The sequence below is a fragment of the Nomascus leucogenys genome, chromosome 19, assembly GCF_006542625.1.
Source record: "Nomascus leucogenys isolate Asia chromosome 19, Asia_NLE_v1, whole genome shotgun sequence".
Lineage (NCBI taxonomy): Eukaryota > Metazoa > Chordata > Mammalia > Primates > Hylobatidae > Nomascus > Nomascus leucogenys.
The window spans coordinates 20,770,991-20,843,079 of NC_044399.1; positions in this window are offsets into that span (position 1 = coordinate 20,770,991).

A 72,089-nucleotide genomic window follows, 5' to 3' on the forward strand; every position below is an offset into this window, starting at 1 on the left:
ATGTTTGTATAAATATATTTTTGGACTCTGCATTCTATTCAGTATATCTGTGTGGCCATCCTTATGCCACTACTACACCATCTTGATTCCTTTAATTCTGTGTTAAGACTTGATAAAAGGTAGCATTAGTTTTCCAATTTTGTTCCTTTTATAAGTTGTTTTGGCTAGCCTAGGTCCTTTGTGTTTTGATGTAAATCTAAGAACCAGCTTCTCAATTTCTATTCCTACCCAAAATATTAAACTAGTTGCTTAATACATTTTGTCTGTGTTCTAGTTGGTTATAGTGAGTGTGCAAGTTCTGTGCTGTCCCCAGAATGAAGGTGTGATGATTAAGTTTTATGTGTCAACTTGGCTAGGCTACAGTGCCCAATTGTTTGGTCAAACACTAGTTTAGATATTGCTCTGTGACTATTTTGTAGATGTGATGAACAACTACAACCAGTTGACTGAAAGGAGATGACCCTTGATAATGTGGGTGGGTTTCTCTGAATCAGTTGAAGGCCTTAAGAGCAAAAACTGAAGTTTCCTGGAGAAGAAGAAATTCTGCCTTAACACTTTTGCTCCAGCCTGCTGTGCTGCTCCGTATATTTTGAACTCAAACATACAACTTTTACTCCTGTCTGAGTTTCCAGCCTGCCTGTTTGCCCTACAGGTTTTGGACTTCAGAAACTGACTGATGTAGGAGGTAAAGAAAACTCTTACTTTTTAGTCATTCATATTTCATAGTAAGTTTTCCCATTGACTTACTATTAGGTTGGTGCAATGAGCCATTAATTGATGGCAAAAACCGTGATTACTTTTGCACCAACCTCATATTAAGTGTGGCGTAAATCTGAGGGAAACTTGAAAGATAAACTTATATAAAGGAGAAAAGTAAGAAAACTTCATGGAAACTCCCCAGAAAGGGTAGTTTCGCAGTATATGGAGCTATGGTTAAGAGTGATTGAAAATACATCCTCTTGGCAATGTGCATTTTACTAAGCATTTCACACAACTAATGATGTCGTCTCTTTATGCATTGATACCAATTCTATGAGAGGCCCAGTGCTCGGAATACAGATACCCTCCAGGAACTCATGGTTTAATGAGACAGTCATATAAGCAGATAGCATGCCATGACTGCTATGAGAGGGCTAAGTGAAGGTTACCGTGGGAATACTTAAGAGCCATGGGCCATCCTTTAATTGATCAAATACCTGAAGGGAGTTATTAGAAGTAGGAGATAACTCCAGAAAGCAGGGAGCTGAGAAGATGGCAGAAAGCTTCAGCTTTGCCCCTGCCTATAGTGGACAGGACCAGGCCTTGTAGAGCTGGAGTAGCTCTCTGGAGGATGGGCTATATGTCACAGGAACCCTCCACTTTCTCACTTGCACAATGTAGGATCTTCTTGGCTGTGGATAGTGTCACAGTGAGATGGCCCCAAGAGATTTATTTCCCTTGGGGAAATATTCCTTGCTTATGTGTGGACCTGCAAAAAAAAAGTCTGTGCCTGCCTACATACATATGTAGACACTTTGCATAGCAGAACTGATTTAGTACAGCTAGGAAATTCTAATGAGACAAAACTTGTGGTTAGGATCTCACCATCTACATCTTCCCCTGGCAGCCATTCCCCATGGAGGAATGAATAGGACTTGGAGATGGTATCCCTGTGTTTTGGGGATGCAGTTGATGCTCTGAGGGCTGTGCTTGCGCATGCCCCATTATTCACTTTTTGCTTAGTTTGCAATGGTGCATTTATAAGAGAAAATGAAAACTCAAGCCTGGTGTTGTGTTTCTAAAATCTTTGACTCAATTTCGAACTTGGCTGTCAGCCATGATGTAAAGATGATAAGCATCCTCAAGGATTTTGCAAATAAGAAGCAGACTTTCATTGGTGCTTTTGTGGCTCAGTTTCTGAATTTCTCATTTTTAAATTAGTGAGAAGTGGCAATGAGGAGCATGGAGAATACCTATTATTTCCTGGTCCAGAAGTGTGAAGAGTGTGGGAAAGTAAATAGCCATCACATCAGCCAATTGTAAGGAACAGTGCCTTCAGGGGTAAGGCAGATTTCAGGTAGAGGGAGAAGTTATAGGGAATACTCACTAAAAGGGCTGAGGATATCAGGGATTTTTTCGATGCTGGACTGCAAGTTCCAGGCGGCCTGTGTAAAGGAATTGAGAAGGGGTAGAAGATGGGGTCAGACAATAGGATTTGAAGAGCCATAAAGAGATGAGGGATGACACGGGAGATTTAGGCCATTAATCCGGTTGCTCATCCCAAACCTTGGAAATATCCTGTTAATCAGCAAATATTGTTAATTGTAATCTTAATGTAGATCCCAAATCCTACTTCTTACCTCTTGTACTGTGACCTCCTTACTCCAAGCTGCATTTTCCCCTTGCCTGGACTTCTAACTTGTCTTCCTTCCTCCATTCTTGCCTTTCTACTTCTTATTCTCCATATAGCAGCCAGAGTCTTGTTTTTTAAAGAAACATAATCAGATTATGTTTTTCTCTTTCCCAAAAGCCTCCATGGGATTCTCATCATGCTTAGAACAAATTCAAATTCTTTGTTAAAAACTTTGATTTTAGGTTCAGAAGTACATGTGCAGGTTTGTTATGTAGGTAAACTACTGTCACGGGGGCTTCTTGTGCAGATTATTTCATCACCCGGGTACTAAGCCTAGTACCCAATAGTTATAGTTATTTTTTTCTTATCCTCTTCTCCCTCCCACTCTCCACCCTCAAGTAGGCCCCAATGTCTGTTGTTCACTTCTTTGTGTCCATGTGTTGTCATCAGTTAGCTCCCACTTATAAGTGAAAACATGCGGTATTTGGTTTTCTGCTCCTGTGCTAGTTTGCTAAGAATAATGGCCTCCATCCCCACCCATGTTCCTGCAAAGGACATGATCTCATTCTTTTTCATGGCTGCATAGTATTCCATAGTATATATATACTACATTTTCTTTATCCAGTCTACCACTGATCGACATTTAGGTTGATTCCATGTCTCCGCTATTGTGAATAGTGCTGTAATGAACATATGCATGCAAGTGTCTTTATGATAGAATGATTTATATTCCTTTGGGTATATATCCAGTAATGAGATTGCTGGGTTGAATAGTAGTTCTGTTTTACCTCTTTGAGGAATCCCCACACTGCTTTCCACAATGGTTGAACTAATTTACACTCCCACCAATAATGTATAAGTGTTCCTTTTCTCTGCAACCTTGTCAGCATCTGTTATTTTTTGACTTTTTAATAATTGTCATTCTAACTGGTGTGAGATGGTATCTTGTTGTGGGTTTGATTTGGGTTTCGCTAGTGATCAGTGACAGTGAGCTTTTATTCCTATGCTTGTTGGCTGCATGTATGTCTTCTTTTGAAAAGTGTCTCTTTATGTCTTTTGCCCACTTTTTAATGGGGTTGTTTGGTTTTTTTTCTTGTAAATTTGTTGAACTTCCTTATAGATGCTGGATATCAGACGTTTGTCAGATGCATAGTTGGCAAAGTTTTTCTTTCATTCTGTAGCTTGTCTGTTTACTCTGTTGATAGTTTCTTTTGCTGTGCAGAAGCTCTTCAGTTTAATTAGATTCCATTTGTCAATTTGTACTTTTTGTTGCGATTGCTTTTGGCACTTTTGTCATGAAATCTTTGCCAGTTCTTATGTCCAGAATGGTATTGCCTAGGTTGTCTTGCAGGGCTTTTCTAGTTTTGGGTTTCACATTTAAGTCTTTAATCCATCTTGAGCTGATTTTTGTGTATAGTGTAAGGGAGGGGGCCAGTATTAATCTTCTGCATATGGTTAGCCAGTTATCATACCACCATTTCTTGAGTAGGGTGTCCTTTCTCCACCACTTGTTTTTGTCAGCTTTGTCAAAGATCAGATGTGGTTTTTTTTTTTTATACTTTAAGTTTTAGGGTACATGTGCACAACGTGCAGGTCTGTTACATAGTTATACATGTGCCATGTTGGTGTGCTGCACCCATTAACTCATCATTTAGCATTAGGTATATCTCCGAACGCTATCCCTCCCCCCTCCCCCACCCCACAACAGTCCCCAGTGTGTGATGTTCCCTTTCCTGTGTCAATGTGTTCTTATTGTTCAATTCCCACCTCTGAGTGAGAACATGTGGTGTTTGGTTTTTTGTCCTTGCAATAGTTTGCTGAGAGTGATGGTTTCCAGCTTCATCCATGTCCCTACAAAGGACATGAACTCATCATTTTTTACAGCTGCGATGTATTCCATGGTGTATATGTGCCACATTTTCTTAATCCAGTCTATCATCGTTGGACATTTGGGTTGGTTCCAAGTCTTTGCTATTGTGAATAGATCAGATGGTTTTAAATGTGCAGCCTTGTTTCTGGGCTCTCTGTTCTTTTCTGCTGCTCTATGTGTGTGTTTTTTTAACAGTACCATGCTATTTTGGTTACTGTAGCCCTGTAGTATAGTTTGAAATTGGGTAGCATGATGCCTCTCACTTTGTTCTTTTTGCATAGGATTGCCTTGGGTATTCAGGCTCTTTTTTTGCTTCCATATGAATTTTTAAATAGTTTGTTTTAGTTCTATCAAGAATGTCATTGGTCGTTTAACAGGAACCACACAGCATCTGTAAATTCCTTTGGAAAACATGGCCATTTTAACAATACTGATTCAACCTATCCATGAGCATGGAATGTTTTTACATTTGTTTGTGTCATCTCTGATTTATTTGGGCAGTGTTTTGTAATTCTCATTGTTGAGATCTTTCACCTCCCAGATACCTACCAAGTCTTATATGGACTTCTGTGCTCTGGTCCATAGCTGCCTTTCTGGCCTCATTTTCCACCATTCAACTCAATTCCTGCTGCCATGAGCCACACCAAGCCCTATGCCCTCCTGATTTGGGGAGTCCTTGCCTCTCCTATATCCTCTATCTTAAAGGCTCTTCCTTCAGATATTCATGTGGCTCACGTACCGATTTTGTTTAGGTCTGTCCGTCTCATCTGAGAGCTTATCCTTGGCCACCAGGCTAAAATAACACCTTCTTACAGTTCCCTATTTCCTTATCCTGTTTGACCTTCTTTCCTAGCTGTTGACATGACAGAACACTATGTTTGCATATTCGCTTGTATACTGTTACTCTGACTCTCTCCTCTCTTCATGAAAGTTCTGTGCAGGAATTTGGTCACTGCTGAATTCTTATGCAATAAACAGTTTTTGAAAAAAATGAAAGAATGATTGAATCTAGATTTCATAGTGTTTCCTAATATTTATATTTTAATTCTATTTGAATCTTGTCTCATGTCAAGGAGCTCTGTATGGAGACTCTTCATTTCTTTGCTTGAGGGACCATTTTCTCCTTTGTTATTTGACTGAGATACACATCTATCTGTGATTACACATTATCCTGTATATCAATTTTTATCTTTCATTACTTCCCAACTAGAAGCCACTGATTGCATATTTGCCTTGTTTATTTTTACTGCTAAAACTTTGCATGTCTGTGCCCCTACTTGCAAAATCTTTCTGGGACCTCCTTTCCTGTTGAATTTCCTTTCATTACAGATATAAGATAGGCAAGGGGGAGAGGGTTGAATACTTTAGGATAATCTTAAAGTGAGGAATGCCACAGTTCTCTTAATTCTGGTACTCAAATCTAGTCTCTCCAGTAGGATTTTTAACTATGCAAGGCACATCTGTTTATGTGGTAGGTTTTCCTAGAGCAGAAATAACTTTCATTCAATTTGTATTTTACAGATTTTTTTTCCCATTTGCTTAATATCTTAATGCACATTAGACAGGGAAGGAATAAAAGAACTTCAGGATGGGTCTAACTTTGGACCATAATAGCCTACAAAAACCGCAACATTGTTCCCCTAGATCTTGGCAATGTTCCCCATAAGCCTCATTTTTCTAGAAAGACTGAATAAACTGATCAGATGTTACTCACGTGTGCCCACTATAAGTATGCACAACTCTGTAATCCTAACTATCATCAATGCTATTATAATCACCTGTACCTGAAAGTATACCTCCCATCATGGGCCCACTCTTGGGGGAAGTTTTATCTGTTAGGGAGGTCACAAATACTTTAATTATTAGAGGACCTGTCTTCAACTAGGTGTCATATTTGAATAAAGCTGTCATCCAATAACTGGAAACAAATGTCAATGTGGAATTAATTTGTTTTATAATTAGCATTCACTCTTTGATGTCAAATGGATATAATAATTTAATGGTAATAATTTATTGTAATTAGCTTAAAAAAGATTAATACATTCAGAGCCATGCAAATTTGTGGAGAGTTGATTTTTTAAAATCTGTGTATCTTCCTTAGTTGAAAACTACTCTGAAGATGTTGATTCTGACCAAAATATTCTATACATTTAGTGCTAATTCAATACCATTTTCAAGTGTTTAAAATATTGACAAATTGACTTTTACTTTATTCTTGAAGGAAAATTTAAATAATAATGGGCAGAAAATTTTTGGAAAAAAGCTTGGGGGGATATGCCCTACCAGATATCAAAGTATACTGTGAAGTAAATGTGGTGGCAATAATATGGTACTGACATAGGAATAGGTAGATAAATGAAAGAAAAGAGAAACTTCACAGAGCCTAGTTTATATTAGAGTTTTATATATGATGGAGCTAGCACTTCTAATCCATGGAAAAATGTTGATTTCTTAGTCAATGATCTTGGAAGAATTGGCCTGAGTTAGCAAGAAATCCATTTTACACATTAATAAAGCTCAGCTGGATTAAATATTAAATTTTTCAGAAATCCTATTATGAGAAGAACATTTCCTCTTAATCTTTTCAGTAGAAAAGCTTTTCATTGCTTGGCACCAAGGCCAGAAACCACAAAGGAAATGAACACAAATTTGACTTCATAAAATCTAGAGTTTCTGTATGACAAATTATAACATTCATTCATTCATTTAGTCAACCAATATTTATCGTGTATCTACTACCCACAAGGCATAAACTGGAACCATATATAGTTAATATGCCATACAATGAGTTAACATTTTAACAGCATAAAAAATTCCTATGAGTCAATAGTGAAAAGATGAACAACCCAAGACAAAATGAGCAAAATACATGCAAAGGTAATTTATCAAAGTACAAAAAGGCCAATAAACAACTGAAAAAATGTTCCATAGTCAAAGAAGTAATTTAAAACAACAATAATATATAACTTCTCACTTATTATCTTGCTAAAGATTTAAAGGATTGATAATATCCACTGTTGATAAGGGTGTAAGCAAACAGGCATTTCAACTTCTGGTTTGAAAATATACATTGCACCGTTTTTAGAGAACAATTTTGCAAGACCCAACATTTAAAATTTACATTACTTTTTACTCAGCAATTCTGTTTCTAGAAACAAATCCTAAAGAAATTACTGTTCAAGTGTGCAAGGATTTATGCAAAAGGTGTTTATTTGTAGCAATGTTTTTACTAACAAAAAATGAAAATCACCTAAACACCTGTTTATAGAGATCAAACAAATTGTTACATCTATATGATAAAATTCCTTGAAACTGTCTAAAATAAGGTAATTATTTGTGTACCTACATGGAAACATGCACACAATATATTATATTAAGAAAGTCAGTTTTATGGCATAAAGAGAATGACCTCATTTTAAGAATATATATGTATAGGCATTCAAAAATATGTATGAATATAGTAATACATAGAAATAGCAAAAAAGTGTTAATGCTGATTGTCTTTGAAGGATGGAATTCCAGGGCACTTGTATTCACTTCCTTAAAAATGTCAGTATCTTTTGGATATACATAAATAAAGAGCATGCTTTTATAATAAAAAGGAATATTCTCATTGAAGAAATTGAAATCATAACACCATAAAAAAAATGCAAATGATTATTTAAGGGCACAACTCTCTTCTGCATATATTTTCAATAAGGATTTATAGGATCTCTAGCCCAAATTTTTTTTCTTTTTTCACTGAGAAATTTATTTTGTCAGTTCCCAGTTATTTTGGTGAGCACTTCCTTAGGGTCAGACACTGAGGGTCACAGAGAGGACTAGGACAAGATGCCTAACTCTAGCGATCTTGACACCTTATAATGTGGTCAATTTGATATAGTAAGGAAGATCTTTTGGTGGGAAGAGGCCAGTCAATTCACCTGGAATAGAACCTATGGGGTCCTGAAGAAATGTATTTGAAGGAATCCCAGAGATTCATAATAAGAATATTTGCACCAATGAGTCTTGAAGTTAGTTCACTGCCTGTCTGTGGCCATACTGGACCAGAAAAATGCCCTTCTTTTACAGAAGGAACCAGAGTTAGGTGCTACTTCCCTGAATGCACTGACTGCCTAGTGGTTCTCTTGGATCTGTATTTCCAGAGCAGCCCTTAAATCCCTACTTCTGGTATCACTTCATTCTTTGGCTCCTTCATTCTTTAGAAAGTGAGAGCTTGCCTTGAAAACACCAGACAGCGGCAGGCCAGTTATTTTGGCTGGTAGGAAAGTGCACAATGTGTCTGAGCATCGGTTTCTTATAGGGGCAAGCTAACTTTGCTTGTGGGTAGATTGACAGAGTTCTGCTTCTCAAACTCATGCTACTGATCTCACTTGCTGTGATTCCCCTGGGCTCAGAAACTCTCCTGCCTCCATCCTCTTATAGAAAAAAAAGTTCATCTGGCTTCCTATGATAAGCAGAGCCTTTCATGCTGGTTTGCCATGGTCTATGATAGAGCTCTGACGTTGCTTGTTAAAACTCACAAGGGTGAGAGCACAAATGTGTCAGTCAGCCCTGAGAGACATGATTACACATGGGCTCTTTCCTTTTGGTCTCCCTATATCCTGTGGGGAGGAGGGGGTAAGCCATTCACATAATTCACATAACTGAGTGCACAGTACAGAATGTGAAGAGGAAGCAGCGGCTATAGTGATTCAGAGGAAGGAGACATATGTCCTATTAGAGACATAAGAGGCTTAAAGTGGCAGGTAACACATAGGACGTGTAGGATTCTAATGAATGGGAGTGATAGAAAAGATGTGGAGAAATGCCCTAGGTGTCCCTTTCCTGTAGGGATCAGGTGGCCTCTGGGATGGGATGGGAGGCCTACATCGTTGGGGTACTTGAGACTCATGTGTCACCAAAATATACCTGAAAACATATGATTGTTCTGTAAAGCCATTTTGGGGCAGAAGAACATGAAGATGGAGGTATATAGAACCTGAGATGTGTACATCATTGGGATCTGGAAGATAGGTAGGTTTACGATGGTTCCTTGTCAATGGTAATAAGAAAAGAGAAGCCTGTAGGGTTTTCAGGGACTTTTAATAGAAAATCAGAAACAACAGGGTTGTTGCTCAGTAAATCTGAGATTCTGATTGTATCTTTCCCAACCATGGCTCAAGCATATTTTCTCTCAACCATAACCTCTTCCTAGAATGCCCTTCATTGTCTCTATATGTTTATATCCTGCTTATCCTTCAATGCCCTATCAAAGTGCACCTTCACTGAGTCCCTACAGGAGTGATGTGCTCATCCTATGAGCTCCTATGGCTTTTCATACTTCTTTTATGTCTAGTATTATTTGTGTACTACCTTGTGGTCTCTTGATGATTTCATATGTTCCATGTCCCCTGTATTAGTCCATTCTTGCTTTGCTATAAAGAGACACCCAAGACTGAGTAATTTATAAGAAAAGAGGTTTCATTGGGTTGTGATTCTGCAGGCTGTACAGGAAGCATAGCAGTAGCATCTGCTTCTAGGGAGGCCTCAGGAAGCTTTTACTGATGGCAGTAGGCAAAGTGAGAGCAGGCATATTATATGGCCAGGACAGGCGCAAGAGAGAGTGGAGAGGGGCAGGTGCTGCACTTTACAACAACCAGATCTCATGAGAACTCACTCACTATGGTGAGGACAGCACCAAGACATTCATGAGGGATCTGCCCCCACAACCCAAACACCTTCCACTGGGCCCCATCTCCAACACTGGGGAACACATTTCAGCATGAGATTTGGAGGGGACATCCAAACTGTATCATCTCCTAATAGAATGTAAGCTCGGTGGTCCCATCATTTAGCAAGCACCATGCTGAAAATAAATTAATTGTGCAATTTGTTGAGTAAGTAATGAATGAATGAATATTTAGATAGATTTTTGTCAAGATTAGTGGTTACATTACTACCTCTTAAGGGTATTTTGGAAATTTACGGGGGCCACGTTGGTTATCACGATGATTGGAAGGGGGTCACTGACATTTGCTGGACATGAATCAGATATGCTAGACACCCTGCAGTATGTGATACAGTCCTGCACATTGAGTAATCCCATGGCTCACCTGATTTTCAAATAATGCTTCACATATTCAGGTAGATGAAAAACATGTCCATAATTATTTGAGCCTAGAAACAAACTCCAGTCTACATATAAACACAAAGTTTATTTTGTACTATTTTACTAGACACTGAATTTTCCAGGAATGTGAGCATTATGTAAATTGAGAGAAAATTCTATTCTGTTTTGTTTGGAATTTTAGCAAGTGTTGTTCACCATTTTGGAACATTCCATCACCGAGAGCAGTGCTGCTGATAATAAATGCAGTATGCCTGTATTTGTAGAGGTTTCATTCGGGGGAAGTCATCTAACTGCTTTATGTGTTCTTGAGTAGGTATTAACTTACTAAAATACTTGTTATTTTATTATAAATTACATTATTTCTGTTTTCTTTTATATTATCATTAGGATATTTTACTATTTTAAAATTGTGCATAGGAAAGTTATATTGAATTTCATTTTACAATTGTAAATGACGGTTAGGTCTGATGAGTTTGAAAACTGCTGATCCAGATTATCAGGTTTCTATCTATTAACCATGGGGCACTTGGGTGCCCTTCTGCAATTCGAGAAATGTGGGTTAAAGTATTCTCAATGAAAATAAACCCAATTCACACCAACAGCCTCAATTAAAAGTCGACATTTCAACATGGCTGGATGGCTCTCTGGGGAGTTGTTTGCAGTATAATGGTTGAAAGTCACATGATGAATTGAACATTTTCCAAAATGTTAAAAGATGACCAAAACATCTAACCCAACCTCAGTCCATCCTTTAAGCCCTGCCCACTCTCATTTTTGGGACTAGCCTTATGATTCTTGCAGGACCGGCATGCTTGTCACCTATTAGGAGAGTGGTTTTCACACTTCAGCCAGTATCAGAATCAATGGGAGGCTAATTAAAATATAGATTATTGGGCTGTGTCCCCAGAGTTTCTGATTCAGTATGTCTGAGGTTGAGCTTAAGCTTTTTAATTTTAACAAGTTCTCTGGTGATGCTGATGCTGCCAGTCAGGGGCCCACACATTTGAAAACCACATAGTAGATGCTAGAAATGAATATTTTCCCCTGCTTTGCTCCAATATGGTTTTAAGCCAGGGGATATACTATTGAAGGAAGAAAAAAAAAAAAAAAAGAGAAACATGGAACCAGCAATGAGTCTAAAACAAATATGTGAATCCTAGAATCTCATATATTTGCTGTGGGGATTTGGGTGGGCTGTTTTTTGTTTGTTTGTTTGTTTGTTTTGAGATGGAATCACGCTCTGTCACCCAGGCTGGAGTGCAGCGATCTTGGCTCACTGCAACCTCTGCCTCCCAGGGTTCAGGCGATTCCCCTGCCTCAGCCTCCCAACTAGCTGGGACTACAGGCGCATGCCACCACGCCCAGTTAACTTTTTGCATTTTTAGTAGAAATGGGGTTTCACCGTGTTAGCCAGGATGGTCTTGATCTCATGACCTTGTGATCAGCCCAACTCGGCCCCCCAAAGTGCTGGGATTATAGGCGTGAGCCACTGCGCCCTGCCAGTTTTTTTTTTTAAGTCTCTACTTCCAGACTTAGTGCATGTTTCTATAAAAATTTCCTAAAGCACTGGAAAAGAACCAGTAGCTTATTAAAAACTTCTGCATGGGACAGTGTTCCCATGGTCAGCCTGTGGAGCGCAAATATGGTGGTTCATTATAACATCATTTTAAAAGTTAAACACAAATACACACACATATGCACATACATGTGCAAATTCATATGCAACAGATTGAGTCGTGTACTTCAAGTTGGACGATTGTGTCAGAGCCATTTAATTTTAAGTAAATGACTTTAATTAGAAGCCCCTCCACCATTTTAACTTCCTCTGTTAATGTGGTTCATTTTTTCCCTAGTGGATACTTAACTACAAAACACTGATGGGCAGTGGAGGAGATCGCCAGCTCAAACCTTCTTCCCAACGGAGCAAGACAGAATTCCATGTTATTTATTGTCCTTTACAAAAATCAAGTCTAATAGTCACAGTGAATCCTTTACACACGACCAAGCTATTCTTTGTTTCTTATTGTCTCCTACAGTGTTTATTTTAATGTTCTTTCGTGTGTAAAATTTCCCAGAAAATTTAGTACTTAATATTCTGATGGTGTCCAGTACAAGTTTTGTTTCCCCACTGAGACAGTAAGTGATTCAAGGGCAAAGTCTATGCCTTACACCATTTGTTTATCTTCCAGTGTGGAGCCCACACTACTGCTAGATAGAACCATAGCTCTTCACGTGGGGTAGGGGTGAGACAATGCATCAGAATCACATTGGGAGCTTTTGAAAACTGCGCACACCAGTTATAACCCACAGAAAGGCCCACAGTAATTCTTAAGATACTAGATTTTGAAAAGGCAGCTTACAATTAACACTGGAAATATAAATATGACTAAAAATCAAAAGGGAAGAAAGTAAACTACCAACGTATGTACATGGTATAATATTTTATGTAGAAAACCCTTTGAAATTATCAGATGAACAATTAGAATAAGACAGCTCCATGGTGTTCCTAGATATGAGAACAATTTACAGAAATCAATAACCTTCCTCCGCAATAATCAACTGGAAAATAACACTAGAAAATAAGATACTGATAATGGGCATAAATATACAAAACACCCAGAAATTAACCTAATGAAGAACTGCAGAAGTCCTTTAGAGAATATATTTAAAACAATATTAAGGGACGTAAAAAATCTGGATAAATGGAGAGAGTCATGTTCAGGGATGGGAATGACTTGACATTAGATATAAGTCAAATCTCCCCAAATTAATCCATGAGTCCTCAATCAGTATTCAATTTAGATTCTTTGAAGATTTTGACAGACTTCCAAAAACTTATGTTAGGTTTATAAATAAGTCAGCTTCAAAAAGTGGAGGAAAGAGAAAGAGAAACAGAATAGAAGACTCATAAACTAATGCTTTTAAGTATGGGAACTTGGTCTGTGATAAAGACAGCACCATACAATTAATAGGTAAGTGATGAAGTATTTTGTAGCCAATAATGGGGATACTGGCTTACTTATTTGGAGGAAAAAAAGATGAACTCCTACATTAAAATCATATAAAATGTTTGTGTCATTTACTTATTGAATACCCTATAATATGCCAAACACTTTCCTAGATTTGGAGGAAACAGGAATGAGCAAAGTAGACAAAGACCCTGCTCTCCTGCAGCTTTCATGCTGATTGGGTTCTATGGACAGTTAACATAGGCTTACACAATATATTTATGTACACACACATAGCACTTTGGTTTTCCCAGGTCAAGGTGCTATAAAGAAAACAAAATCAAGATAAAAGAATAGAGTGAGATGATCTTTTAAATAAGGAAGGCCTATCTGAGAAGGTGACAATTAGGCGGAGATGTTAACAAAAAGAAGCAGGATGTGAAGCAACCTGGGAAAAGGGCATTCTGGGTGGAAAAAACAAGTGACTGGACAGGCCTTTTGACACGGAAGAGCTTGCTTGGCTCTTTGAGGAACAGCACAGAGGCCAGTGGGGTGAAGCCAAATGAATGAGCAAGTGGGAGTGCATCAGGAGAGCAGTGGGTGAGGGCTGCATGGTTGAGACTGGGAGTTGGAGAGTGAGCTGGAGGAAGGTGAGGGACTAAGAAAATCCAGGAGTGGAGACATAAGGTTTCTCTAAATGTGAGGGTATGGGAGTGACACATCTAACTCCCCTTCAGGAAGGCTGTTAGATTCCAGTTGACAGGTGGTAATTCTCATGCATACCTTGGACTGATATATGTATCAGAGATTCCAAAGGATTGCATAAAAATGCATTTATTTTTCTCATCAAATTGCCTTTTGGTTCACAGAGAGCTATCCCTGAATGGACTTCCAGGAGTTCTTTCTTTCATTCTTTTACACCCGTTGTCTATGGCCCAAGCATCCTTGCTTGTAGCGGGTTCTGGGACAAGGAAACAATATCCTACCTGCTTCTTGGAAGGGCAGGGATAGAGCCATGCCATCTAGGCTTAGAGCTCTTTCAAGTCTGTAAAATTTCACTTATACTAAATGCCACAGTAAGCATAATTTTCATCTTTCACTATGCTGAAAGATACCCTTCCCAGATAGGATAGAGGCAGGAATAAAAGGGGTGAAGGGGATTTGAAACTCTATCCTTCTACCTTCTTTCCCAGTGAAAAATTCACCAAGGGGAAGATGACTCATACTTCCCCATGGAAATGCAGAGAGAGAATACGGGGCAACACTCTGGTCCACATACGAGGCAATCTCTGTCACATCCAGAGGGATTTTCCATTGGGCTAGATATGGTGAGTGCCACCAAGCATGGGGAGAGCTTGGCATACAAAAGAGAGAATCAAAAGGCAGGTCCTCGCAGCAGGCGCTGGGACATCTGTATCCTCAAGTGTTCAGGAAGGCTGGTTAATTACTACAATCTTGTGTCAACAGTTGCCTTGGAGACTAGCAGCAATCACAACATGTTTGCTTTCCCAAGGAAGTGGTATAGGGAAATGAAAGAGGGATGCCAATTATTTTATTTGCATATTAAATAAAAGAATTACCCCAGAATTGGAAAGCTTGGGGGCTTTTCAGTAAGATATAGAAATATATTGTTTTCCATCTGGTGTCTTGTGCACCAACCATGCTCACTGCTCACTGTCTGTCATGCTGGCCTATCCTTTTCTGTCTCTTGGCTTTTGTGTATATGAAAACTTTGCTTTTGGTTGTTTATACTTTGCTTGGAACAGAAAGAAGTCACAATAAAGAAGTATAGAGGGAGAGATCTTAAAATCGGGTGCTTGGGAGACTCTCTTGCTGCTCTGGTCACGCTAAAGTGGGTAGAGAGAGGTGATTCTAAAAAGTAGTTGAATGTCCTTGGGCACCCAGTGATGAGGCCCTGGAGCAAAATAGGGGAAATTTTGACTGATTCCCTTAATGCTCCCCCCATCCTAAAGACGTGGATTTCAAGGCTCAGCCTTAGGACTGGAAAAGGCCAATTTGAGATTGGTCAGACTTGAGCACCTCGCAAACAGCTATCACAAGCCAAGTCACTGGTGCCCGAAAAGGAAATTAGCATTTATCGCATTTCAGGGAAAATGATGTGGCCCAGTTAAGTTAGATTTCCTTTCATTTACAATAGACTTAAAATCCTATTTAGCTATAATCCAGCCATTGTAAAATTGGTTACAAGGATCCTAATTTTCTGAGATATTGAAGCCTCCCATTCTATCAGAGCATCTTGATTTTATCCATTTTCATCCATCGTTAAATTTCTTATGGCTGAGAATGCCAGAGGCGACCTACCTTTCCAATCTGCTGCTGCATTCAGCAGTAACTGGATTGAGATCAGAAACATTTATTTTATTCAGTGCCTTATCTGTTCTTTTCCACTGTTTTAAACACTACTGAGGGTCAGACTGAAAATCCTTCTCTGATTCTAACTGTAATCAAGTGGGAAATGGTTTTATTTTATTTTAAACTAATATGGAGCTCAAGAAGAAAGAATCATTTCATACAGTGGCATTGAATGGCCCATTCCGCCATTGCTTAAAATGTACAGTTTGCATATCTTATCATCAAGCCCACATTTACATGGTCTTTAACATTGAAAATTTATCTGACTTTTTTCCCCATTTAAATTGATGTGTTTCTCATTTGGGAGCCTGTTAAAACCTTACCACCTTTAGGGGTCTACAATCACAAGTGATCTCTCTTCTTCATGTGAATTCCTGCTGCTCTGAATGTCTGTGTCACCTGTGCAATCTATCCATCCACAGCATGATGTCCTTAGCTTACTTCTGTGTGAGTCTTGCCTCCCATACTAAGTGGGCACTTTGTGGAGGCTCACTATGGCTCAAGCTGCTCCATCTCTTTCACCTAGATGATGGAGAACACCTGCTGAGGGATACAGTCCAATAAGAGCAAGCCTTGTGTGTGCAAGAGTCTGGACTTTTCTGAGTTCCTGGTATTAGGATCTTGAACATGTTAGTTAGAGACTCCTATGAGGAACTTCTTGCTCCACAGTCCCTCCAGTTCCCTCTAGGCCTTAATGCCTTCCAGAGATTGCAATGGGCTCAGCTGTTCCAGATATGAAGTACGATGTGGTCTGGGAGGTGCGGATGGGTGAGAAGATGTGGAGGTGGGCAATGGTAGAGTGGGAGCTGCTGTGTCTTATAGTCTGTACTGAGCTCACTGTTTTCCCAGGCCTGCAGTTTCCTTCCCTGTAGACCAGGGTTTGACTCTGACTTGAACACTCTTCCTCCTCTCTGCCCTCCCTGCATAGTGGCCACTTACAGCTTTCCTCTGGAGCCATCTGCAAAGAGATGGGAAAGACAGGGCTGGAGCATTTTCTAGAGAATGTGGGTTGCTCTGATTCAGAGAAGGAGACAGGACAGGAGGCAGTGCTAGTGATCCCGACCTTGGCGCTCAAACTTATAGTGACTTAGGGAGCTGGCGTGCCACCTAGGCCCAGTGCTGACCCCAGCCATGCATCACTGAGTAAAGGCTGACTCAACATATACCTTCAGTCTGCTCTGTTGGAGGTGTGAGAGCTTAGGGTATAGAGACTTGTCCCCTGTGGCCCCTGCATTTGAGTTGCTGAACCCTCTACCTAGGAGGACTGAACTTAAGCCCAGTGCTGGGCTTCATATCTCCTGAGACACATGAGCTTTGAGCCCCAACACTCAAAGAAGAGGAAATCTCTGTGGCATTCCAGTGGGTAGAATGAGGACACAGGAGGATCAGAGAAGGCTTCTAGGTAAAATGGAACTTTATTATTTAATGGACTTGGAAAATGTCCTTCCTATTAGCCAGAATGTACAAAAGCTGACAATTTTCTTTCTTTGAGAAGGTAGAGGGAAGGATAGTACCAAAACAGTGTGGCACGAACTACACTGTGGAGAGCAGGAGATGCTGTGTGAGCTCCAGGCAGGCTCTTCACCAGCTAGGGGGCTTCCTGGGGCTGAAGAGGCAGAAAGCATGGAAAAGAATGACAAGGCACTTTTCCTATTCGAACTTACTAAGAATTCTAGTCAGTGTGCTCACAGAAAGAGTAGCTTACTGTTTGAGAAAGTTTGGGTCAAGCGTTTTTGTCTCTTTTGTTTTGTTTTCCAAAGTCAAATAGGCCTCTGACGATGATTTTCTAAAGAAGGGAACTTCTGGGGCTCTCTCTGGCCTTAATCACATTTTATTGCAGAAAATACATGGACGGAGGAGCTAAATAGGAGCCTTGGCTGCCCCCTGTTGCTTCCCCAGTTCCATGGGTGCTGGACAACTGTGATTGACGCCTTTTGCCAAGGAGGCCTTCATGCGGGGACCATAGCTCCCTTCTTTCCCCTTGTCCATGCCTGTCATTCTAAATGGCACACAGGGTATGGAAAGAGCTGGGAAGAGGGAGCCCTCCTCTGGACACAGGCTTGACCTGACCTGGGCTCTGGCTCACCTTTTGTTCTCCTTTGCCCACTGAGGAGCTCTTGGGTTCTTTTCAGGAAACCTGTCATCTCTCCTTCCATCAGCAACCGGCCCCATTCCTCAATATTGGCTTAAAAAGTGGTGCCAGCAGGCTCAGCACCAGAGGGCAGAGAAAGTGGCCTCAGGACCACTTTACTGCTCCAGCTAGCCCTGGGGGTTGCCTATGGGAGGAACACTGAGACTCCATGTGCCATGGATGTGGAGTCCCTTCTGAGTAATCTGATAGGACTGGAGAGGAGAGAGAGTTCGGGCTCCATCTGACCTAATCACTCAAAATCACCTGTCTTCTAAGACCCCTATTCCTAGAGGAGTCGGCTCCCCAAGCTTTGAGGAGCAAGGACAAGCTGGCCAGGAAACCCTGGTGTAGCCGAGGAAAGCAGCAGTGTGTGCCCCCTCCCCCCGCTTGATGGCAGTACAACTGAGCAACTCCTACTGCATAGTTTGTGGACCAAAGTAACTGTGTGCTGTCAGCAGAGGGTGACCGTCCCCTCTCTCCTGGACTACCATGGAGCAGCCTGTCGGCAAGGGGTCCAGGGAAGCCATACTACACCACTAAGGAGAAAGGAGCTCATGGTCAGACCCAAGAGAGAATTTCTCCTTTTATGACACGGACTTTCCTCCTTTGACTTTTTGCCACTGAGCTTTGCTGTAGCTCAGAGATGTTCTAAAGATAGGCCATCGGAGATAAAGGTAACATCTGAAGTCATAGGTCAAGAGCTCCTGTGTCTGCTTCACGAGGGGCACCAAAATCTTAGCTCTGCACAAAGCTCTCTTCCTCAGTTTTCACTGAACCCTCTGTCAGCTTATATGGCAACAACTTACAAATGGTGAAACTGAGACCCCAGAATTGGGATTAACAACTTGGATGTTGTTTAAAAGAAGAGCCGGCATTCAGCCACATGACCTCTGTCCCATTCATCTTTATACCTCTGCCTCTGGAAGGCCCCATGCTCTGTAGCCATAAGAAAATGATCTTACTTCTTTGAACTTAATCTGTAAAGTGGGGTGACCCTTCACAGGGTCTTCAGAGGAGTAGGTCAAAATAAAATATTTTGCATGGTGCCTGGCACATGGCAAGCCCTTCAGAAAATGGCAGATATTAATGTAAGGCTTTGATCATGAGGATTAGATGACTCTGGCTGCTCCTTGGGGCTGAGAAACCACAGCCTCTAAGGATAGTGGAGGAGAGCCCGTAGGAAGGTCTGGCCCTGTGATACTTGACATTATTATCCTACCGTCGTCTCTGGTTGCCAGGCTTGCTACAAAGATGATTCACCTTAGTCCATTGCAAAGGCTGCTTGAGCTTCTGGTTTGTATTCTGCTGGGGCCTGGAATAAAGCCAGGAAGACACAATGAAGGATGTTTCCCTTTGTGTCCACAGCTGCTTCCTGGTTACAATGGGCCATTGTTGTGCTAGGCTACAATGGAAGGGAAGTGGAACTGATTGGCTAATTGATTCTGTCTCATGTCTTGGGACTCAGAGGCTCTGCTCTGTCAGGGGCATCTGAGGTTTTAGGAGCTTGCCTCAAACAGTAAATTAGTTATTACCGACTGTTAGATGGATTATCGATCTTAACTCATTTCTCCTTTCCTGTAGTAGAATGATATATTCATGGGGTTTTCATGTGACTTTGGAATACCTCCCACTGGAACAGGAATATATATCCTGTTGATGGTGGTCATGGCTTTAACCATGGATGTTAGGATATATGATATAAGCAGAGGCTTTGAATATGCTTTGGTTATTTGGCTTGGCCTCTTGCATTTCTACTATCTACCATAAGAAAAACATGCCTTGGCTGATTTCTGGTCCATGGAATGAGGAGACATATGGAGCATACCTGAACTCAATTCTTAGATCAGATCCAAGCCTTGCTGAGCCCAGTTGAGATCAGCTAAATCCTAGCCTCCCCACAGATCTGTGGGGGAGAAAAATGAATGTTTATTGTTGTAAGCCCAATGAGATCTGGGGATTGTTTGCCATGCCTCATTATTTTGAAGCAATAGCTGATGAATGCACTGACACACGGACTCTCTACTAGAGAAGGGATCAGCAGGAGAATCTGATGGCTCCAGGCTGGCTGATGTAAGTCCCTTGGAGAGGGACCCAGACTTTCCTGGACCAGGATGGCTGAGATTACCTTTTCCCCAAGAAGGGACTATAGGGAGCCCTGGCTGGGCATGGCTTATCCCCTTTTGTGCTCCCAACACCCAACCTGGTGCCCTACTCTGAGTATATAAATGATAAATGTATGTTAAATCTTATTGAAATGAAGTGAAACATAGCCAGGCTGAAGAGGCTTGATTTCCCAAATTAGGGCTTTCTGTAGGAGCATCCAAGATGCAAATCAGAGAAGAGTCTGTGAAAAGGGCACACCTAGTCCTTCCAGGGCAAGGCCAATGCCAGGAGAACTTTTAGAAGTGTTCCAAACCCATGAACACCGTTGTAGATTTTGCTCTCTGAGGTTTGCTGTAGAATATGCCTAGAAATACGTCATTTTCTGGCTCAATTTGTCCAGACTGCTCTAACAGAATAATAGAATAACATGGACTAGGTAGCTTAAACAACAGAAATGTATTTCTCACAATTCAGAGACTGGAAAGTTTGAGATCAGGGCACTAGTATGGTCAGGTTCTGGTGAGGGCCCTCTTCCCGGTTTGCAGAGGACTTTCCTATTGCTCTTCCCTTACATGATGGAGAGCAGAGAGAAACAGAGAGAAAATAAACTCTCTTTTATCTCTTCTAAGGGTTACTTATCCCACACATGAGGACACCAACCTCAGGACCTAATCGCCTCTCAAAGGCCCCACCTTCTAATTCCATCACATTGGGGATTAGGATTCCTCATAGGAATTTTGGAGTTGGAGAATACAAATATTCAGATCATAGCAATTTCCTGCTAGAAACAACTCTTGATCATGCCATTAAATGTCTGCCTCCTTCCTTTTTCTGTACTCTCTTCCCGACTTCCCTCAGAAGACAGCAGACCCCACTGCGATGTTTCATTCCAGCAAAGGCTGGCTGTCAGCTGATCTTTGTTTACCTTATTCCATAAGAATGTGAGAAATAAACCTTCTCAGAGACAGTTGTGTTTTTAAAGATTCCCAGAATTGAAAAAAATCTTCTCTTGGCAAATAAATTGACTCACTGATGATAGAGTATCAAACGCTATGTTAGACTGTCACTATTTTCTGGTAGAAAGTTCTGTGTGCTCCCCTACCCTTCCACCCCAATCCCCCTGTAGAGGTTCCCTAAATCCTCCTGTATTAGCGCAAAGCCTGCTCATTTGCTTCTGTCACTTCCTTTCCTCTGTGGTTTGGACGAGGCAGAGAGGTAGGCAATGAATTGTACAAGCTGATTCTATTTAGAATTACTGGGGGCCTCAGGGCACATGCTTGTCAGACTGCCTGTTTGCCCTGACACTGCACTGTTGGAAAGTAAGAGGATACCCTGGGACTTCTCCAGGGGGTGGGACTCCAGAGCCTGCTTCCTGCTGCCTCATTAAGCCAAACAGTCCTGATGCCTAAATGCATATCACTCCATCCTCTTCCTTTAGCCACCTCCTCAAGAGAGTGGGCATTTCAGGTTACTGTTTCCAGGGAAAGGCTGACTAAAATTAATGAAGGCTTGTCATTTTGGAATAGCTGGGTTACTTTCTGATAGCTGCAAGAAAGCAGCAGAAGACTGAGAATGTCAGGTGGCAGGGGCCTAAGACTTGGTGTCCGAGGGCTGGAACCTCAGTGTTCTCATCTGGGAATTACAGAAAATAAAAATTTGTCTCACAGGATTGTTGTGAGGCTCCAGTGAGATGGAGTGTGTGAAACCCCTCTGAGTGACAGAATTCTTTAGAGATATGAGTTAACAGATTGATTATAGTGATGAATATGGTATATTAAATAAGTGATGAAGTTTACTTCATCTTCCTCCTGCCAAATCTGTAGTGTCATGAGGCAAAGTGCCAGCCAGGCAGGGATGCTCTGGCATCAGACAGCTTGGGTTCTAATCCTGGCTCCACCACCCACTAGCTGTGTGATCTTGGGAAAGTGACTTCATCTCTCTGTGCGTAAGTGTCTCCATCTGTAGAATGGGGAAAATAGTAGTACCTACTTTCTATGGTGGTTTTCAGGTTTAAGTGAGTTAATACCTAAAAAGTATTTAAACAGTGCATGGCACACACATTCTTTCAAAACATGTCTGCTATTTTGTTTTAACATCTCATTTTAAAATAACCATAGATTTGCAGGAAATTGCAAAGACATGTATGGGAATGTCCCCTGCATTCTTCACCCAGCCTCCTCCATTCTTGACACTTGGCATAACTGTGATTCTGTATCCATACCAGATAATTAACATTGATATAATCCACAGTGCTTTTTTAGGTTTCACCAGCTTTGCATGAACTTGTGTGTCTGTGTGTGTGTGTGTGTGTGTGTGTGTGTTTGTGCGTGTGTGTGTCGGAAGGGGGGAGGGTCCATGAATGACTTCATGTAACCACCACAGTCAAGATACAGAACTAGAGTCTCACCATAAGGTTCCCCCATGCTACTCCCTTATAGCCACACCAGAAAGCTATTTTTAATGTATTCAAGTAGTCAGGAAACAGAACTCTTTTCAGTAGAAGTACATGTTTACAGCAAGAAATGACTGACACTGAACTTGTAAAAGAGTAATCTTCCTGTCCTTGGTAATAGTCATGGAGAAGCTGGATATTCTTAAATGGGAATTATTTAAAGTGATAATACAGGAGCGGGAGAGAAGATGGGGTAGGCTGAACTCTGAGGTCCCAACTCTAAGCCTCCATTATACAGGAAGGTTTCTTGCAGGAGAGGAGGTTTCATATGGGCCTTGATGAACAAGGAGGCAAAGGGAACAGGGAGAATATACCAGGTGAGCAAAAAGGAGAGTCAGCCCTTCTCTGTTCCCTGACCCTCGGGGACAAAGGTATACATACCTCTTGGGCAGAAGTTTAGGGTTCTCTGAACAAAGTTCTCTGGGCCACTTGGATTCCAAGCATTAGGCTTCTTTATCTTTATTCTGGATTAAGGAGTTAACCTCTGGGCTGTCCAGTGGTCAAGGTATCTGCCATGAGGCCAACTCTAAAAGACAGGTATCCCTGGTGAAAACAGGCTGCTCGCTCTCCTGGGCTGCCATTCTCTGGATCTTTTCTGTCCCAGTCCATCTCTCCTTGTCAGTCTGCACTGAGGGGTCCCATAATTATTTCTTCTTGGCTATCCAGACTACTTTCTGAAAAGGAAATATGAGCAGGGTTTATCTCTTCTAGCATCCTCGATGACATTGTCCTTTCTTTAGAATGCATTCGTTCTTCCTTTTTTTTTTTTTCAGGGGGGAGCCTCGGCAGGTAATTTAAAAGACTAACAAACTTTGGCATAGATCACTTTAAGAGCTAGAGAGGAGGCCTGAATATTAATGAAGCCATCTAGTGATAGAGTTGCTTCCTGATGAAGAAACATATCAAAGAGGTTAGGTCTGTGAGTGTTGCTCTGCAGAGCCCCATCTCTATTATCTAGCTCTTAATTACTTCATTAAAATTCAACAGAGGAGCTGCCCAAATCCAGTAGCATGCCCAAGGCTTGCTGGGTGATTTCCCTGCCTCTGGCCATACGTGATTTTCAGTTCTTTAGGTCTCCAGAGATAGGAGTCCGGATCTCAGGCAGAAAGACCTGCTGTTACTGGCTGTGCTAGCTTCCTGCACTAAGTGCAGCTGCCTGCCTTTTGTACAACTTCTGTGAAAATGGATTTCTGTCCCCCTCTCCCTGGTGCCTGGTCACACTGCCTATCTTGTGTCCTTGGGGAAGGAGCTGGCCTGCAAAAGTATATATTTCAGATTACAGAAGTCTCCTTTGTTAGACTTGCACATACTTTCTGGAACTCTTTTGAAAAGATGGATTGCTTCCTCCCTGCTTCCTAAAACAGCAGCCAGGACACCATTTTACCTAGGGTGTCTCATCCCTGGGCCTCTGTTTTCCCATCTGTAAGATGAAGCTGCTACTCCACATGGTGCCTCCATAGCTCTAAATTCTCTCGATCTTTAGGAGAACCCATTTTCTTGTAGGGCTATAATATAGTGACACTTTCTAGCATGAAACTGTGCCAGTTAGCTCTTATCCTGAAGTATTCCTGTTGGCTCCTCCTTCTCAATGCTGCTCCTTTTAGTGATGCCCATTGTCTGTGGACTTAAAATTACTAACTAGCCCTGGGATCAGGAAAAACATCCTAGGCATCTTTATTTTTAAACTTGATTTTAGGTAGCAGGGAAGGACATGAAGGTGGTACTACCTCTTCTTATTTTTTTGAGATGGAGTCTCGCTCTGTCGCCCAGTCTGGAGTGCAGTGGCGCAATCTTAGCTCACTGCAAGCTCCACCTGCCAGGTTCACGCCATTCTCCTGCCTCAGCCTCCTGAGTAACTGGGACTACAGGCACCCGCCACCACACCCAGCTAATTTTTTGTATTTTTAGTAGAGACGGGGTTTCACCATGTTAGCCAGGATGGTCTTGATCTCCTGACCTCGTGATCTGCCCGCCTCAGCCTCCCAAAGTGCTGGCTACCTCTTCTTTAGAGTACAACCTATGGACTCTTTGACAGCTATTTTTAGATTCAGAGGCCCTTTTAACGTCTCTGGGTTTGCATCTGTGCTCCAAGTGGAGCAGATTATTTTAGAATTGCACTGAATCAACAAAAGACAATGCATCTAAATGTGTCTACCACATACAGGAGACAACGTATTTGTTGGTGTAAGTTACAGAAGTTTCATCTGCCTTTTCTGCCTTCCTGTGTCTGTTTTGCTTTTTTCTGATCATTGTATCTGTTAAAATTCCTTCAGGGAAGAAGAACGGGAGTTGAGTCTCTCCTGGGGTTTTGCCACTGGAGCATCCCAGGAGCCACTGAAATGAGAGGGCCCCTGATGCAGACAGTGAGGTGACAGAGAGCTTGGCACTGAGCTGTGCAGCAAGCAGGCTCAGGCAGAGAGTGTGCAGGCAGGAGCCCCGACAGGAGGTCAGTAAAGAGCACAGGCTTCTGAATAAGGAAAATCGAGAAGAGCTTGTGCTGAAGAAGTTGGAACCAGTCATGCTATTGAGCCGGACTGAGATTTCTGAAAGACAGTAAAACAAAACAAAACAAAACAAAAAAACAACAACAAAAAAATGCAAGTGTGCACCTTCTTCTGAGTACTTCCAAGGTAACTAGAGCCCTCTGCAAAACCCTAGTGCTTTTCCTCTGTCTCCCCAGTAAAAGGAGTATCTAGCCCTAGTTGCCTTCCTGGGGGAGGAACTTATGAATGCAGGAGGTGGAGGTGATATTTCAGGACTTAGCATTTGGCAAGCAGTTGGCTCCAGAGTCCAACATTGCTTCTGGCCTTAGGAAAATGCTGGATGGAGAGAGTCCCCAGCATTGGCCAGCGTGGCATTACTCAGGGAATTTCCTTGTTTCTTTTCTTTTTCTGTTTGGTGGCCAAACTGTTGGAAGAGGATAATCTTCTCATCTTGTTTCCTTCAGTCCCGAATTTATTCATCACTTTAAATGGTTCTAACTCCCCCAGTTTTATTTGAACTCTTCAGTTTCTTTTTAAAAAGTATTTTGCTTCTTTCTCTGGGCTGGCCCTGTGTCTTTTTGTCTCACTCTATTTCTTGCTGTTTGTTTCCATGTCTCGTGGCCCAATTCCATTTTGTATCTCTTTATATTTGCTCCTAAAGCTCTGTATTTAATTGTCTGTCTGTCTTTTTCTTTCTTTTCTCCTGGGTCAGGCAGGAAGTTAAGGCAGACAGACAGCTGGTCCTTTTCTTTATTTGGAATAAAAAATGGCTTTGGTGGCTGATGGCAGGCAACTTGGGCTTATATGATCCTGCGAAGCCGCAGCAGCGGGACAAGAGGGAGATTTTCCGTCCTGCCTCCAGGTCTCATTTTCACAGGGACAGTTCCAACCAGGAAGGAGCCTTGGAGATGAAGCTGGATTTTCCATCCAGAGCCTTCCGAGGCACTTAGTTCTTCTTTGAGGGGTTCAAGTGGTCCGGCTCCAAGTGTGTGTGGTAGGGAGAGGACCGCTCCCAGGTTATCAGCCTTGGGCTGGGTCTGGGAGGGATAGAACTGTAAAGGACACCAGCCCTGTTTCTGAGGACATGGAAAGACTTTCTCCTCAGTTTGGCATTTAACACCCTTCATGAGTTGGCCTCAGCCTCTTCCCTACCGTTCCCCTCACACCGTGTTCTAGCGTCTCAGTTTCTGGCTGCCTCCATGGTTCTGGTTCTTCCTAATCTGCATTGGTACAAGCTCTGTCCTCTGACACTCTGTCAATTGCGGCAAACTCCTGTTCATCCACTGGTTCCAACTCAGACACCACCTCCTCTGTGAAGTCTCTGCCAACTCCAGGGAGAGTTAGTTACTCTCTTCTGAGTAACTGTTCTTGCCTCTATTGTCCTCCCACGGTCTTATAATTATCTACTTAGATGTCTATCTTCCCTCTAGACTGTGATCTCTTTGAAGGCAAGCATGATGCCTTATTTATTATATCCTTAATATCTGGCAACTAGTAAGAGGTTAATGCTTGTGGAATAAGAACTAGGAAAAACAATTTTAGGAGTCATATGATCAACACTAAGCTGTGCGCTGAAACTCTGAGTGCTGTCAGACCTTGGAGAAGAAGGGGAGGGGTTAGCATGGGGTTTCAGGGAGACCAATGCCTCCTTCTGCACGTGTACCCCACACTTGCAACAGAAGATCAGTGGGATGGAAACAGTGGCAGCACCCAGTGCTTGCTGGAGTCCAAAGTGCCTGGTTTGGGGAATGGAAGTTCTAATGTGTTTCTTCTCCTGTGATCTATCTCCCTTGCCAATGCTGCTCCTTGGAAGACCAGGACCAGCAAACATGCTGGGAAGCCTGGCTGCTCTTTGAGGACTGAGATGAACTTAGCGATGCTGAGAAGAACAAAGAGAGGCTAGTGCTCACCGTGTTCCAGAGGGATCACCGTGTTCCCTTTGTTCATCTGAGGACATGAATACAACTATGGTCTTTGGACAAAAGGCATATGCCAGGCAGTATGAATGGTCTCTCTTGTCTGTGCAATTAGTATGTAAGAGCACGTGAATTGGTGCCTGGGACCTCTACCTGTTTTAGTATGATAGCACCACAGTAAAGGGCCTGGACTTTGTATGAGCTTGGGAAAGTCATGTCACCTCTGCAAGTCTTGGTTTCCCTGGGTGTTAAATATCAATTTAAATAAAATGCTATCTACTTTGTTTGTTTTGGAGACTTTCTGTGAGAATCTGATAAACTATAGCCTGTGAAAGAGTTTCAAAAGTTGTAAAAGATTAAAGGGTGAGTATACGGTTCATGATCCTTTACAGGGTTCTTGAAAATGCAGTTACTCCAAGGGGCAGTGCTAGCAGAAGCTCATAGCCCATTCTCCTGATTAGAAAACCTTTTTGGGGAAAGGGTTCAGGTTTATTTCTGGTTCTAACATGCTCAGTTTAATGCAACATATTTCAGCTTCTTATGGAATCTCTACCATATGCTAAGCCTGTGCTAGGCAAAAGGGGGTGGTGTGGCATGGAGATTAGTCATAGAGAAGTTCTGTCCCCCAGGATCACCAAAGGACCCATCTGCCTCTGATAGAGCCCTCTGCCGACTTAGTTGATCTTCACTCTTGGCAAAGCCACATGTACGGTAGCATAGGTCCTTTTGAAAGGTAGTGCTTGTGGCAAGAATTAAAGCAATAACACTCTACTTTGGAGGTACAAGCTCAAGGTGGTGAGGGTGATAGCAGGAAGAGGGAAGTGAATCAAGGAAAGATGGAAGCAATGCAATGCCACCTGCCCCTCTGCTAGCCAGAGGTTTATGTGAACCTTGCAGTGACACATTAGTTCCTCAACAGGCACAGCCACTTGGTGCACTGGGCTGCATGGGAAGGTTGGTGGGGAAAAAACATGCTTTGAAGTAATCCACATTGGGAAGAAAAGAGGGTATTTATCTGTCCAATTACCTTCCAGTTCCATTTCTCACTGGTCAAGGTTATATCCGGAGGAAATTATAGTGCCTAGTGGATGCTCAGTAAGCCAGATCCCACACTCATGATACTGTGCTTCATGCGAGTGAAAAAGTAGGGGAAAACTTGGCACAGGTGGCCTCCAGCCAACCGAAAGAGAGAAAGAGACAGTCGGGAGTGTCTCAGAAGGCACACAGGTGTTTGGTCCTATTCCCTGACCTTCTTCTACTCCAGGTTAGGAGAGCTTGGAATCCAGTGGAGTGTGGGGGCGAATATGGCTCCACTTCTAACTCCCTTCCTTCATCTCCATCCACTGGAAGTGATTGCATCCTGCTGACAGGTTCCTCAGCTCTGAAGCCTCATCCAGGGGCTTCACAGGAACAGAGTGACTGCTGTGGCTCCACCTCAACCTCTCCTGCAGACCGATCCAGCCTTATCCTTTCCACAATCCCTTATGAGAGGCCTGGATTCTTGTTAAGAAACAACTATGGATTTTCAGAGTAAAAAAGTCTATAGAGAGACTTCAGAAACAGTCTGGGGAGATTATAAAGAAATGTGGGCCAGTTTTCCAAGGAGATTTTATAGAATATTCAATAGCACTCATGTCATAAAAGGCCTGTGGAGGTTTCCATAGCTGAGGCTGGCCCTGAATTATGATTCCCTAATGTAGAGCCCAGCAAAAGGTCACAGCATCACAGATTAGGGCTTGATGCTGCTGCGCTTGTGAAAATAGAGCCACCTCACCTCACTCAAATGCAGTGGGGATATTAATTTCCAGGGCTGGAGTTCAATTTAATAGAAAGACAGAGTAGAAAATAGAGCTGTCTTTTCAATCCCAGTGGTCATAATAGAACCCCACCCTGCACCTCTCTGGAAACTGTCTCCCAGCCAGCTCCCAGACACACTGAAATGTACCTTGTGCTTTGCTTTAAATGATAACTGGAGCTGGGTAGCTACAGGGACAGCAATTACTGTCCACAGATGAGGAACCTGAGGCATTTGGAGGTTAATCTACTCTCTCACGGGCACAAGCAAGGCAGAGGATGTGCCAGTTTGAAAATCCTCCTCCCGAGTGGGAGCAGATGACCACAGTTATATTCCACTTTTATGGAAGAAGGAGAGTTATGAAGGTGCAGGCCTACTGTGTGCTAGGCCCTGCATGAAGTGCTTGACATTCACACTCATTCAGTTTTACAGTGAACCTGACAGGTCAATATTTTCTCCATTTATTAGGAAACTGAGACTCAGTGAGACAAGGACATTTGTTCAAATAAATCTTGTAACTCTGAAGAGGCCTGGATCTGAGAAGAATGGATGCCAGGTAGTCTGACTGGGCTAGTTTTGCCCCATCATGGCCCTGTGACATCTGTTCTGCCTCCCAGCTAGACTAGACTCCCCCAGACCAGGAACTATGTCCTGGCTCTTCCTAGCACCCAGCTCAGGGAGGGCTATCAAGGCTGCTGAAAGCAGGTGAGTTGGCAGAATCTGGTGAGTGGGAAGAATTGGACCTACGCTTTTTAAAAATGGGCTTGAAATTTTAACCAAAACTTTCTCCTTTCTCTCCTTACCTTAAAGCTCAGTGAATGTCAGTCTCTGAGCACATGGGAAGAACTGAGGATGAATTTGTCCACTTAAATGGGAATGGAAGCTTAAGAACAAAGATATTTGAACGTGAGGTCAGGGATCTTGCTTGGTTGTTGAGGTACTGAAGGTCAAATGGAGAGGCCCTGAGATTTTACCATTCTTTTTGTTGTTGTTGTTGTTGTTTTTCGAGATGGAGTGTCGCTCTGTCGCCCAGGCTGGAGTGCAGTGGCGCGATCTCAGCTCACTGCAAGCTCCACCTCCCGGGTTCACGCCATTCTCCTGCCTCAGCCTCCTGAGTAGCTGGGACTACAGGCACCCGCCACCATGCCCGGCTAATTTTTTGTATTTTCAGTAGAGACAGGGTTTCACTGTGTTAGCCAGGATGGTGCTTTTACCATTCTTAAGGTGGACTCACAGTTGGCTCTCAATCAGCATCTCCTGGGCATATGATGACTTCCTCCCTGGACTCTCACTATTGGTCTACAATGGCTATGAGCCTAGGCTGGAGCCCAGCAGGAAGGCTGAGACCCATGCTTAGTGGTGGTGAAGGATTCTCAGCTGATGTGAGGGTCCAAGGTGCTTCAGCAAATGCTGCCCAGGTAGGTGGTCTGTGCTGGGCCAGGTGCCAGGTGCTCCTTGCAGAGGCAGAGAGGATCAGAGATGAAGACTATCCCTGGGGTTGGGGTCATGTTTGGTCCTTGGCTCAGCCCCACCCAGATTTAGAGCGATAGAGCAGAAGAAGGGTGAGACTCCTGCTTCAGTGGAGGAGGAGAGATTCTGGTTTGTACAAATGGCCTGGCCAAGCAGAGCGTTTATACACTAAAGAGTGGAAACTATACCATATTTATTTCTTCATTTTGGAGGCCTAACGTGCAGGTTCTGTATGTTAATCCTTGTTGAAGTGTTAATAGAGAAATGAAGAAAGACTATAAGAGCAGAGTGAATGACATAGACTGGACCCTAGAGGTGAGAGGAGGGAAGGATTGGGGCTGAGCAGGGCGGGGCTGAGGTTGTTAGGGGAGCTTTGTGTGGAGCAGCAAAGTGGAGTAGTGGAGTGATGTGTTGCCCAGATCTCCCTTTCAGCACTGAGGCACTCATTTTCCCATCTGCTGGCCACATTGGTGGCTGACCGTCCTCAGTTCTCTCCAATATTTGGTCTTATCTTGTCCAAGATCAGGCCCCCTCCCTGAGGACAACCCACATTCAAGAACTCAATGGGGGTGGGAGGGATAAAGGCTACCTCCTCCCCTTGTTTCAATGCAAGACAGCTCAGAACAGCCAACCATCTCTAGGGTACCCCATGGGATTTGTGGGCTGGAATGTTCTTAAAAGATAAGATCAATAAAAGTGTAAGGAAGAGAGGAGAGTGTCCCACGAGGGAAGAATGGCTTGTGTAAGTGTGCACAGGAGAGCTTTGATTATCTGCCACCCCTGCTGCCTTGATTTGGCTGGCCACCCTTCTGGTCCCTCTCGGTGGCCATCAGCAGTATGAAGTTGCCAAGGCTGTGATGATGTTTAGTCAGAGCAGAGTATTACCTGGGATGAGTTTAACTAGCCTGTGAACACTTCCCACTTTGTGGTGTAGAGGAAAGAACACTGAACAAGGAACTATGAGACCCACATTCTAATCCTGGCTGTGACACTAACTTGCTCTGTGACTTTGAACCAGTGACTTCATTTCTCTGAGCCTTGTTGCCCTCGTCACTCAAAAACTAGTCCCCACACAAGGCCTTGCTGAACAACAGCTGCTGGTGGCCTGTCTCCATGTGCCTGGTGTGTCTTTTCTGCTGGCCTGGAATTTTCTCGAGGGCGGAGGCCACGCATCCCATGTAACTAGTTCTTGCTCTGCTCCTTCACCTTTCCTCTGTGAGTGCCTCCTTCTGGTTCTGCATACAATGGTGCTTGGTGAGTACTGGTCCTGAGGCCCCTCCATCAGGGAGTCAGTCCCTGGTCCCCAGGAGGCACACCTCTGTGCTCCTCAGACTGCCGACAGTGCGTGAGTGACACTCTCCCAGCTGTTACCCATTTGGCCCGTGCAGTCTGTGCCTGATGCAACGTGTGACATCAGGGCCTGTAATAGTGCCTAGCACACGGGGCACACAGGAAATCCCAACTAAATTGAGGGAGGTGATAATGAAAAATGTACATGAAAGCATCCCACAACTAAAATGTGCCCTGATTACCTGTTGCCCCTGCTGCCTTGATTTAGTTGACCACCCTCCTGGTCCCTTTCAGTGGCCATCGGTGGTATGAAGTTACCAGGGCCGTGATGACTCCGGTGAACTAATGAGGATGTTATCTGAGTCAGTGCCAGCCATATGACCATGACCCTGGCCTGTGATTACAAGTGGAAGCAGGAGCTTAGGTTTAGCTGTGGTCTGTGATCTTTGTCACTGCAGCCATATGACACTCAAAAAAGATCTCATTAGTGCCTGGAGAAATCTTCCTCCCTGGCCCTTTTCTCTTCGAAGAGTGAGTAGTTTTAATTGCATTCGATCACGTTTTGCAATGAAGCCAATGTCATCTTACTGTTTTCTTATCTTCCTGCTACTCTGAGACTGTATTTATGTGTGCAGCCTGCACCTCGTGGGTGTGAAATGGTTACATGCACGACTCTGTGCGGGGGAGGAGAATGAGGTTTGATGGCATCACGCGGGAAGTGTCACGGCCTCCGTATTTGTGCACAACAGAGAATATATTTTCAGCTCACGCCCCATCTGCAAGTTACTTTTCTAGGCAAAAAGAGCAGAATTTACCCACCCACTTCTTATTACTGCAGTGTGACCAGAACACAGAGGTAGCTAGAGCAAGCCAGAGCTTTGGATCAGAACAGTTGGCTTTCAAATTCCAGGGAATGGAAGAAGCACTTGGGAGGTAGGTTAAAATGCAGGTGCCTGAGCCACCTCTTTGGAGATTCTGATTTGGCAGATCTGACTAGAGACTGGGTGATTACATTTTTAACACCTTCTTCAGGATATTTCAGTCCATGGGCCAGCCACACTTTGAGAATCACTGGGTTAGAAAAATGAGTCAAAGTCAGATAGCTGTGGGACCCTGTACACAGAGAGAAAAGCCTTTTTAGGATAATATTTAATGATCAGCTGGTGAATGTAAGCCTGTAAAGCAAAACAGTGATACAATACACAGTTGATAAAGCCTTACAGTTAGGGTGGCTATATGCCTGTTTTGTCTGGGTTCGTGGTTGATGTATTAATAGATAACTAATACCTGTTTATTATTTATTTTTTAACCTCTTTTCTTTTTAGAAAGGTGTAAGTTTGGATAATAAATTATGTAATTACCCTACTTAAAGTGAACTTTGAGCCAACTTTGTGAAGAAAAGCAACACTTTTTCCTGCAAACTTAAGTTCTGAGATGAGTTAATCATCTCCCCAAACAGTGTCCTTGGAATCTGAAGGTTGGAGAACTAAGCACATCAAGTTCGCTGATTTCTCCTCTCTAATGTCCCCAGCTAAGAGATAAACTCAGGAAGGTTAAAAGGCCCCTGATTTCATTGAGGTTTCTGTGGCATAAATGATTCAAAAAGGCCATTGGCATGTTTCCAGAAGCGTAACAATCATATTAAAATTATGGCTTACTCTCAATAAATTCAAATCTGTTTACATCCAACTTACTACATGTGGCCACAGAAAAGCTTCACTTACTCTAATCTCAGCAATTTTCTCTCTTGTTCAACATTCAGATTTTATTTCCACAAACCCAGAACGGCATTCTACATTTGAGGATGTCATTTAAGGCCAAGAAACTCCAATAAAGAAGCATTTATCAGCAGTAAAGTTTGTTTGAGGATTACCCACTGCGAATAAAGCCAAGCTCCCCTTTTAAACTGAAGCATGCTATTTCAGGAATGTGACCCCTTTCATGAATAAATGACATGGTGACATTTACAGATAAAGCAAGATTTAACTGCTATGAAAGGAGGTGACAAATGTCAGGATGTCAATAACGATCCGTGAACATAATGGTTTCTTGCCTGAGCGTTGAGCAGATACATAATGTAACTGCTGCCTGACAGAGTTCTGCAGAGAATGAGCCCTGAGCTCTGAGAGAAGTCAAGAAGGCTCCCAGCACTATGACAGTCATAAGTCTGGGGTGGTCGGTGTCTGAGGAGGGTCTGAGTACAATCTGGCCAGTGCGTTAACTCCTTCTCATTGCTAGCATGTCTGTGCGCAAGGAAAGATGAAGTTTTTCTACCATGTATCATTAAATTTTGTCAGAGTAGAATTTAGATGTTGTGAAAATAGCTTTTTGGTCATGCTTTCATTTTCCAGAAGAACCAAGAAATTAGACAAAAAATTGGGAGAAAGTCCATGTTGTCACTATCACAGTGACGCCAAGGTCATGGGTGGAGCCTGATCAGGGGGTACAGCATAGACACCCCCGCTGAGGTCATCTTCCCCTCTGGCTTGGGGCTAGCCAGCTGTCCCAACGCGTGTGTCTGAAGTCACAGAGTACACTAGTGAGAGAGTGCAGATGGCTCATCTGGACCCAGTCCACACCCACGAGACCTTTTCCTCTGGGCCATATCTCCTGCCTTGCATTCAGGGCATTCTTCCCTCCAGCTTCTGCACCTACAGCTTTGAGTCTGCTTTCTGTTTTCTTTGGCCGGCTTTTTCTCTCCCCCTTTAAAATGAGATGTCCTTTGGGAGTGGTAAAAATGTCTAATAGCCAGCTCGTAAAGAACCATCCCCAATTAGTTTGCAGTTTTCTGTTATGTAAATACTGCCATACCCCCACAGCTGATTTTCAGTGACTTTTTCATGTGAAGTCACTGAACACTGAGTTGGGAAGAGATACACATGAATGGCCCCAGCTTCAGGATTGCACAGCAACTTTGGGGGTCCTCTTTGCTTTTCCACAGTCACTTCCTGGCTCATTGACCACTCTAGTCCTCCAGATGAACTTATGATTTCCATGCAAGGAAGCCTGAGTGCATTTCTGCGCCTGATGTCTCTGCAAATCCAGGCCCATGTACCTAGTTCAGAGGACAACTTCCTTCACTTTCAATTCTGCAATTTCCCTGCCTGAACCCACTTCAACTCTCAACTCCTAAGGCATGGTCAGCCCTGACCCTTCTCCTGTGACACTTTCTGGGTCTGGCTCATGGTCTCCACGCCCATGATAAGCACTCCCTATAACCATCCCTGGGTCTGGACAATGTTTTCTTTTCTTGTAAAGCATTAAAACTCCTGTGTGTTTGGCCATTATCTCATTCAACAGTGAGAAAAGGAAGCAGAGGCTCTGAGGGGCGAATTGACTTGCCTGAGGCCTTATGATGTGTCAGACCCACATTGTGACTAGAACCCAAGTTTCTCAATTTTCAATGCCCTGGGCTTTTTCCCAGGTAGCCTCCTATCTTTCACTACTCCCCAAGTCCCCGACCTGGCTAGAGCCTCTATATCCTCAGCTCCTCCTTCCCCATCCTAGTCCTCTCCCCACCGTGATGCCCTCACCATCCTCCAGGTGAGGATTCCGTGAGCCGATATCGCATCATTGCACTCCAGCCTGGACAACAGAGTGAGACTCTGTCTCAAAAAAAAAAACAAAAAACAAAAAACAAAAACCAGAAAAACAGAAGAGGTTCAAAGGAGGAAAGGAACAGGTCTCCCCTCTCAAATCCATCTGCCATCTTCTTGCTGCTGCCAACAGAGTCCAGGCTGGGGAAGCGTATCCCAAGGAGAGAGGACACAGGACCATCACTCTTCTCACTAACTTGTAAATGACTTCAGACTTTTTCCTAAAGGGGGCAGACAGGGATCTTCTGCAGGTCCTCCTGCTCCCTAAGGGGGCCGCACAGTAGGGAGGACCGAGGTCATGAGGTCAGGTTTGCTGGTGAGCACCCCACTGCCACGTGTGCAGTGTACAGACTGTGCCCTTTGGCCACGAAGTGGCCTCTGACTTGGCCATTCTGAGAAGTTGGCGGCCGCTAAGGGTAGCATGGGTGCAGGCTGGGGGCCCTGCACCTCCTTAGCAGGCTCAGAGGCAATTAGGAGCCTGACTGACATTTTTTTTTCTCAATACAAACTCACTTCCATCCTGCTTTACTCATACAAGCTGACAGTATTTCAACTCCAGGTAGGAGACTCACGATGCTGTCATAAAGTACATGTGGAGAAGAACTGTGAGGTAAATGCATTTCACTGGAAGTCAGTTTTGTCTGGAAGTTTCCTTGTGGTTGGAAGTTTCTTTGAAAACTTGGTGATTATTAAGATGTCAGTGACAGGAAGATATTTGCCACTGCCTCCCTGCTCCTGGCTGCGTCTGCTCTGACAGTTCTCCTCCTTGAGGCTCTGCCCACAGCAGGGCAGACACTAAAGGCTGGTGGGTGGCAAAGGTCACTGAGCCTGGGCACTGCGATGCTTGGGGTGCAAAGACCCTGCAAGGTTTTTCTCCCCTTCCACGTGTGGCAGATCCCAGACAAATATGCAGCCAAAAAATGTCACAAACACACGCAGGTGTTCAATGACCTTGGGGTGGCTGTAGAACCTGTCTTTGAAGGGGCATTAGTAAGCCCTTTGGTCACACAAAAGCAGGAGAGAAGAACAGGGTGGTGAAGGAGGACCTCAAACTGCCCTTCCTGATGATGGAGGGGCTGTCTGCCCTCCCTGTGACCAGAGCAAAAGCTCTGGGAGGCTTACTTTGAGCTTAACCATTTTTGCTTGGGCTCCCTAGAGTTGTGGATGACAGGATATGAGACTCTGAACCTGGGGAGAAAGGGAGGAGAGAACTCCAGAGAACTGCCCTCTGGGAGTGCCCAGCAGCTTGTTGGGGCATGAGGGTGTATTCCTGAGTGCAGGGGTGAGGGGCGCTGCTGCCTGAAGGTATCTGCTCCCCACCGTGGGACTGCACTGCTGACCGGCACTGGAAGCAGTGCGTTCCGGTATTCACCTTGGAGGCCTTCCTTCTCAGCATTGTCTGTCTCCTCTTGGTTTATCCTCAGAGGCCATGAAGTTCTACATTTCACAGCTAAGTGCCAGGCTTATGTAGGGACTAAAAGGCGAGAGGGTGCCCACATGTTGGGAGAAGCTAAGCAGAAGCATGGGGCACAGGAGGGACCTTACAAACGAGAGGTCGGCAGGAAAGGGCTCCAAGCACTGCTCTGAAACCAGCAGGGAAGAGCTGCCCGTGGGGGACCTGAGCACATGCCTTTCCTGGGCTCACAGGAGTCCTAACAAAGGGGAATCTGTAGTCCTAACAGAGGGGAACCTTCTGGGAGTCATGGTCTTTCTACAGCCACAGAAGAGGTCCTCAATTATATGCATAGAGAAGACTATGGTGATCCTGGAAGACAGGAAAATTAGGAATACTTGCATTTCCCTACATATCTCTCATTAAGCACTCCATGTATTCACTCATAGACACCTGTTGAACATTACTTTGGGTCAGGCTCTGTCAAGGGTGTGGAGAAGAAAAAGACCGAGTGTCTGTCCTTAATAATCTTCCTCTGGCTATTGCTGGATGATGATGATGAAGATGATGATGATGATGATGATGACGATGATGGCAACGATGATTATTACAGCAGAGCCTTTCATGACAGGAAGTTTGCAGCCTTTAAGGGGGATGCCAGCTCTGCCCAGAACTGGCGTAGCTCCTGGATGAACTTTGGTCTTGGACTCCTGTCCCTGGAGTCAGCTGTGGGCTGTGGCATCCTGATGAGAAACAACAGGAATCTCAGGAGCAAGGAGAAGCACTCACCCTTATTCTGCTAAAATAATTCTATTCTGAAAACTCCCCAGAATCAAGAGCAATATGCATCTAAGTTAGAGTTGGAATTTTGAAGATGAAGTCAAGTTTCCACCCAGGTCATGCATCTTGAAATTTCATGTCTCTCTCTTCATGTTCTTTATCCTGTCATCAGGATGCCTGATCCACTGGACCGTAGTTTTCTGGAGGACAGAAACTGTCTCCAGGGAGCTGAGCATGGGTCTGAGTATCCGGCACGCCCTATCTCGGCTGAATTGAACATGGGGCACAGCACCTACTTCAGAGGGATTTCCTGTTTTCTGCCAGGCAGCTTGAAATTAGCAGCCATGGGTGGTCATGGTCTCCTTGAGCAGGGGTTTCTGGTTGGCAGCCTCAGCCTTCTCTGTGCCCTTTAATCCCTGCCTTTGGGCCTCCTTGATTCTTCCACCTGGAGACAACAGGGCCCACATTTCCCTCTCTGAATCCTGTGTTCCAGAAGGACTCTGGTGCTAGAGAACGGCCCACCTACTTCAGCAGCTGGGAGCTGTGTTCTCAGCTTGACTGCTCCAGAGGGAAAAACGATATTTCCTGGCAGTCAAGTTCTCAGCTGTAGCCTGTGCCTTGGAAAGATTTATTATTTGGTCAGACTGCTCCAAACCTTCACTCTGCTGGGTATCTTCCTGACTCAGCTCCCTGAGGCCAGTGCCCAGAGGGAGTCCTGGGGCCACTGCTGCACAGAATGTGAGCCAGAGTAGTGGACATCACTGATTTTCCTGATCCAACTATGGCCCTGGAAAGGCTGCAGGAGATAGAGGCTCTCCATCTCAGAGCTTTGTCCATTGAAATGCTAGTGTTCTGATGATCCAGATAGCATGGGAAGAGTTAGGACCAACTGGAGCTTTACTGAATGTGTCAATGAAAGTAAATGTGGCATGTATTTAGAAGAAGTGTGCACGCATGTGTGAGCGTGTGTGCCTGTGTCTTTGTGTAGATCTATGCAAGTATGGGTCTGTATGAAAACACCCCCAAAGATTAGTATCTTAATATATAAATCTGGAAGAAAACACTGAGCTACAGCTTTAGTTGAAATATTTTCTTAACTACTGTACTATAATGAGGAAAGTACTTGACAAGAGAATAAAACATAAAGTCCAGTTTCATTTTGACCGGTCCATCGCTGCACCCCAAAGTCTGCTTCCTGTCCTGTCTCACTGCCCTGAGCACCCATGTTCACACGTGCTGAGCCACAGAAAGATGGGGCATGGCTGGCTCCTCGAGGCCCGCACAGGCCCAGGGGGCCGCAGCTGTGCCTTTGCTCCACTCCACTTAGCTCTACAATTAGGAGAACTGCTCTCCGTGACTTTTAAACTTTGAGGGTGAAGGGCATGATGCCAATTTTCAGGTGTGGCATTTCTGTGAATGAGCAGGAGGCAGGGAGCTATAAACGTGCATATTACGAAGCAGCATGGAGCAGCCGGGTCTCAAAGGCTGATGTTTTTCTCATATCCCACAGTTTTATGGCTCCATACCTTTAAATATTCATTTCCATTGCTCTACATGAGGACATAAAGTCAGACTGTGCTCTCACAAGTCCTGGTGGGTGCCCATCTCTGCAGTCCTTACAGTGGCTTCCTTAGGAGAGCCGGGCAGAGTCTCATCATCCCCCCACTCTGCAGAAAGACAGACAACTCCAAGCCGAAAGAGCTGGCCTGGCAGCCCCTCGGAGGGTGACACAGTCGAGTCAGCCTGCCAGTGTCCTCTGCTGAGGGTCACCTCTACACACTCTTCTCCTTATTCTTCTGCTATCAGACCTGGTTAATGCATTCTATGTATATGTCTGTGGGTAACTCATAAGGGAAGAATTAGACACCCCTCTATGTTTAGAAACCCAGTTCTTGCCACAGCTTCTGAAACATCCTGGGTGTTCAATTACTATTTGTTGAACTAATGAATGATTCTTCTTTTTGGTGACTTATATGTTCTTCAGTGACTGGAGCTTTCACATATACACAATATCAGGTTGTGAATAAAATATGCAATGGGAAGACAGTTATGAAGCTACACGGTCAGGTGAAGTTACCAAGTTATTCATTCACTTCTTCACTCACTTCCAGTCCCCAGAGCCTGGCTTTCTTCCTCGACTTGAGGTCTGCAATTTAGAGGTTAACAGAGGCCAGACCAGTCGCAGCCTCCTGAGCTTCAGCTGCAGTTAAGGATTCTGTTCAAGCGTGTGGTCCTCTGCTAGCTGAAACTCTTTGGCTGAAGAGAATGCCTTGGCTGCAGCAATTGCTTGTAATTTATAACAGACGGGCACAAGCAGAATGCTCCAATTTCTTGGTACTTGGACATATTATAGAATATCTGATCAGGCTGCATTGTTTCAGGTCTATACACAGCCACTGTTCCTGGACAGTTATAGAGTTATCAGGAAATCTGGTCTTGGCGGGGAGGACCCCGGGCAAACATTGAACTCAACCCTTTTATGACTGTGTTTGATTTTCTTAGAATGACACCCTTGCACACTTCATTTAAGGTCAAACTAGTGAAAGGTAGCCATTGAATCAGAAAGGAGGCTCAGATTCAGAGTCATAAAATGTTGAAATATGTTGTTATACTATATAATGATAGAACACCTGTCCACCCCAGCATTTCATAGACATTTACAATCTCCTGCATATATTGTATTTCTTTAAAAGACCTGGACACAGCACACTGAATTAACAAATTGTCCCCACCCTTGTGCTGCTGGTTTGATTATAAGAATGTTAATGACATGGGGTAGAGGTGAGAATGTGACCAACAGGCCCCATGTACTGGTATTTCCCATGAAGCATGAAGCTACAGCCACCAAACCCACACTTGGCTCCTCAACCTCACATTATCTTGCAACCTATGACTTAAAGGGATCACTTCCCCTTCCACATACTTCTATGCAGCTTTCTATTGTCAGTGTTGCCACTGACACCAACTGTATGACCACAACTCCTAAATCACAGGTTACAAAGCTCTTCCCCATCCACCAGTGACCTTGATCTTCACACCACTCCTGTGAGGTAGACCAGGTGCCTATTGCCCTCTATTTTTATAGATCTAAGAAATAAGGCTCAGTGAGATGAAGTGACTTAGAACCATCTCATTGATTGGAGAGTGGGCTGACACCAGAACTCAGGACTTCTGAATTCTAATCCTATGCTGTCTACACTGCCACCCTAGGGTACATGCTGCCACTCTAATCCAAGAAGTGTCTTACAGAAAGGAAGGTCAGGTTCTCCCTACAAATGCTGGACTTTAACAAATACTTTCGGTGATCATCTTCAGAGCGTCTTCAGCCAACACTGGTTTTATCCCTGAGTGCTCTCATTTGCAGCCTCTTCCCTCCATTTCTGGGTGCTGACCTGATGCCATTCCAGCATTGCAAATGAAGCTCTTCCTGATGCCTCCTTCTGCTTTCTGCCTTTCTATGTATTCTTTAAGAAAACTCGAAGTATGTGGGCCTGGGTGATGAGAGAGTGTGGGTTGTTCTTGCTGGCCCCCCCTTGGAGAGAGATTATAGGACAGAGCATAGGTGAGCGCAGCTATGCAAGGTGCACAGCGGGGACTTAATAAGGTTAGTTGCATTACAGCTTCAGAATCAGAACAGTGATCTAAGGTGGAGAATGGGCTAAATGGTAAGTTAAGGACATTTGCCTTTGGGGTCTCCTCTTTCTTCTGGCAATTCTTCCAACACCTCTTTTCATCTTCAGAGGATTTGTGCTTTTCCAAACATGTTCTCAGAAAAGGCATGAAATTCACCCATTCCGTTTTAAAGACTGGTGCTTTCGGGCAGACTTGAAGGATGGGGAGAAGTACAGCCCAGAGGAAGGGAGAAAGCTCTGGGGACAGGATTCCTGACATTGGCCAGCACATGGACCAAGGATTGAGCCAGGAGAATGGATCTTTTTTTTATTATATATATATATATATATATTTTTATTTTTTGAGATGGAGTCTTGCGCTATCACTCAGGCCGGAGTGCAGTGGTGCAATCTCGGCTTACTGCAACCTCGGCCTCTCGGCTTCAAGCGATTCTCCTGCCTCAGCCTTCCAAGTAGCTGGAATTATAGGCATGTGCCACTATGCCTAACTAATTTTCATATTTTTAGTAGAGGTGGGGTTTCACCATGTTGACCAGGCTAGTCTCAAACTCCTGAGCTCAGGTGATCCACCCGCCTCGGCCTCTCAAAGTGCTGGGATTACAGGTGTGAGCCACCATGCCTGGACAGGAATGGATCTTTAGATGGCCACCTCAGGGTCAGCTGCCCAGGGGATGCTGCTCTGGGAGGGGTGAATAAATTTCTCCTGCCAAGGCTGGGGGACTGGCGCTTGGAAAAGATTTAAGATGCTGCAGCATTGCACCGGTAAGCTGTGCATTCCACTCAGTTCTGGGCATATCACAATTCCTTTCCTTCCAGAGCCAACTGAATTAATTAGGAAAGGGAAAGAGCCCCAGTGACTTGTGCTCTGACAAGCCCTTGGTCTCTTTGAGCTCTGGTGACAGGCAGCCAGACTTCAAAGGCCCCCATGCCCTCATACTTTTACCCTGCCTGTCAAGAGAGGCTGCTGAGGAGTGGTGCTGGGGCTGGAGGGAGGGCGGCCAGGGAACAGGTCTCCCTGACATTTGTCCTTCCCTCACTGCTGACAGCCAACTCCAGATCAGCTCTGTACCCTGCTGCCACAGCCCCCGGACCTCTCACACCAGGGAGACAGCTCGCCTCTAAATTTAGCAGGAGGAGGGGAAGGGGAGGTCAGTGTGTCCAGGGTGAGGGCTGAAGGTGGAAGTGGAATAAAAGAGACAGTGGACAAGTGGGGGCCATGAGAGAGAGAGGAGGGAGGGGAGGGATTTCTAGTTAGAAGTAGCTGTGACAGATTGAGAGAGGAGCGTCTTTTAAAGAGTTTGTAAAACGTAGAGTGTGACTTTTTCACTGTTAGTACCAGGGAGCATTACTAATGCGTCCTAATGGAACAGTCAGTTTGCATTTGTGAGGAGGCTGAATTAGAGCTCTCTTTTAATGCAGCAGGAGCCTGTTTGAGCAACTAAAGCTTCTGTAACTGGAAGAAGACCAAGGGCATTGCCATTTCTGTCCAGTAGAAAGCAAGGCGGTAGACGGGGTGCTTATTAAACACGTACTATGCGTCCTGACTGGAATTGGCATGTTCTCTTACTTAGCTCGCTTAATCCTTACAACAGTTTGGTGGGACAGCTTTCAGGATGATTTTCCTTTTTTGAATTATGGATTAAGCTGAGGCTTGATTTGTAGACTTTAAGTGACGAGTCTAGGATTCGGCTAGATCTGTCTGATCTTAAACCCGTGCACTTTCCATTCCTGTAATAAATGAATATGAATACCCTGAAATCCTCCTACCAGAATGCGAGTCTATGGTTCTAACCTCTTCCTTCAAAAAAAGTGACACTTCTTACATTGCTTTTAACGGACATGACAATGATTTGTCTTTTTAATTCCCTGGCAATTTTGTTTCCATACTTTCTTGACTTCGGAAACCATGTCCGTCTTGAAGGAAGCTCAGATGAGTTTCAGAAAGTTTTGGTCACCAGGACAGAGCCCAAATGTTGGATCGAAGCTCCTGTGAGCTGGTCAGAGCTATGATGGCTGATGTCTTCGATTACCAGGGCAGGCCTATGTGTACTTTCTCAAAAGGGCACCTTTGGGAGGGAGAAGCATTTGGATGGAAACATGTCCCTAACCAGATAGGAGCACCACATCCAGCAAGAAAACAACAGCAACATGGAAACAACCTTTGAATTCTCCAATTGTCCAAGGAAGCTTTTTTTTTTTTGCATTAAAAACCCAGCTAAATGACAATATTGAGATTATTCTGCAGTATATTTATTTGTGATTGTGCTATTACCACCTGTTGCTAGGCAACCAAGAGTTTAAGCAGTCATCTGTGAGAGGTTAATGTTCCCAGGTCCTACCTCTGGATCTGCTGGCATTGACCTGGGACTTGGTGCTTGGCAAGAGATGTTCAGCTGCCCTAGGCTTCATTCCAGAAATGTGCCTAGGAGATGATAGGCATGTCCACACATGCTTCCCTTGACCAAACAGGCAGATGAACGAATGAAGGAAGGAATATATTTAAAGGAGCTTACTTTTTTTGTGATAACCTCCCAATGAATTCTGGAAGTAGTTTTTTAAAGTGGAGCAGGCCTCTGAAAGGCATGTGAGTGTGAGTGAACGTGTGCGTGTGTGTGAGTGTGAATGTGTGTGAGTGTGTGTATGTACTGTCATATGCTGCATAATACTGTTTTGGTCAATCAGAAGTCATCTGTATGATGGTTGTCCCATAAGACTATAATACCACATTTGTACTGTACATTTTCTATGTAGGTATGTTTAGATACACCAATACTTACCATTGCGTTACAATTGCCTATGGTATGCAGTAGTCACATGGTGTACAGGTTTGTTGCATAGGACCAATAGACTACACCATACAGCCTAGGTGTGTAGTAGGCTACACCATGTGACTTTGTTTAAGTATACTCTGTGATGCTTGCATAGCAATGAAATTACATAATGATGCATTTCTTGGAACATATCCTTGTAGTTAAGTGAGGCATGACTGTATGTGTGTGTATGTGTTTGTTATGTATATGTGCATATGTATGATGCATGTGTGTACATGTGTGCATGTGTATATGTGTATGTGTGTGTGCTGTGTGTTTGGAGGAGGAGAGAAAGGGGAAAGACGAGGTCATGGGCAGTGGAGAAAGGGAAGGTTGGAGGGCTTTGGGGCTCTGTTGACTACATATGCTGCCATGCATGTCACCCTGCAGGTCTAGAGCCTGGTCCCTCCGTCCCGGTATCATGCTTTTTCTGCATGTTATGATCACTGTTGTTGCCTCCAGTGCCCAGGACTGACTGGAAGATGAGTTGTCTGCTCTCTGTCTGGCCTGGCCACGCTGGCTTCTCCCGGCTCACCTGGTAGATGGGGGTGCTGACCTCCAGAGTGCTGGGAGCATAGGATTCCCTGCTCTGAGCACGGATGCAACCACATGAGTGGTGCAGGCCTGTTTGTTGTACAGGAAATGACTGCTGCATTATGAAACACGGTTCCTTTCTAGCTAACGTGTATTGTTTCCCCTGCAGCTCTTTTTATGTTAAAGCCGGTCTCTCCCAGTGTTATCTGATGGTTTCCTAGGAGATGCCCTCCCCGGCCAAGCTCTCGCTGATGCTGGAGTTGGATATTATCTATAAGCACTAAATATCTGCTTTGTTCACTCAGTGCTGCTGCTTTGCTCTTTTTCCCTGGGCTGGTGGCTAGTTTCTTGCCAGCATCCCTCATGGCTGTGCAGAGATTGGGAAAGGCTATCTCTGCCTTCCCACATCTTCCACAGCCATGGAGATGGGCTCCCAGTCCTCTCTGATGGATTTTACTTACTAGTAATTTCACATTTCAAGCTAGTATTAAGACCTTTTTAGTCACTGGTGGATTTTTGAAATAGAGACAAATTTGAGACACAGCAACATTGCCAGTATTTGCATGATGAACAGAGACCCCTTTCTCAGAAGGATAAGTTAAGTAATTTTTTTCTCTTTATACCTCAGCTTCTATATCTGTAAAATGGAGCCGCTGCAGTAATATCACCATGAATGGTTGCCGCAAACTTCAAGTAGGAGCTTTACTTCCTCTTTCTTAGTCTTCTTTGACAGAAAGGTCCAAATATAGCTCCAGGCTGGCTTTTCACAATGTGATGAGAAGACGGCATTCCTGAAGTTTGAGGGAGGCTGTTGTCACCATGGGAAGAGAGTTTGACAACTTGGGCAGTAGCCACAGAAAGATACAATTCCTAATCTGTCAAAATTGCTTTTTCTTAGAAGCTCTGATTATATTAACACATTCTTTATCTGATCTGATGGTGTCTCTTTGAAATTTTCTCCTTACAACTGTAACCAAAATCAATCCAATTATATTTAAAAAGTATGTGTATATATTACTTCTGGAACTAAATTTAAAGGTAAATCACATATATCATGGTTTAGCCATAGATTTCTGAAATGAGAAGTGGTGGAAGAGGACAAGCAGGAACTAAAAAAAAAAACAAGAACTGTTAGAAGATAATGCGGTATCAACAAGTCTCTGAATATAAAATCACAGTTCAACTGTTCTCCTTTATGGTACAAGAGGAAGATATGAAAGAAAGATAATAGACCATTATTTCAGGGAAGTAAATAGTCCCAAGGGACTGAATAAGTTAGTATTTATGCCAAAGAAAACTTTCTTCCTGTCTCTTCTTTTCCCCAACCCTCAGCCCTGTCTCAGCTGGAGATCTGTGGAGGGACAATGTGTTTTATTGAGTTAATGACAGAGTCTCCTGAAAATGGAATGACCACAAGTGCTTAACACATGACAGAGGCTGTGCCTACACTGCAGCTGTTTGCAAACAGAATTATGCCACCTCCGCTCTGACAACCTCATGTATCCATCCTGTAGCCTTTGATCTTCATCTCTGGATGAACCAACTCTGTGGACAAAGTTTAAGATGACAGAGTAGAACATCATGAGTAGCAAGCTGAGCCCAGTTCCCATGCCCCAAACTCAACTTCACAAGGTGCTACCATGACATGTCACCCAGGCCATCCTCAAATTTCTAGAACCTTCTAGCCATTGAGAAAGACCTGAAACTGGGGCCTTGGGAGTACCATTCAAAGAGGTGGCATTCAAACGTGTTAGATTGAGACTCTAAGAAATATATTTGATAGTGACATCTAGTATACATATACATATATAGATGTACATGTATATATATATGAAACAAACATTTCATAAAACAATCACCTACGTAGGATGTACTAGGATATTTTTTATTCTATTCCATTCCATTCCATTACAGATAATTAATTATGACTCTGTAATTAATTTTACTACTCTGACACAAATCTAGAACCAGGGTTGGGGTAGACAAGAGACTCCTTTGGACAAGTCTTCCAGGTTGTCCTCTACCTGCAGACCTGAAAGGGACTCATGGAGCCTCTTGTAGCAGCCCCTACCATATTTGAATGACATCTGATAAATATTTTAAACAATAAAACAAAACAGGGCATTTAAAAATTTTTATGGATTATCATTTTGCTTCAGTGTAATATGAATAAAATACAAGTTATTTTGAACTGAACTTTAATACTATAATTATTATATTAATTTAGTTATAAGTCAGTTGTCTTTAAATTTATTTTGGAAGATGGATAGAAGTAACAGATATTGGCTAGGCGCAGTAGCTCACGCCTGTAATCCCAGCACTTTGGGAGGCCGAGGCAGGTGGATCACGAGGTCAGGAGTTTGAGACCAGCCTGGACAACATGGTGAAACCCCGTCTCTACTAAAAATACCAAAAATTAGCCGGGTGTGGTGGCAGGTGCCTGTAATCGCAGCTACCCGGGAGGCGGAGGCAGGAGAATCACTTGAACCCGGGAGGTGGAGGTTGCAGTGAGCTGAGATTGCGCCACTGCACTCCAGCCTGGAGACAGAGCAAGACTCTGTCTCAAAAAAATAAAAAAAATAAAAAAAAAGAAGTAACACGTATCAATATTTATTGAAGCCTTGTATGTGCCCAGTATATTACATATGTTATCTTATTTAATCCTCAGGTTCACCCTAAAAGAAATATATTATTTTCATTATTTTACAGATAAGGGAAACTGAGGTACAGAGGAGGGGAAGCGCCATGATTGACTTCATGCAACTCATCAGGGAGGGCACCCAGATTTACAAGTGGATCTGTTTCACTACAAAGCAGTGCCCTTGACTTAACACTCCATCACTTTCCATACAAGCTTCAAACTGAACCCCACCTTCATTAGCTTGGTGAGCGCAGACCACTGAACTCTTCTAACATCTCTCTTAGAGGTTATGTGTTGGCTCCTGTGTTCAGAGCTATCCTAAAAGTAACTGAAACAAGGGATTTTTGACTCCATGGATAAACAGTTCCTGGGGAGCAGACCTTGATTCTAGCCATTACTTAGAAAACAAATCAAATTCAGAGTCAGACTAGTGAGTTGTCAGAACTTTTCAAACATAAAGACCCATGAATGGACATGTACGTTAGGGATCAAAAGCACCCTCCTCTTCCAAACAGCAGCTGAAACTTGGCCTTTTGAGAGGCCGAGCTATTTCCAAGGACTATTTAGATGGAACATTTGATTGTTGGTTAAGGAGGCACTGAAGAAGAGACAAGATGGTGTCCCGGAATGGAAGGAAGGCTCTGGCCATCAGAACTTTGGGCCACTGTACTGCTATGTAAATTTGCAAAACCTACTTAATCCTTGTGGACTGTTTCGTCATCTGGAAAATGAGTTAAATGAGATCCATTTTATAGAATTGTTTTAATGATTATATAAGTAAACACATAGTAATGTTATTTGATTTTATTATTATTATGACTTGTCACTCAAAGCATTTAGCTTTGGTGTCTCCATTATGACTTGTCACTCAAAGCATTTAGCTTTGGTGTCTCCAATATTCAGTACTCACATCCATGTTCAAATTTGAATGCTAGGTAGAAATGAAGACTTTGTATCTGCCACCAGAGAAGGCTATTTATTGTTTATCATTGCCTGTCACAAACTGACAAAGATAGTATTTGCCTATCCAAAGGTATCTAATTCCTCAGTTTCTTATGTGACTATAAAGGGGTATACTTTGATCTTACCATGAACTCAAATCCTTTTGAAATTTCAATTTGTCAGTTTTGATATTTGCTCCTCTCTCTTTTCTCCTCCTCTTATCCAGGAAAGGAGGCACATTGTAGTTTTTGACTTAATAATGGGACCTATATTAATAGTAAAGAAAGTTCAGAAGCCAAGAGGTGAAATGATAAAAAAGGTAGATGGATATATTTTTTAAAAATGTTCTGCCAAACACCTTTGAATTGGCACCGTTGAGAATAGCTTTCAACATGTAGGTTTAAGAAAACATTTTGCTTTATAAAGCCTTAGAGAAAATCTTCTGATAAAATTAGTCAGAGTAGAGTAGAAATGGATTAAAGAAGGAACCAAAGAATTTAACTCATCAGCGAGAGTGGATAAAACCAGGTCCTCGACCTGGAATTCCCACAGGGTCAGGCCTCTGGAGTTCCCACAGGGTCAGGGCTCTCCCCAGTGTTTTTTCACTGCTGATTCCACAGATGACAGAGGGGATGGGTGGAGAGATATGTTGTCCTGGACCAGTCACTTGCACAAGCAGACCACAATTGGGAGGAGGTCCACTGGTATTTGAGGAAAACTATTTAGAAGTGGGCATCTTAGGTTGGGAATTATTGAAAAGCATTAGCCCATTAGTTGTGATATAGATGGAAGATCATGAATCAGAGCGATATTAGAGTTTTCCTTTATCTGGAGCTGGATGGCCCTAAAATAGCCAGGGAGGTGGTGTAGATGGCCACAGTGGATAGTGCACTGCGAGGCTTCCTGCTGGCTGGAGTTGTCCAAGGAAGATGGACCCATCACAGGCATGGGCTTCCCAAAAGGCTTGTCATGGTCCAAATGCTTCTCAGTTATTGGAAAAACAATGGTGTTCAAGGGCTGGGCCATCATTTGGATCTTTCCTTGAGGTCACTAACCCTGTAATGAAGAAGCACCTTGTCACTGGATACAATGCTGATTCCTGGCTTCTGGGGACATCCTATCTCTGGTGGAGAGCTAACAACAACATGAGTCATCTTACATTTACCTGCTGTGCCTTTCACTTAAGGCTCTGTCTCTATCACTGGGTGTCTATGGATAGCAGTTGGCGCCTAATCTGACAGGCTGGCTTCAGGGAACCAACTCTCCATTCCTCTGTGTTACAGAATACATGCAGACCCAAGGAAGATGTTCGTCTGCTTGTCTGGTCCATCCAGGGCATGACCTTCAAATACACTCTAACCCCTGAGCCCTGTCTTCCTTCCTAACATTTGCTGGTAAAAGGTCTAGCCTCAGCATCTCTCTCAAAAAAAAAAATTTTTTTTTTGTATTTTTAGTAGAGACGGGGTTTCACCGTGTTAGCCAGGATGGTTTCTATCTCCTGACTTCGTGATCCGTCCGCCTCGGCCTCCCAAAGTGCTGGGATTACAGGTATGATCCACCGCACCTAGCCGTACCTTCTTTACCTTATAAAAATAGTACTCTTGGCCGGGCGTGGTGGCTCACACCTGTAATCCCAGCATTTTGGGAGGCCAAGGTGGACGGATCACGAAGTCAGGAGATAGAGACCATCCTGGCTAACACGGTGAAACCCCGTCTGTACTGAAAATACAAAAAAAAAAAAAAAAATTAGCCAGGCGCGGTGGTGGGCGCCTGTAGTCCCAGCTATTTGGGAGGCTGAGGCAGGAGAATGGCGTGAATCTGGGAGGCGGAGCTTGCAGTGAGCCGAGATAGCGCCACTGCACTCCAGCCTGGGCAACAGAGCGAGACTCTGTCTCAAAAAAAAAAAAAAAAAAAAGAAGGTCTGTGAACCAGGCAGACCTATATCTCAAGGGCCACCTGGATATGGGGGAAGCTATGGGTCTTTTGAGCAGTTAGGTAGTGTGATACCATTTGTTTATTTTGTCTTAACTATGCACTTGTGAACACATCTGTCACTTGTGGAGACTCTAAGCAGGGACTTATTGTGACCGCCACCTGGAAAGGTTTGGAGATTTAAGTGCCCCGATTCACGAAGAGGCAGCTCAAGTGAAAACAAACATTATGACATTTAAGAAGCAAAATGAGCATTTACTTTGGGCCAGATGTGTCACTGCGTATCACAGTAATGGTCTGGTCTGTACCCACTGCCAAATGCCAGACGATGAGCTGCAGCCAGAGACAGCGTGGGCCTCGGAGGCTGGTACCTGAGTTTCTCATACCTTCCTCCTTTCTTGCCTGTAACACATTCCTCACAGTGTGACCAAGACAAAGGGGTTCTGCTGCTGTCCTTAGCTCTTTCGGCAACCCCAGTGAGCTTTCAGGCTGCAGAGCACAACTTTCTCTGTGGATTCCAACATTGTAGGTTTCTGGGAAATTCAGAGGGATGCTTCCATTCCAAGATGGTCAGTGTTGACCTTAAATTCAGCCTGATATTTAGCATAAGTTTATGAGGCATGTGCTAAGTTTAAAGCACTGTTCTCAGTGCTCTTGCTCTTGTCTTCGTTTGTTGAACCCTGGTGTTGTGAACCGTCTGACCCTTTCTAGTCCCCAATTCTTGCCTAGTTTTTGTTGACTCTGACTGACTTGTACAGTATCTAGTTCTCTGCCTATAAATATAAGGTGACCTAATCCTTCGATGCTCTGGCCAGCCCTGAGTGGAGTTTGTCTTCATGTGAATACAGACATCTTTTGCCTTGATAGTTCTGGCTTCTGCTGAATGTTTTCTCCCTCCAGGCACTCACTTTGTTCTTATGTAGGCACACAGTTTCAACCCTGGGATGGCTTGGAGTGTTACAGATGCATCAGGAAAAAAAAAAAAAAAAAAGAAATAAAACCCAAAAAAACTACTAAAAGAGTTCCAACTTCAATGAGTAATGAAGTTGCATGAATCCTAACTTGTGGTTCCAAAGCATTTCCATAAGCCTCTTGATTTCCAAATGAGAAAATCATGATAAGCAGTTAATTAGCTCTTTAAGCAAAGGCGAGTCACCACAGACACTGCTGTGCACTCCACGCTCTCAGGAGAGGGAGGCCACTGCCACATTCTGAAAAACATGCAGTGCAAGCATGAAAACGGAGTTCATAGAAATTCAAGTAATGTCCTTTGACTTTTCATTAAGCTGGGCATGTCCCAGTTACCCCTTGGGGACTTTCTTATTGTTATCATGGCAACATACAATTAAGTAAGATTACATTTTTTATATGCAAGGAGAGGTGCTAAGATACTACTCTAAATTATTCATCAGTTCACTTTTCACAAAACAACCCCAGATATGACTTTAAGATGTGCTATATTAAAAAAAAAACATAATTTCATATGGCTATATCATGTAAAGAAGCCTTTCTTCCTTTCCCCAGGGAGAACAAAAGACTTAATCGAACTCCACATGTATCACTGTGCATATCACAATTTACCGTATTACTCTGATTTATGTGGCAAATTGTGAACTCCTCAAGAATTAACAGAAGTTTTCTCCCCAGGGCTGGAATATTTTGATTTCAGCGTTATAAAGCCAGGGACAGCTCTGAAAAGGAGCTCAATCATTTCTTTCTCAATCATTTCATTCTCTCTCTCTGTGTTCGTGTGGGGGTGGGGGCAGGGGTGTGTGTTGACCTTGGTAATAATAAAACAGTCATTAGGTATTTATTAAGGGGATTGATTACATACAGGCACCTTCAGAATGGCATCACACTAATGAGTCTTAAGGGTCTCCCTTAGTTTTCCGAGAAAAACTGAAAGGAGAGAGAATGCATTGGGATGCTCAGTTATACAGCTGGAGGCCAGCCCCGGTGGGGTAGGGCTTAGAGTTAGGAGACACTCTTTTACGGGTTTCTTGCACTCCTCTACATCTTGCAGAGTATGCCAAGATTACAAGGCCCTGACCACTCTTTATCTAGGCCATTTCTCAAAATTTATTTGCAGCAAGCGTCCTTGAAGGATGAGGTAATGTCTCCTCCAAGAAAGAGAGCAGGCTTTCTTACACACTGCTGTAAAGCGACGCATTCCCAGGGTTAGTATTTTTCTCTTCTAATGCATCTCACTTTGTGTGCATTCATCCAGATTCACCTGTGCTGGCCCTGAGGTAATTGGGGCTTGGTGACTGTGATGATGCTCTGGCTACTGATTTTGTTGTGAGTAAAAAACGGCTTTTTTCTCTGACTCAAGAAAGCAGCCATGAAATGGTGGCAAGTTAACTTGTTAGCTTGCAGGTAGTGTAACATCTCGAAGCTACACAGACCCTGACAATGTGTAATGCTTCCAGTGGCTTCTCTTTTCCTTGCCTGTTCTGAAGATAAGATTCTTCTTGTTGGAATATCCTATTTTACTATGCTCAGTTCTCAAATGCTCTTAAACCCTAGGTCTGAGTAGGAACCTTCTTTATTCTCGAGCTCTCAAAAAGAAGAGTTTATCATTGACCACTAAGAAATAAAATGCCATGCATAAATTCCTACTGTGCCAGGCTTTCTCTAATAGGGTGTACTCGATAAGACTTGACTCATAGACACCTGTGGGCAGGCTACATAGAATATTTGATGTGTGGAAAATAGTTGCTCCCTTGATCTTATGTGTTCAATTTTTTTTTTTGGACGGAGTTTCACTCTTATCTCCCAGGCTGGGATGCAATGGCGCAATCTCGGCTCACCACAACCCCTGCCTCCCAGGTTCAAGCAATTCTTCTGTCTCAGCCTCCCGAGTAACTGGGATTACAAGCATGTGCCGCCATGCCTGGCTAATTTTTTTTTTATTATTATTATTTTTATTTTTAGTAGAGACAGAGTTTCTCCATGTTGGTCAGGCTGGTCTCGAACTGCCAACCTCAGGTGATCTGCCTGCCTTGGCCTCCCAAAGTGCTGGCATTACAGGTGTGAGCCACCCCGCCTAACCATGTGTTTAATTTGATGACACCATTATGGGCCTGGGAGAAAAAGTCCAGGTGCTTCATTTAAATATCCACTTCTGGGTGCATCCCCAAATTCAGATTCAGGGTTCCCTGGAAACCATGCCTTTGACAGTTACTTAGATGGTGGGGCCCCAGGCACTCATTTGTAGGCCCTTTTCTGTTGTTTATGGGACATGTGAAAACGTGTGAGCCTGGGCTGATGAGCAATGGAAACTCCTAGTTCAGGACTTCTCTCCTGTCTACCAGGAAGTGGTTGTGTTGCGTTTGTTTTGAGAAGAAATTTGATTCTCTCCAGCCCTCTCCCAGCTGAAATGCCTGCTTTTATTACTACATCATACTTCTGAGGGGCCAGCCTGGCCAAAGAGTAGGTGACAACAGAACTACACGTACTACAACCACCACATTCCAACAACAATCGTTCTTTATATATTAATTGTCTCCTATGCACCAGGCTCCTTAAGCCTATGATCTTTACATTCCACAGCAGCCATGAGAACTGGGTATCACACTGCCTACTTTATACCCAAGGAGACAGGAACTAATTGGGTCACACAGCTTCAATAGCTTCTGAGTGCCAAAGCTAGGATTATAAGCCAGAGCTCTTTGAGTTCAAAATCTTTCCAGTTTATACTGGTGCCTCTCTAGTCCCACTTTCTTTGTAAAGGCTCAGAAAGATGAGATATGGTCTGTGAAATTCATGAAGACCTCCATTTCTCAGTTCAAATGCCCCCAAATAATCCATATCACTTAGAGAATAGAGTCCAGTCTTCCTGCCTTTCAGTCAATTCTCTCTGTAGTATTGCCTCAATCATTTTTTTAGCCACGTTTCCCACTCTTCACCCACAAACAGACCTTAAACCACAGCCAAATGAAATATTCATAATTCCCTGTAATGTCATTCATTTTTCTCACTCTGTGCGTTTGCTTAGGTATCCCAGCCTGAAACAGCCTACTTTTTTCTCTAACAACTCACTGAAATCCTACCATCTTTAAAGGTCTTAAATCAAATATCACCTCCATGAGGCTATTTCGGATTCCCACAACTGGATGTGAACGTTTCCTCTTTTTGACATCACACCCTGTTTCCATGTCTTAAGGCTCTGAAAACACATGGCCTTAGTGCACCTTCCTCCTTCTAAACTGTGCTTTTGAAAAGCAGGTTGTCCTGGGATCCCAGATCTTTCTTGTGCTTTGGATCCGTAAATCTCACTGCCTACCAATATCTCCAGTGGGGAATTCTACAGAGAAATTCTCAACTTCGATACAGCCAGAACTGATCTAATCTCCCTCATGAATATGAGCCCCCTCCAGTGCTCTCATCCTAGTCAATGACCCCCCTACACCCATTTGTCCAAGCTAGAAATAGGAGTATCATCACTTACCCTTTTTTCTCCATCGGTTGTCACATACGCTCAGTCATCTAATCCTACTGCATCTACCTCCAAAATACACCCCAAATCTAAGAATTTCTCTCCATTTCCCCTGTATTTTCCCAAGTCTAAGTGACCATCATGTCTCCTCAGATTACCATAGCAGCTTTCTTAAAATTTATCTCCAAACATCCAGGTTTCCCCAAACCAAACCAATTCTCACTACTATGGTGAGAGCAAGCCTTAAAAATTGCAAATCACATCATGAACTTCTCCTGCTCAGAAAACTCCCCTGCTCAGAAATTGAGCTTAGGATAAAATCTAAACAAATTGTTTGTGTGATTTTTCTTTGCATGACTATTTTGCACCTCTCTAGCCATATCTCTCACAGTTTTTCCTTGCCCTTTATGGTTTGTCCCTTCTAAACCTCATTCATTTCTTCGGATAAACAATGTTCATTCCCACTTTCATTTTTCTTCACCTCCAAGAACACGCAGCTTTTGCCCTCAGCCTGATTCACACATTTCTGCCTGGCTACTCCTCTGCTCTATCTCAGGTTAGATATAACTTCTGAGATGCTTTCTCTGACCTCACAGTCTGACTTGGTGCTCTCTGATGTCTTCCTGCATCACTCTTGCTCCCTAGTCACAGCAGAGTGTTAAAGATGCTGTTTAACTCTCTGTCTCCCCAACTAGACTAATTAGAGAATATCCATTAAAACCTTGAAATCTATGGAATTCTTTCCCACAAGGTATTTGTCTCCCCAACTAGATGTGACATCTTAGCAGAGCTTGGGCTAGGCTCCATGTAATTATAAACCTCCACAGAGCCTAGTGTGTGGAAAGCATACTAAAAACTTGCCTTTTGATGATTTGAGAAGAAAACAGGTATTTTCTGTTTGCAACTAGTCACAAGGATTATTAGATATATTCCTGATTCTTTACATTGCCATTTTTTTGTTGTTAAATTAATAATGTCTTGCTGGTGAGCAAGGGTTAATAGCTATTTTAAAAGGAACCAGAGAAAGTAGGAAAGAACTTGTCTGTGTTCATGATGACATTAATTTATGAGTAAGGGTTGGAGGAACAAGACAATCAAAAACTGGATGCCAAATTACCATATATCACACAATTTACGAGGCAGTCAAAAGTGTTATTAAATTGGAGACCAGAACAACCTTCTTAATTCATCCTTATGACAGTGATTGTAATGACTCCAAGAACCTGGTTTAACCTGAGTTCATCTTATGAAAGGCCTTTCATTTTAAAAAATTACACTTATTGAATTTTAAAGAAGGCTTAGTTTAAAAGGTATACAGTTAAAGCATAATAAAAATGCCTCAATAATCAATCTATGCTCTATATTTGGGTCCCCATCAGCATCTAAGGAAGGCATGCAGTGGATCCTGGTTTATACAAACCTAATAGTGATGCATTTCTTTTTTCTCTGTAGAACAAAACAATTAATCTCCAGATTTCATCAAAGTAATCCTGCTTTTTTTTCAATGCTCCCATGGCCCTAGCATCTCTCACCAGATTCTAATTTTTCTCTCCTAAGAACTCTAAAGAAGTCATTTTGACTGGCCAGTAGTGGACCCTTCCCTAATCCTTCTGCTTTGCAGGGGAAGCCAGCACCCATGCACCCAAGAAGAGCCCTGGTCAAGGAGAAGGGCTTGCTTTTATCATTGTTTTGGGTCTCATTGATCCCTGGCCTTGTGGACACAATAAGTATAATGTTACTTCTACCTCCATTGTTGGCTTGGCTCCTAAGGAGCTGGGATACTGTAGCTGCAATAACCTTGCATGGCTTCCTACCCAGTCCCCAGCTCTAAGCACAAAACAGATGCTCAATTACACTAATGGCATGAGCAAAGAAATACTTTTATTTATTCTTTTTATTTTTTTTATTTCTTGACTTTTATAATTCACTAGTTTATGTTATCAATTCGAGACGGACTCAGATAAGCATGAACCTTGTGGTGTGTTTCTTCATATGGGGTTGTCCTGCTCAGGGCATTGCCATACTTAGGTGTAGTCAGTGCTGCTGGATGCAACTCTGCCAAAGTTCATTAAATGGGAGTGAGAACAGCACTTCAGTATGCTGTGTTCCCTGGCTTCCATTCTCAGAGCAGCTGGCTTCCTTGGTGGCTGCCAATCAGCCTCTTGGTGATGGCTTCCATCTACTGTGCTGCAGTGGTTCTGGCCTTCTGCAAATGCTGGGAACTCTGGAGAACAAGGTAGCTTCTAAAATCTCAAACGAGTCTTTCTCCTAAAAGGACATATTTCTAATAGCCCCCAAGTTGGGACATGGACTCTGAGAGGGCCTGACACTTACGTGGCTTAGATTATGGCTATGTAATTGGTAAGAGTTAAACATAGAGGGCCTATGGTGTGCCCGATGCATAAGAAGCACTTCATATTGTCAATGCCCTTTTCCTACTATTCTTTCACCCTGCCTCTGGATCCATCACACTTTGTCCCCTTGGTGAAGCTACTGGGCTTTTGTGGGAGGAGAAAGAGTGTGAAAACCAAGAGTATGAGCTTACTCTTGAACCGTAAATATAAATTATTAATATAAACAAGCTTAGAAAGATGTTTTGGGTAGGAGCAACAACTCAAACTAAGATACAGAGATGAGAAATAACAAGGAGTGCATGAGTGTATTGGAATTTCCATGGAAACTCAATGTGAGGCAAGAAGGGTTGGAATTGAGGGTGGAGAGTTAGCGCTAAATCATTGAGGAACTTCTAGATGGTGCTAACGATCAAAGACTTTGATCTGAAGTCAATGAGGGGAGCACTGGAGGGTTTTAAGTGGTGCTGGGAAATCTAGTCAGGTCTGCATTTTTGAAATATTGCTCACTGTGGCTGCAATGTGGAGGAGGAAATGCTGAGGAATTAGTTAGGTGGCTGACGCAGAATTTTACTAAGATACCCTGAGGTATCAGATCAGTGGTGTGGAGAGGAAGAAATGCTATTCCTACCCTGCCAAGCTCTTCTGCTCTATAATTCTTCAACTAAGGTGTTGATGATTCCATTGCAGGATCTCTTGCTCTGTCTCTTTGTTTGACTCTCAATGGTGTTCAAAGCCTTGTGAAGGCTGTATGCTATAACTTCAGGCATCCATAATGAGTAGAACAGCAGTTTCAGGAGAGGAATTTCTTTTTATTTTAGGTTACCTAACATCATACCATTGCCCTGGTTATTTGTTCATGGGTGTGAACCAAGGTGGTTTTCAGGGACTGACCTAGTGGTGTTCTGTCTCTACTGCACTTTTGAGCTACTTGCCCCTAAGCATGCCCAGCCAAACATGTTCAGCATCTCCAGCTAGACTTCCTTCCTGTGCACAGATAGGCACCAGGGAGCCTCAAGAATCTAGAGTCTAAGCAGCCTCCTTATAAGGAATGGGTGCCCATTGTTGCTCTCTGCTTTCACTAGGATGGGTAGGGGTGTTTATAAAATGTGTCATGTAGCTTCATACCACTCTTTGAGCCATTGCTTTGATTCTTCCTAGAATTTTAGAATCCATTGCTGGTGATTTATTCTTACACCCCATTGTGTAAATTTCTTAAGAAATATCCTTGCTTAGAAGTTGAATACTTCTGTCAACAGGGATCTCATCCTTCATGGGAGAACTTTCTAATTTAGGATTATCAGACTCCTAAAAATCTCCAACTATATTGTTAAAAAGTCTGTATTTTTGTACTTTCCATACATTGGTCTCTTCTATTTTCTGAACCTAGTAGAACATGGTGGAGCTGAAGAGATTCCCAGTTACCTTTCCCGTCTTGCAGAGTCTTCTGCTCTTGAAGATGAGCATCCACTGTATACTTCGGATTAGCTCTTTAATTACTTGTTTTCTAATCACTCTACCATTTCACCCTCTTTGGATATATGTACTTCTTCTTGGTGTGGGCCTGTAGCTGACTGTAGCTAGGGCAACTAACATTTACAAATAATTAGGTAAAACTGGTGAGGATTAGCTGACAGTGATTTGAGAGGAAAGCTCTGAAGGAAAGAAGTACCAGATAGGAACAGGGCAAGAGGAGACAGAAAAGGAGTTACCAGTCAGGACTCTTTTCAACTGTAGACAGGCTTCTACCCTGTGGCCATAGGGGCAGGAGACAGGACTAGAGTCAGCTTCAGGCTTCTATCATCCAAGCTTTTAACTCATTTAACAAGAGACACTCAAATATAAAACCTGAAGGAAATCTCCTGACTGGGGTGGCTTGGGTTATGAAATCATCCCAGAGCCTTTACTGTGGCTCGAGGGATGGGGTTACCACTTCGGGTGATGCCTGTGTTGTGACACCCTCCTGTGGCTGGCGTATGGAGAGTGGGAAAACATTGTGGTTGACAGCCCCCTCAGAGCAGTCTGGAGTCGGGAAGAAACAATTCTAAAGAAGGGAGGCATTGTTTCCAGAAAAAGAGAAAGGATATCAGATAGTCAAAATAAACTTACGTCCCTTATAGAGACTGAGGAAGAAAAAGAGGCAGAAGGAATGATTGAAGGAAGCCCAGGATAAGCTTATCCTTAAGCTTCACAATTAAGCCAAAGCCACCGGAAGGGCTTAATTTCTCAAGGCCAGAGGTCTGCCTCTTTGGAGCTTTCACTCTTCTGTTTGAAGAATGACATTCATACAGCACTGGGGTGTGTTTCCTGAACAACTTGTGTAAAACAAAAGGCCCCTGGGAGCCTGAGGTTCTGTCCAGAATAGATAATGAGACATGCTGACTCTGCCCATCATTCCCCAAATGATGCCTCCTCACCTTCCTGGGTTATGGAGTTGTAGAGCAGGGACTGTGGCAACATGCGTCTGAGATGATGCCCTGCCCTGTCTTCTAGACAGGAACTGTGGGAATAGGTCAAAGATCTGGCCCTGAGCCCCTGGATTTTCATGCACCCCGAAAAATCCTCCTTGATTTCAATTCACCTTAAGATATCTAGAGTTTGATCTTTTAATTGAATGGCCATTTAAATAAAATTTTAAAAAGCAATTGCATCCCAAATATCTCCTTAATGTGATGTTTTGAAAAGTTGTTTCAGAATTTTTAAGCAAAATGCCTGCCTGTACTTATTGTAATGATTTTCTCAATACCTCCTCTCCCCAGAGCATTGGTGCATTATAACTACCTTCTGTTTGCTGCTTAAGCTATTTATTAATCACATTCTTTCCTATTCAGCCCTAACCAGGAGAAATGACAATTTTAGGCATTTCTCAGTTACCTACTGTAAATTGGCCCAATTACTATATGATCTTATAAACTATTCCTTGGGGTATTTCACCCACTCCAGCACTGTAATTGGTTTGCTAAAAGGGAAAAAGAAAAAAATACAAAACTGGGTCTTAATGCTGTGCTATGGGGTTTTGTTGAAGTTTAAGTTTTCTCTTAAATGGTTAAAGGAGTTTAAAGTGTATATCATTATGGCAGCAATCACATTTAATGAACACATAAATGCTCACCACAATTTTAGTGAGAATATCCCGTCTTTGACATTTATAAACCTGGAAATTGAGGCTCTTTGTCTTCCCACACAGGGTAGGCTGTGGGATTGAAAATCTAAATTGGGTGCAGTAACCATTCACTAAAGATTGGAAGATATACTCTTCACAATCAGGGCATATGAGCATCATTTAATTTGTCTTTCTAGAACTTCTCTTCTCAGGCATTGAGATGTTTGTCCCATATCCCTGCCTCCCCCACAAAAGAAGCCATTTTTAAGCTTCATTACTTGCAGCATTGAGGAAACACAGCACCCTTGTGAGATGCTGCAGACTAAGATGATGCCCCATGGATGGAGAGCAGGAGTGTGTGTGTGTGTGTGTGTGTGTGTGTGTGTGTGTGTGTGTGTATGTGTGTCAGTCTCATCAAACAGGTGATTTCCCGGATGGTATCCTGTGGGGGTCTTGACCACTGAGGACTCCAGGAACTAGGACACATTGCCCTGTGGCTTTGGGACCTGGGTTTTATATAATTGGGCTATTTTTGGAAAAGAAAATTAGAAGTCGGAGATGGTACAGTATGAGAGGGTTAAGGAAGCCTTTTACTTGTATCATTCATATTCCCAACTTCCTTCAGACTCAGTTTAGGTTTTGTCTCCAGAAAGCCCTTCCTGAACTCCAGGCCTGAGTTAGTGACTCTGTTCTAAGCTTCAGCACCATATGCCTCTGAGCCCCCACGACCTTTCATTGAAATGAGCCATTTATGTCTGATTTCCTTTCCAAGTCAGGGACTCTGTCTTATTGCCCTGTGCATCACTAGCACCCAGCACAGGGTCTGATGACATGATTATAGAATCTGACCTGGCTCAAGGCTTGATATCCAGGGGTGTCTTCTTGGCAAAATCACAGTGACATATTCATAGTCACAGTCTATGGTGGGTCAGAGTGGGAGGGAATTCCCTCCGGGTCTTTGGTACAGAATGCAAAAGAGAAGAGGGAGCCGCTATTGTGGGACATGCAGTAGGCTTGGGGGAGGGGGCAGTTATAGTACTAGTAAAGTTGTGCAAAGGTCATATGGCAACAGAAAGGTCTGGATGGGGTGAGGGAAAGGCAGATTGGTGAAGGCGAGCTCAGACAAAGTCCTTCTCAGCAATTGGGGAGCTGTTGCCCATAGGATATGTTTGGAGACATTGGTGGCCCCTTTCTAATCTATGGGAACTTTGCTGCCCCCCCGCCCCAAGTACTTTGGGGACATTAGTTTATTCTTAATATTGGAATATTGGAGACATTGCCCTCTAGTCATTGCTTCCTTTATTAGATCATGTGGTTGCCTGGGCATTGCTATAAGTTTGGGGAGATGGGTAATTAGCTGACCTTCTAAGGTTCAAACTCAAGGGTTAGAATTCTAACTTTTTTCCTTAAAGTTGCTACTGTAATTGGCTTCATCTATTAAATGTACGGTATCATCCTTCACTGCCATGTATTTAATTATGCATTATGGAAGGGTTTAAATAACAACTTTTACTTCTAAAAGCCTGCTCCAAGTCTTCCAGCATTACTAATAGAAATCCCAGGGAGCAGAGTCTATATTAAAATAGAAAATAAAAAATGCATAAACCGCACCAAGCCAATGTAATGGAAATCTTGCCAAAACATAAAAAAACATATGCATAATATTTTATTAAACTTAAGAAACACACATAAATTCCTCTGTGGGATCCAAGTATATTAGTAATAGATATACCATAAAATTCAGTTACTCAACAGTCATAAAAGATAGCACAGATCAAATAAATGCTTCCATTTTAAAGGAAACATTTCAAAATGAGAGAAAAATACATTTACTATATAATTGCAACTGAGACAATGACAGTGATGTAGTCAGTGGCAATGACAGTGATATAGTCAGTGGCCGCAAGACATCTCTGAGTAGCTCCAGATCTAGTGGAGAGAGTGGGAGTGGGGTGCTATATTAGTCAATGTTCTTCAGAAAAAGAGAGCTAATGACATATGTATGTATATACGCAAAGTCATCCCTTGATATACATGGAGGATTGATTCCACGACCCCCTGCGTGTGCCAAAATCTGTGCATACTCAAGTCTGGCAGTCAGCCCGTGGAACCCACTTATAAGAAAAGTTGGCCTTTCATAGAGAAGGGTTTTGCCTCCCTCGAGCACTGCATTTTTAATCTGCATCTTGTTGAAAACAATCCACATGTAAGTGGACCCATGCAGTTCAAACCTGTGTTGTTTAAGGGTCAAATGTGTACATATATTTATTATAAGAGACTTATTGTAAACAATTGGCTCCTTCAATTATGGAGGCTGAGAAGTCCTAGCATCTGCAGTTGACCAAGTGGAGATGTAGGAGAGTCAATGGTATAGATCCTGTCTGAGTCCAAAGGCCTAAGGACCATGAGAACTGATGGTGTAAGATCTAGTATGAGTCTGAGTCCAAAGGCAGGAAAAAATGGATGTCCCCACTCAAAGACAGGCAGAAAGAGAGAGAGAGAGAGAGCTCCTTCTTACTGCATCTTTTGAAAAAAATTTAGACCTTCAATTAACTGGATGAGGCCTATTCACATTAGAGAAGGCAATCTGCTTTACTCAGCCTACTGATTCAAATGCTAATCTCATCCAGAAACACCCTCATACACATACCCAGAATAATGTTTGACCAAATATCTTGGGACCTCATGGCCCAGTCAAATTGACGCATAAAATTAGCCATCAAAGGTGCTGTCTCCTAGAATACTCCAGCAGAGGAAGGACCACCACCTGACTTTACAGTGGTAGGTATGTGATATCTGTACAATACCACAATATTAAAAATTCGAGTAGCCAGTCTTGGACTGAACATAAGGTATGCAACATGGCATCAGTGGCTTAGCTTATTAGTGTACATTTCTTTCTGTCTAATATTTTGCATCTAAAGTAAAGTACTTACATCTAAAGCATCTTTGGCAATGATTATAATAAAAATACAGTAGAAAAGACAAATAAGTTGATATTGAAAGAAGGAATTTGACTCCTACTATAGAATATTGCCTTTCCCAAGAGAAGAGGCTCAGAGTTAGCAAATGGAACAAGGTTCCTTAGAACCTTCTGATGCTGTATTCCTGACCAACTCATAGTTATTAATACTGTGAACTTTCCGTGTTGTTGCACTTATGTACAAATTTGGAAGGTGAGGAGCCAATTTATTTAGATAGTTTCTTCCGGGATTCATGACTTTCTTCCTTCACCCTCATCTACCAATCCAGTGGTGTTATGACATAGGGCTGGGGAAAATCTTTCAAGGCTGGAGGGTTGAGGTTAAAAAGCAAGAACTGCATGATGACAGTGGTTCTTTCCTTGTCTTATTCCACCATGACTACATCTCAGGAGGTAAGCCTAGGCAGCAAAATGCCATTTGTATGATAAGACTGTTTCAGGATGGAGTGAGTGAAGAATGCCAGAGAAAGAGTGGTTACATTCTCACGCAGTAGGCATGTTGCTTGAACTTGGGTGGCCTTATCCCTGAGAATACACAAAGATGTAGAACAAACATGGCATCTTCTTGAAGCACCAATTTTGTCTAGTAATTTTAAGGAAAAATGATTTTCTATTAAGCCAAACAGATGCTTCACTGAGTAGAATACAAAATTTGCAAAAATTTTAAAAATTGCAACATGTGATTTCAGAGAAATTTTATGCTTATGGCCAGCTGCTATGAGTTCCTATTTCCTTCCCTTGGGGTTGAGTGCATACCCTCTTCTGTAACTAAAGATATTTAGGTGGAAAAGTTTGAGAGCTCTAGTGAAGATTATTTTCAGGTAAGAGATTTGGTTTCTATACTCAAATATTTTGTTGATTTGCTGTCTGTCTCTGGGCAATACACCTGTTCTCTCTTTATCTGTGCCTTCTCATCTATAAAGCTGAAATAAAGTTGTATTTGTTTAAAATCTCCAGGCTGAAACAAAATGATCTCTTGAGCACTTCTGAGCTGCTGGCTCTTTAATTTTCACTGGGATTGAGAAAAGTAGGTAGCTCTTATGACATTTGTGTTGTGTCCATCTTCTATCCTATTCCATTGGGTATTCTAATTGCCCTGTATCTCTAGGTCATAGCCTCTGAGAACCATCTCTGGAATGCCCTAAAAGACGCAGGATTTCATTGTTGATGCAGAATGCTCCTCTGTCTCCTTATCATTGGGAAGAGTGATTGCAGCCATCTAGCAGGTGACAAGCTCCTATCAGCCTAGTGGGGGTAGCTGTGGAAGCACATGCCTTATTAAACACAAGCCATGACAGATTGAAGTGATGGGAACACTTGCTAAATGGCTTGGCAAAGACAGAGATCTTTTTGCCAAGTAAAGTCTGGAAATTACACATCTCAAATCCATTATAGAACAGCTTTATACTGAGGTCATAGCTGATTTGGATATTCTAAAAAGTATCATGCCACTGACAGATTCTTCCAACATTTGTGCAGAAAATGGGTCCTTTTTAGAATCCCAAGGCACTTTTGTTTTGAGGAAATAAAATTTGAGTGAAAATTTAGTAAAATGTAATGAAGACACATTTGCATTGTTTGGGATAATCTAGTTGTAAATGCAGCTGGTAGTTTCTCCCTGAATGGTAGAAATGCAGGAGACCAAAAGGGATCAAGTTTATAGGCTCTTGTCTTCAGGGACAAATAAAGGTGGGATAATGACTGTCCATCTGTAGCTGTTCTATTGGAGTATTTTACTCTAAGGTAGTGACTTTACGGTCCCAGCCTTCCTGAAAAACTCAACATTCACTGCTTTTCTGTATTCTGGGACAAATCATTATATTGCACTGGGTCCAATAACAAGCATTGTCATCAGTGACATAAAGAGACTGCTTTTGCCTTTGGAAAGCCTGTAAAGTTATTCACTTACTTACCCAATAAATATTTTTGAATACTTACTGTACGATAGACACAGTAGGGTTTGATAACTTAATTATTTCCATTTATTTCTAAAAGAAAATTTAACCAAACCTATTGGCATCTATTGGTTTGAGTGCCAGGGAATGTTCACTTCTTGTTTCTGTTTTCCCACCCGACAGTCTTGAACAATGAATCTCCCTATAGTCTAACAACTGGGCCAGACCAGCTATCTCAGTGTTCTGGTTATTTATGGCAACACAAAATGGTAGCCTGAGACTGGACCCTTTTGCTTCTCCTGACTGTAGGCTACTATATCCCAAGTTTAGTTGCACCAGAATCCTTAAGTAAACTCTGGAATTTTGTACAGCCACAAGACTGGCAAGTGTTTCCCAGTAGACTATAAGCTTCAGGAGGGCAATTATGATACTCTGTCTGTCCTGTGCAATAACACTTATCATACATTACTGTAGCCTCTTAATTTAGCTGCCTCTTACCTGTTTTTTACTGGAAACTCTCAGAGGACAGTGGTGGTGTTTCCCTTCATTGATGCTGTATTGCCAAAGTTTACAGACATATCAAGGTACCTAGAAAGTACCCAACAAATGTTTATTGGTTGAAAAATAAATACTTTATTGCCTTTGACCTTCTGCTAAATTCTAGCAAAGGGCAAGCGGAATTCTCCCACAATACTCATCCCATCTTCTTTGATTTCCCAATATTTTATGGACTCATTGTAAAAGTCAAAGGGGAGGGTATCAAGTTAGATCCATTGACAATGTATATTTGGCTACTATGCAGTATGAGATGTAATTTCAGTGAACTAATTTTACTTCAAATGACAGTGAGTCATAAAACAAATACAATTTAGAAATGTGTTGTTTATAGGCTCAGTAAATAACAATCCAAAGGCTTTAATATTTTAATGAAATAACACCATTTCCAAGAAAGTTAGAATGATTAATCAAATTCTAGAGTAAAGGTCAAATTTCTTTTGCTGTTTCTTTTTCATTTTCACACCTTTCATTCAGATGATAGTAGATTTGGTAGGCTGAGAAGAAATAACAAACGTACAAAACAACAATTTTGTTCTAATAAATTCTTATTTAGGCTTGCGGTTTGTTCTAGAATAAAATTGTATCATCATCTTCCTGTGAAAAACTGGAAATGTCTGGTCAAAACAACCAACTCTGCCTTTAGCAAATTCTTGTGGTCTCACGAAAACATAAACAATGCCGTTTAGACAGTTTGTCTATAAATACTGACTAGTTAGAAGCAAAATAAATGGCACATACATTTTAATGGGTGATTCTCTGACAATTGTGGTTGTTTGAAAAGCATAGTTGAATTTGGGAAAATCATGAACGTTGTGGAACTTGAGGAGAGGTTTGTGAACCATTCCACACTTGTCTAATGATTATTGAAACCCTTCCTCCCTTTGCTATACACAAGGCCTCATGGATGTAACATTGAATAGATAGCCATGCCTTTCAGGACATTGTCTCAGTGGGACATGCACATTTATGTCTGGAATTATAGTGTTCTGTGCTCTGAGAGTTCTGAGCAGAGCACTGAGAAAGCACAGAGAAGAGAACTGGACTTATATAATAGTTGACATCTGAGCTAAATCTTCAAGCTGATTGGGAAGTCTCCTGCTAGAGAGGAAAGGCTTTTTTAAGCAGGAGGAAAAATCACGCAGATATGAAGTCATCAAAGAGCTTGGTGTATGGGGAAATGTTCAGGAGAGTATTGTGGTTGGAGAGGATGGGTGAGCTCAGGAAAATATGAACAATGCAGTTTACACGAGAGTTGGTGGATGAGACACATTCTAAGAACTGAAAGTATTTGACTATGACAGGAGGATGGGAACAGAAGTTAACAAATGAGTGTTGAAGAGATGAGACTTGAGATTAAAGCAATGGTAGATCAGGCAGGTCCTTGTAAGCAATCAGAATGGGGGAACCTCTGAAGTGTTTAAAGTGGGGATGTGATGTGATCAGCTTTGCAGTTAAAAAAGATCACCCTAGAGACTTGAGTGGAGAATCCATGGGAAGCCAGGAAATCAATTGATAAGCTGCTTCATTTGTCTAGAAAAGAGGTGATGGTAGCCCAAATTTGCCAATATATATTGGCAAGACAGTTGAGGACATTAGTAAGAAAGGGACTGAGTGAGGATCACAGAGTTTAAACTCATTGAAGAAGAAAGTGAAGACAAGAGTGCATTTGCAGAGACCAAGAGGTGGTTCCGTGGAAGGTTCTGTGTGCAGGAGGTTGACTGTGGGAGGTGTGAGAGGGATCATGCTAAGAGAGTGTTGTGCTCAGAAGGTAACATCTGAATTTGTTGTGGTTGTTGTTTCAGAAATAGAGTGGTTGTTGGTAAAAATAAATTCTCCATGATGTAAACAGAGGAAAGATAAACAGAAAAGAAGTTGCCCAGGTGAGGAGGACTGGGCCAAGTGAGTGCAATGGTGGAAGCCTGGGCCCCAGGGCTCTGGGTTGAGAGGAGAGCCCTGGGGGCCAGCTGCCACAGGCTTTTTTGATGAAGACGTGATACGGGACTGGAAATATGATGATGATGAGGGGCGAGAAAATGGCCCATAAGCAGAATGACAACAAGCTTGGAAGAAGCAGGGGACCTTCTATAGGAAAACAGTGGGAAATTGTCTAGAAATAGCATTGAGCAGCTATCAGAGAATGTGCAAGAATGATCTGTCTCAAGATGTGAAGGAAGCAGAGAGGATACCCCAGGAGAAAGCCACATTTGAAGTAAGGCAAGAAGGTGAGAGAAACTTTTGTTGAAAAGACCTAGACCGTGTGGGACCTGGTTTGGGGTCTTGGAGGACACAGATTTAGGAAGAAAAGGGAGAGATTCAGGCTGGATAATAAAGTGAACCTGGATGTGAGGCACTTGGGTTTTGATGGCTGTACGTTTCCAAAATGCTGGAGGGAGATGGCTGCTCAAGCTTTTAGAGAGGATTAACGATGCACACTTTTATTAAACGTGAAAATAATAAGCTACCGTTTCCCCTAAGTGGACTTTGTGTATGTACAACTGGAGCCGTAGCTTTGTGGTGCTGCCAGTTGGCCTATTTCTGATCACAGCAGAAGGATGCAAACCCATAGGGCATCTCTGGAGATCTCTGTCCTGGACAGAAGCCATTGGCTGCATTACTGACCCCTCAAATTGGTAATGATGAGATATCTAGATATGCTGTTGCAGTAGCCAGGAAAAAATAATTCACAAAAATATTTTTATCTCCAGCTCATTTTCAGAGACTTCCTCAGGAAAGACATGCTTTCTCTTTTTGTGTATTTAAAGAAATAAGCTCTAACCTTGAGGGAAGACAGAATCAAAGATCTGGCAACCACATTTGTCATAAATAATGAATGAGAAAACATTAAAAAATTAATTGGGAAAAATTAAGTATCAGTGTAGTACTTGTGCAAATTGGCTCATGGGAGTTGTGGTAGGTTCGCCTCACTGATGAGCTGCCTATATAAAATCCTCCTTCTGTGGCATTCTTAAGGACATGCCTAGATTCTTCTCCCCCCTTACCATTAGCTCCTTCCATTTTTCTCCTGTGGTTCATAAGTGGGTGTTCCTCAAACCTCAACTCTCAAGTTTCTGTCCTCCAATTGTCTATTCTTTGGATTCCACCGATATGTGATCAGTCCCTAATTCCATTTTCTTTCTCCCCACATCTATCCTGTTCACAAAATCCATATTCTCAAAGCACTGATTTATTTTTATTTACTCTGTTTAAGAAATATCTATATATCATTCTCTCCATGCCTCTCTGTTATTTCAATCCTACATTCCAAGACCCAGCCCCAGTGCACTTCTCCAAGGAACAATGTTTTTCATCAGAACCTTCATCTCTCCTTGTTGACATCTGCTTCCTAAGAGCTCAACCTGTGAAAATTGGTACTGGACATGGTCTCAGAAAAGCAGGTGATTAAATGGGGCTTTAGATCTCTAGATATCAGATTGACAATAAATGATTAGCCTGTGTACCAATCACTGGTATGCAGACAGCGCTTGGCCAAAGATAACATTCCTTTTGTCAAAACTTTCACTAGTGATGAAATGAGATGGTGAACTGGGGGAAGGAAACGTACTAGCATGCAGGATGTATCAGGCTTTTGAGATAAATGTATGAAATGAGTAAATAGTATCTATAAGCATGGTAGGATTGGATGGCTATTGCTAAATTCCACTGATGCTTTACAGCAAGATAATGAAGAGTTGAAGGTGAGTAAATGCAATAGAAAGTCAGAGGGCATCTTTGGTTTCATACAAAGAAGCTCTCATCTCAAAATCAAGAACCGAGCTAAGACTTAATAGTGATAGTTGCTGACATTTAAAGTGATAGTGGTTAAATGCCTAACCACACTGGGTTTGTTTTGTTAGAGTTCAACCAGAACTAAGAATATTGCCCAGAGGGGTGGTTAAGTCCCTAGGAAGAAGGACCACGGCAACATCATGGCATACACATGCAGTAACGTTTCTCAAGCCCTTCTACAAAGACACCTAAGGTCATTTGTATGAGTAACTGCACTGAGGAAAGGGGATCACCAAGGCATTCCAAGGACTATTGAGCATGGATTTGAGTGATATTGATACCCAAAGACCCAAATTATATGATGCTCCTGTTGCAGGGCAGGCATATGAAGTCCTGTATGAGGTCAGGTGGTCATTTTCCCCTTCTTGAATATACATTTGGGCTTGACATACTTCGCAGTTGGTGCAAGAACCATATTGGGGCATTAGTCTGTGTAGTCAGACCTGATACAGAGGAAAGAAGGAAGACTAGGATCTTCCCCTTACCCTATCATATCGCTGTAGTCAAGATAGTGAATCAAAACCAATATCACATCATAGAGGGGATGACTGAGATTAGTGTCATACTTAAAGGATCTAAAGGATGCAGAAGTAGTGATTGCCACATAATTCCATTTATTTCATAAATCTGGTCCTTTTAAAAACTGGACGGAACTGGGAGGACGATGGTAGGTTCCCATCATGTTTCCATTTATTTCATACATCTGGTCCTGGCAAAGCTGGATGGAACTTGGAGGATCATGCTAGATTACTGCAAGCTCAACTATGTAGTAGTCCCAATAATAGCTGCCTTGCCAAATGTGTTATGTTTTCTAGAGCAGATTAATACAGCCTATGGTAAGGTATATGGTAAGCAGCCATTGATTTGGCGATTGGATCTTTTCTATTGCAATCACAAAAATGGTTTAGAAACAGTTCACATTCACATCATATGGGATGGATTAAGTCATGCATTTACATTTTTGTTCCAGGTCTATGCTAACTCTCTTGCCCTGTATCAAAATATAGTCTGGGGAGTTCTAGAACAGTGCTGTCCAGTAGAAATAAAATATGAGCCACATATATAATTTAAATTTTTTAGTAATCAAAAAAGAAAGGGAATAGAAAATATTAATTTTAATCATACACTTTATTTAACTCAATGTTTCCAAAATAACATTATGAAACCAACATAAAAATATTAGTGAGGTTTTTTTGGTGCAATGTCATCCGTATTTCTGATGTGTTTTACACTTATAGCATATCTCAGTTCTGATGCTAAATGTTCATGGACTATATGTGATCTCACAACATTTGTCTTTAAAAAGTAGATTCATATGCCCAATTGTTTCAAACGTACTTTAAAAATAGCTGATAACTGAATCAATTAACAAAAGAATAATTTTTTTCTTTAATACTTGCATCCTCATTGACACAACAAATGTATCTTTTTTAAAGAGTTGATTTGACTTTAAAGGAAATATGTATCAGTTTCAAAATTAAGACTGCTAAAATTAATGAAATTCATTTGCTCTTTTGTCAACTCAGTATTATTAAAATGGAATGCAAAGGGTTAGTGCACAAATTGAAGAGCAGCCCTACATTTATCAATATCAAAAAGTGTTCACCAAGTTTTTCTCATAGTTTTTGTAATCAATTTATTTAATACTATTGATTACAATTAAAATCTTCTCCATATTGGTTCATGTTGGAAAAATACATAAAAATTCTTATTGATTTGTATTATGAAAACTTTTAATTTTAGCATAAATTTGCATATATTTGTACCTATGTCACAAATACACTTTTGCTTTCCACAGAGATTCAAAGTTAGTTTATTCATATGTAGTGTAACATCAGTGAGAAAATGTAGATTGCATTGCCATTTGTTGCCTTTAATTACTGGATATTTGGCAAGCATTCTTTTTGTTTTGAGAAGTTTACAGTTTATTGGATTTGCAGATTGTGGTTCAGGAAATTTCTGTACAATTCTTCCATTACTCATCCAACATAAGATTCTTAATTTTATTGTTTTTTTGGTTCTTTCAAACGTTCTATAACCTGGTGACAATTCGTAGCTTTTGCACATATACACTGCATAGTTTTAACAACTATATCAATGATGATTTTCCTAGAGTTTGCTTCAGAAAACTGAACACGAATATTTCAAGTATGTATCAGATAGTGGGACAAATCAATAAGGGAGACATCAGTGTCTTGTTTTAAAATTCCAGTAACTTAACAGTAGTGTTAAGTCAAACTTGGATTAGTGATGGAAACGAATTTTTCATATTTAGGTGAAAATGTTTTTTGAGAGTTACAAAACATTTTAAAAGTCTATGTGATGAGTCTGACTTTTTAGGTTGCAAATTGACATTTGTTTATACATTTGGAAGTCAAAATGAGACAAAATATACCAACGTATTAATTGGGCTGTGTCTCTTAATATTGTGTGATTCATCTAAACCTAAATAAAAGTACTCGCAATTTTTCAAATTTGAATCAGTTTATTTTTGATAGTGTTAGAAAGGTCTAGTATTCTATTGATACTTGTTTTATTGCTTAATTGATGATATTTTACTATTTGTAAAACATGTTTTTTATATTTTTCTCATAATTTTAAAATTATTTACTTAATTAAAAATTTTTATTTTAGAGATGGAGTCTTACTCTGTTGCCCAGGCTGGACTCAAACTCCTGGGCTCAAGTGATTCTCCAGCATCAGCCTGCAGAGTAGCTGGGACTGCAGGTGAGCACCACCATACCTGGCTTCTCATAATTTTTAAATAAACTTTTTATAACTGGAATAGTAATTTTTTTTACCATCTCTAAATTCAGAAATCATTTTCTATTTTGTGTAAGAATCCAAGGTATTTTATAGCCGACCAACGTTATACTCTCAGATCCCATTCAGACTCTTACAAAATTATTGTTGGATATTTAATTCTAATTCAGGTAACTAAATTTATTGATTGCCTTTCTTACTCTTGGGAGAAACCTTATCAAATTCATTATATATTGGCTGAAAATGTCTCAATATTTTTTTACTTTGTTATCTCGAAAAACTTGTTACACAACAAACCACATTTTTTTTTTTTTTGGTTTGCTTGGCTGTAACAAATTGCAGTCACCATGCATCATAAAACATGTGACATACTTTCTTCCAGGCTCTTTTTTTTCTTTACCTTTCCAATTGTAGTACTAGCTTTTGCATTTTCTTTCAAATCTGCCTCAATAATATGCCTTCATCTTGATGTTAAAAAATTACCCATATTCATTTCTTTAAACTAGAAAAATGGTTTAGTTACATTATAATAAAAACAATAATAAACATTTTAATTTAATTATCAATTACATTTTGTATTGGTATTATTGGGATATTTACTGATTACAAAAAATATTTTTAAAAACACAATATTACACTTATACCTGGAAAAAAATTGTAGTGAATTTGTTGACATC